Source organism: Amblyomma mixtum, chromosome 4 (genome assembly GCF_055824585.1).
Source record: "Amblyomma mixtum isolate Tamu chromosome 4, ASM5582458v1, whole genome shotgun sequence".
NCBI lineage: Eukaryota > Metazoa > Arthropoda > Arachnida > Ixodida > Ixodidae > Amblyomma > Amblyomma mixtum.
The window spans coordinates 106,603,770-106,675,619 of record NC_143015.1 but is presented as its reverse complement, the minus strand read 5'-3'; the positions used below and the strand labels follow the sequence as shown (position 1 = coordinate 106,675,619).

Below are 71,850 nucleotides of genomic sequence, written 5' to 3'. Positions count from 1 at the left end.
ATAGCCCTACGCGGTCTCAGGGACGACACCGACATCGTCATCCTCCCGGCAGACAAGGGCAACTCTACAGTAGTGATGGACCGACGCGACTGCGAGGAGAAGGCGTCAGCCCTTTTGAGCAGTGGGGCGTATGAGAAGGTTCGCAAGGATCCGACTTCAAACACTCAGACAACACTCAACAAAACCCTGGCAGAGATATTCAAGCGGCACCCTGATTTCAAATGGCTTTACCTCCGCCTCATCTCCAGAAACGGCTCAGCTCCAGGCTTTTACGGGCTACCTAAAATTCACAAACCTGGCGTCCCCTTTCGGCCAATTATAGACTTCACCCTGTCTCCTCTGCGACGTCTCTCGGACTACCTTCACAAGGTACTGGCGCCGCTCGCCGGCAGAACACCCACGCATGTACAGAATTCGCGGCATTTCGTCCAACTTGTCTCGAACCTTACCGTGGAGGAAGACGAAAGCCTAGTCTCGTTTGACGTGGTGTCGTTATTTACCTGCGTACCGGTTCCCCTTGCTGTGTCCGTTGCTCGCCGCGCACTCGAAAACGACCAAACGCTGCACGAGAGAACTCCGCTCAACGTCGATGAGGTATGTCGCCTTCTCGACCACTGTCTGCGCAGTACCTTTTTCACCTACAACGGAGAATTTTTCAGGCAAACAACCGGAACTGCTATGGGGGCATCGATTTCAGTCACAGTGGCTCACCTAACCATGGAAGACGTCGAAAGCCGGGCCCTCTCCTCCTTTAATTCCAAGCCAAAGTTATTCCTCCGTTATGTAGACGACTGCTTTTGTGTGGTGAAAACCTCAGAGATAGAAAACCTCCAGAGTCATCTAAATTCAATTGAACCGGCCATACAATTTACTGTTGAACATGAACAGCAGGGCAGCCTGCCTTTTCTGGATGTCCTACTTACAAGGCACGACAAAGGCCTGCGGTTCTCGGTGCACAGGAAGCCAACCCACACAGGACGGTACCTACATTTCGATTCGAACCATCCCATCCCGCACAAAGCATCTGTTGTTACATCATTACTGAAGAGATCCGACTCCATATGTTCCTCACGTGAAGAAAAAAGGAAGGAGAAGAACCGAGTCATTTCTGACCTCCAAAAGAACGGCTACCCAAGCTCATTCACACGGCGCATTATCAGGAAACAAGAAAGGCAAAAAAAAATGCGATCTATTATTTCCTCTGACGCATGCCAGAAGCGGAAATGCATTTGCATCCCCTACGTGAGAGGCGTGAGCGAGACGCTGGCTCGCATTCTCGGAAAAGAAGGGGTGCTGGCAACGCACAAACCAACCAGCACTATCGGTCGCCTTCTCCCCCGCTCAAAAAACCGGCAGCCCAGAGAAAAGGCCCAGGGCGTCGTGTACAAAATTCCGTGTTCCGTCTGCCCGGCGTCATACATAGGGGAAACGAAGAACTTCGCGGAAAGGATGAGCCAACACAGAGCGGACGTCCGTCACATGAATCGTCAACGCAGCGCCGTGGCCGAACACTGTGAAGGGTGTGACCACCCAATTGACTTCGACAGCACCATTGTATTGGAAACGGAAGCTAACCCACGCAGGAGGCTTCTACTCGAGTCGTGGCACATTCAGCAAACACGAGAGAATGTTAATCGTTCCCTGGGGTCTCTCCCCTCATCCTATGTCCATGGGCTGCGGCCATTGACCCGGAGGTCCTTCACGCAGGGACTTAAAAAGCCAAGCTGCGCTCGCCCGTAGACACACCATGAAGAAGGGGCCGAGCCGGTCCCGAAACGTCGTGTTCTTCCTGTATTTTACTTGGTTGGCGTCACTTACCTTCTCCTAACATTAAATTTCCCAACCAGACAGACTTCTGTCGAATGTTTTCTTTTGAGTCTACACGTGTTTATATTTGTGTAAGTCATTTTCTCCAACGGTTCATTATAGCTCGCCTCAGATTCAGTTTTATTTCGGTGGCACCTTTTCAAACACGCTGTGCGTATCATCAACACTTTCTTTCTCCTTTTTACTTACGGATAACGCCCTGCTAGCCGTTAAAAATCTACACTGAACTGCCGTAAGGGTGCAGATGCAGACTCTGGGGCCGGGTACCAGACACTACCCGGTTGGTTGGCTCGCCCCGATTCATAACAACCCGTGTAAGTATCTGTTGTAATACCGTCACTAACACTTCTCTAATGCTAAAACCGATTGAAAGATAAGAAATGTAAACAACCACTAATGGCTAGATGTCACTGAGTGAGAATATGAAACGAATACTATGTACATCTGTATAGAAATCAATCCGTCAGGCCCTTAGATAACTTTTGGAACTATTTAAAAAGACTTAACTGGAAAAGGTGGCCACTGGCCGAAATTTTCGACAAGGTAAAAATATTAGTAGCATTGCTCTGAGCCACATTTTAGACAAAGCAGAGTTGATAAACGTCTGTGTACAGACATGTCACGCTACGTGACAAAATTTCAGGCATTAAAAATTATTCTTATTTCTTTCCTGTGAAAAGATTTTGTTATGCATTAAGGCGTCGCAATATTGTTGGAAGATGTGATGATAATTTTACTAAATTTAAGTAGCCTGAAATGTCTCTGTTATCACGTGTCGTTCACCCATAACGTTCACTACCGTGCACATGTTTTTTGTTCCAATAATTCTTCATCTGTTTACTTGATTACAGCTCTAGTAACGCTTTTTTTTTCTTCTCATCGCCGCGATGTGTGTAGATGTTCATTTTAATTCGTAAATTATTGTCATTGCTTCCGCCGCTATAACGCATCATTCACGAATAACGAGCCATACTCCACCAGGCTTACATGTTCCCAACTTGCCTTTTTAAACCGCTATTTTTGTGCTTGTGATCTTGTGCGTGTGTTCTTTGTAGTCGCACATACATTCCTGACGAGGTTGGTAGATGCTAACTTTCTAAACTACTTTTGATTATTACTTTCTGTGTTGCATCAAGTTACAGTCACTGCCATTCGTGAAGTGCGAGAAAGCACAACGAAACGGTGTTTAGTTAGAGAAAGTATGGAGTCATAACAAAAAGTGCAACATCATTTTCTTTTATTCGTCTCACGAGCTTTGAGACCTCGGCTGTCGGTGGAGCGCAGGTCCTCATCTTCGCATTTTTGTCTAAACTTCGACGCTGTCCTGGCAGGAGCTGAACCATTCAGTTTCGTTTTGTCCATGGGGCCGGAATAAATATTATTTTCACTTCCTCCAGAGCTTCACTCGAGATCCTGTCTGGTTGGGTGGCCACACTTTACTTCTTCTTAGCGGGAGTGAGGATCTTGACGTGCGGAACTCCGGCGCCGTGTCCATAGGCCAGGCCGCCTCCGAGACCTCCGAGACCTCCACCAGATACCAGAGTCCTGTAGTGAACGCCGTGTCCCACAAGACCAGCGTGAGTAGCTCCGAGACCCGTGCCAGCGACAACAGTAGCTGGAGCCGTGGCGTGGTGCACCAGGGCTGGGGCAGTGGAATAAGCTGCGTAGCCAGTTCCAAGACCTCCAAGGCCGTAGCTGACTGCCGGAGCACCGGCCGTGGTGTAGCTACTAACTGCAGGAGCGCTGTAGGAAACGGTGCGGAACTGACTCAGGGCTGGGGCAGCGATGGTGTGGCCGAGGCCAATTCCTGCGCCGTACATAGACACGGGCGCAGCGTAGGCAGCGGTGCGATACGCCACGGCTGGCGCGGCAGCAACGCTGAAAGCAGGAGTGCCGACGCTGTGGCTGAGTGTGTGGCCGAACCCGAGTCCCGCGCCGTACGTTGCCAATGGAGCCTGCAGTGCAGCGGTGCGGTACGATGTTGTGTACGCAGGTCCTGTAGCGTAGCTGAGAGCGGCTGGCCTGACGGCTGTGACAGCAGGACCAGTGGCGTAGCTAACGGTAGGCCTTACGGCGGTGACGGCAGGAGCCGTGGTATAGCTAAGGGCAGGAGCAGCCGCGAAGCTGACAGCGGGCCTGACGGCTGCGATGGATGGGCCAGTGGTGTAGCTCACAGCGGGCCTGACAGCGGTGGCATAACTCACTGCAGGCCTGACAGCGACAGCAGGTGCGGCATGGTGAACCGTTGTCACGGCGGGAGACGTGTAGCTGACAGCCGGCCTCACAGCGGCGTAGCCAGGGGAGTAAAGGGACTGCCCGAAAGTGGTACCAAGTCCAAGGCCGGTTCCAAACGTTGCGACGGGAGCTTGAAGTGCAGCTGTGCGATAGGCAGTGGTGAAAGCAGGTCCGGTGGAGTAGCTAACAGCGGGCCTGACAGCGACCGCAGGCGCAGCGGCGACACTGACCGTAGCTGGCCTGAAGGACGTGACAGCGGGTGCCGTGGCGTAGCTGATAGCAGGTCTGACGGCGGCAACAGCGGGAGCAGCGTAGCTAACAGTTGGGCGCACAGCAGTCAGAGCAGCTCCGGTGGTATAGCTAACAGCAGGCGCCCGAACAGCGGCGACGGCTGGGCTACCAAAGCCGAAGGCTGGGGTGGAATAGCTCAGGCGACCAACCGTGGAGTAGGCCGGAGCAGCCAGAGCTTGTCCGACAGTGTGTCCGAAGCCGAGGCCTGCGCCGAAGGTGGCGACCGGTGCGCCAACGGCAGCGGTGCGGTAGGCAACAGCCGGGCTCTGGTGGAAGGTCGTCGTCACGGCGGGTGCGGCGTAGCTTACAGCGGGCCTAACTGCTACAGCAGGAGCTGCCTGGTGGACGGTGGTCACGGCCGGAGCTGCGTAGCTTACAGCCGGAGCTGCAGAGACAAGAGGTGCCGAGTAGGACACCCGGCGAACCTGGGACACAGCCGGGGCCGCCAGCGTACTGCCTACGCCGTAGCGGAGGCCGCTACCGTATCCAAGAAGTCCGGTGCTGTATCCGGTGCCGTATCCGGTGCCGTATCCGGTGCCGTATCCGGTTCCGTATCCGGTTCCGTATCCGGTGCCGTATCCAGAGCCGTAGCGCAGTCCGCCGCCGTATCCGAGAAGCCCGGTACCGTAGCCGAGTCCCGTTCCGTATGCCAGTCCGCTTCCGAGACCGGCGCCGTACCCTCCTCGGTAGGTTACTGCTGGCGCCTGTTGGACAACTGTGGTCACAGCGGGAGCTGCGGCGACGACTCTCTGGCCGAGGCCGTATCCGAGCCGGGTGACAGCGGGGGCCGCTTGGACAACGCCGGCTGACAGTGCCGGAGCTGCCGAGTAAGCCGCCCTGACGGCTGTCACAGCAGGAGCACTGTGGACGAGGCTCGTGGTGTAGGCCGGTGCACCGGCAGAGATGGCGTAGGCCGGTCGCAGGGTAGCGGCTGCCGCAGTGTGGTGAAGGCTGGCAACTCCAGGAGCCCCGTGGAGGACACTGCCGGATCCCCCACGAAGGAATCCGGCGAAGGCGTTAGAGAGCAAGCCTAAGAGGACTGTCAGTGCCTGGGCGACAGGGAAAAGGCATATCGTTAGCAGGCCAGATTGTCTCTAGTTCATTAAACATCACTGAATTGAGGGTGTACTTGTAAGCGCATATAGAAGCTGAGATATCGATCTGAGTAGAATTGATCTTATATTTAGGCTGAAGCTGAAGGATATCAAAAAACTCTCAGTGGCTGTCTTTTTGTTACGTTAATCCCTACATCACGGTTTGTGGTTCATTTCCGCTACTCTTTGATATAATACGGATATGCTGTTACAGGTGTGCATGATGCATCTAGAAACATGGTAGAGCAACCACTCTGGGTTCTAGACCTTCAGCTGCTAGCCGAAGCAAGTTATCAAACTTCCAATCGTTAGGAACAGGACGAAAAATGAGTCCTCCGCCAAGCGTTGTTGCAATATTTCCGTTTGCTGAAGCGTTTCAATAATCACAAAACACCTGGTTTCGGACCCGACATGTTACTTGTCATTCGGGCGCGGACATAAGGAATGACATTTACACTACCTTTATTCTGTGGTTTTATCATTGCAAACTAAAAATGAATATCCAAGATGTGAAGCGTGTTTTTTTTTGGTATGTACTAATTTTCTTCCCTCTAAACTACGGCAAGCTTTCCTAGAACAAAGTAACAAACTAAATAAAAAAAGAGCATTAAGAGGTTTAATGAGTTCAGATGGCACATTTTTCTCAGCTAATGAGATTTCATTGTGCAGATTGGCAAACATCTGAGAAGAGCACACGTTACAATTACACCTGAAGACATGCAAATGCATTTTATTTTCTCCATGCATTCCGCTGGGGAAGGGAAGTGTACACAAGATCGATGCCGCCATCTTTTTAACTGTCTAGGTTAGGACACTCGTTGGGACTCGTGGTCAAAGTGACGTGGTTGTTATTATAATAGCCAATGCGCCTAATTTTTTCCCTACCGCAAAGAGTTCAATGTCACCCCGAAAAGAAGCCATAAAGTGCAATCCTTCGCGCTTCCCTTAAAATGTAAGTTTAACGAAATCGTTGCTTCACAAATACCTCGATTCAAAAGGCATGGTTGGTATATACTGTAACGTAGACAGGACTGGCAGAGCTCACAGTTTCAGCAAAGTTCAGCGCACAGCAGAGAACTCACAAGATGGCTGACTCGCTGAACGAACCACACACACACTTCGTCTTCGTCGACCGACACACGCACACTTCGACTTCATCGTCGGCGCGCTCCCATGAGCACGCGCCAATATTTTCCTCGAAAATCAAGTCTTTCACTAGAAACTGAAGCGTAGAAACTGAAGCATGTCATCAAATCATTGAGGCTTCTGCAAAGTTTACATTTTGGATACGTTTGATCGGATTCAGGATTCTTCAGAGCAGTGTTTTTTTTTTCCATTTCACTCCCGTATGCCATTGGATTCGTCGTTAGTCTTCTGCCACCCCCAACAGGTGCTTGACTAATCACCGCGGGGAATGAAAGCTCAGGAATTTGGTAATTAATAGCACCGTCGTTACTGAACAGCTTTGGAAAGCCTGAGCCACATATCTCATCTTTCCGTGCAGCACTGCACCGATTAACATTCATAGTGATGGTTCAACAGCGCAAACACACACAGACCAAGAAGGAGACAACACACACACAGCGCTGTGTGTGTGTTGTCTCCTTCTTGATCTGTGTGTGTTTGCGCTGTTGAACCATCACTATGAATCGACACCAACTAGCCCAATCTGCAGTTCTTCTACCGATTAACATACCTACACTGATACCTTGAATTAACTGCGTCATGCGTAACCTGCGTATTGACCACGGATAGCTTGATGACATCCCCCCCTCCCCCAAAAAAAATTCGCCGCTCACTAAAGTGCTCTAACCACTTGCACACGGTGCATCAGCATTTAACTGTTCGCCATGCAGTAGAATACTTTGCCAGAATAGACAAAGTACATCCGCTACGTCGTAAGACACTGCATGCACTTTCTTTGAGAAACGCACCTGCCGAATGCACTGTGAGGCACATACCGGGTGTGTCACCTGATATTGTCCAGCGATTCTTAAAAAAATGTTTTTTGAGTTAGAAGACCACTTTTGCGGCATAGCATTGTCAGCGTTCTAGCGCATCAGAATACAGCTAAGACGTACTAACTAGTTCAGTGGGTAGCTAGTAATTAATGGTTACTTTTTACTAAAACTGTTAGTGTCGTTATTTATTTAGGAGTGTATATCACATTCTAAGTAATGTCCATATAAGTTTTTAGAACCTCGAAAACGCAGTTATCGTCGAAGCAGTTGCCGAACAATTTTAACTCACATCGCGCCAAGATACATGCACTTTAGAACATCTTGCTTGCCAAGCAACCCTCCCAGTGCACCAAACTCGCCCAAATAGCCGAAATAAGCCGCCGCGGTGGCTCAGTGGTTATGGCGCTCAGTTGCTGACCCTAAAGACGCGGGCTCGATCCCGGCCGCAGCAGCCGAATTTCGATGGATGCGAAATTCTAGAGGCCCGTGTGCTGTGCGATGTCAGTGCACGTTAAAGAACCCCAGGTGGTCGAAATTTCCGGAACTTTTCACTACGGCGTCCCTCATAGCCTGAGTCGCTTTGGGACGTTAGACCCCCATAAACCATAAGCCCATTAGACGGAATTTGTTGCGTAACAGCGCCGACTGCGTTTTCGAAATTATAAAACCATATATCATATTACTTACTTTGGGCTACACGCCTCTTAGTCATTAAGGTGCCTAACAGGAAGAGTTGAAGAGATAACTCTTAAATATTACGTACCCAGTCCAGTAGTTATCATAGCTGTATTCTGATGTGCCACCCTGTGAAATGGCTATGCCGAAAAAATCGTTCTAACTCAAAAAGCCCATTTTTAAAATTACCAAACATCTTAGCAAAAACACTCGATAAACCTTAAATCTTGTTAGCCTATCAAGGTTCTGACTGCGACAACAGGATGCGAATTTTAGTAGTAGTCATTACTGAAATTTCATTTTTCAACAAAAATTACAATTCTAACCTTTGTATTATGCATATCGATAGCATGTCCTTGCAATATTTTTAAATATTTTAGCGGCAGACAAATCTCAGCAGGACTGCTGCTCTCATTGACTCCCAGTTGCTACAACGTAGTCGTCAATAGGTCTTCTTGATCCTGAGCATGATTACTTAGCCAACTTTGTGTACTTCCTGCTACGGTCCGGCCTTAGGACATGATTAATTATTTACCTTTCACATACTTATCTGCAATGCACATTCGAGCTGGACCTCTTTCCACCCGCTGTGACCTCGGGGCACAAAGCGCACAGTCCGCAAGACCCGGAAAGCCCTCCTTCAGCCTCCATTGGGTGCACTTAGAATTTTCCGCAGGTCCCACACACGCCGTCTCATCCGTCTGACTAACGGACTCGCCAGCGGCGGCGACGTTGCAGTCTCATCTCGTCGTGCTTATTAAACATGTGAAAAGGCACTACTGCTCTAAGCCAAAACCGCGAAAGCCCACCCCTTCCCCTCTGTTTACCGCAGCTCTCAGCTTCCCATCGCTCTACTCGAAACCGGTCATCAAGGTCCTCTGCGGCCATTCGATTCCTGTATAGCTTCTAGGAGGCCATAGGTGCGCATAAACACCATACTCACGAGAAGCTGCATCTTGGTCTTCGTTTTCGATGGCTCAAAACGCGTGGGATATACAAGTCCTCGAAGGTGAAATGAAAAAAAGTCCGGGCAGTGGTAGTGGAGGCTGTTGCGGTGGTGGTCGCTGCTCCTCTTAGAGGGAACAGATGTCTTTGAATGCGCGTCCTCGAAGCTCCGTTTGCGTGGACGTCGGGCTTATATACCCCCGTCGCGCTCGGGAAGGACCCGAGTGACGTGTGGAGGCGTCCTCGCGTCTTCCGACACACTTTCTCGCACTACAGCTCTTCGCCTTGCCGCCGGACACGTGCATCCTCCTCGTCGATGCTCCCCTGCGTGTGTATGTGTGCGTCTTTCTGGAAAGAAGACGAACTGCGGCGTATTGTAGAACCCTCTTTCCAGTAGCGAGATAAGGAATCGCTCGTAGCGGGGACTGCGTTATGCGAATGTATGTGCGCCCGTATGTGCGTGCGGGCGTGAGTGTGTGTACGCTTCTATGGTAATTGACCACCCCACGCCACCGGCATAGGCCTGCAGCCACAAAAATTGAAAGAGCGTGAGAGAGAAAGAGAGTGGAAGACGAGGAGAGAGTGCGCATTTCAACGCGCGTCGAATTCCGCAGGCTTATAACCGGACGTTCGGGGAGAAGGGCGACAGAGCGGCCGACCGACTCAGCGCCAGACCCGAAGGCAGAAGAGGCGTACGGTTTTTTTTCTCCCGAAGAGCGCGAGGAACCATCGCGAGTTGGTCGTGAATGTATGACCCACCGGGCGCCCGTTGCGTTATCGCGCGTTTGTGGTTTGCGTTAAGGGAATGGCTCTCGGATCTCTTATCCGCGTTCACGCAACGCTGCCTCCCATCTCGACGGTGTACAGACAAACGTAGCCGCCTTTGGCGGAAGGGGTAGGGGTTGGGGGTGTCGTCGGGCGAGCAAGGTCGTGCTCGTTGTTTGATCGGATTTTGCCCGACTCATTTACACAATGGCGCTCCGCGGAAGAGTGTACTGTTACGCAGCAGACAACCAACGGACGTGTCTTGCATAGGAATGCGACGACTTGACTCATCGGTAACGGAGCGGTCGCCCAGGCATGAGCCCTTAAGCGCGGGCTTTCGCAGGCGATTTGGCTGACGCCCTGATAAATGTGTCGCTGAGTAAGCCTCTGGAAGTTGTTCCCAGAAATGCGCAACGTATTCTGAAGGTCGTTGTGGTCAGTTTAGCTCGCATCGCGCAACACATGGACCGATTCTATGTTTGGATGTTGCCTTGGGCGTATGTGACCCGTACGATCGTTCTTCTTCGAAGTGGAAGCAATGGCAAGTTGCCAGTATGCAAGTAGCCGCCTGGGAAACTCTGTACAGCATAACGGGACTGGCAGGAAGCTACCTGTCTTAGAATGCAGCGTGGGCTTCCATCTGTGTCGAAGATAACGGCTTTGAAAGAATTGACCTTGGCCATGGCAAGAATATTGGACCGCGTCTGCTTGGGCTTGGGCTGCTTTCGTACTTGTGCTTCGATATACCATTCATTCTCTTAGCCGGAAGTATAGCGTCATAAAATAAATGCTTAGAATCTCATGAAGGCTGTCACAGAAATGCTCCATGTGCAACCGAGGCCTTTGACTGCATCAACTTCCCTGCCGTACACACTAAAGGATCCACATTCGCTTTGTCACTCATTGCGTGTCCGTCGCCATTCCTGTCAATTCACAGCTGGGGCTGTCCTCAATAAAGACGCCACAAATAAGATTTAACCGAAAAGTCTCATTATTTCGTTTATACTGAGACATACTGACCCAGCTCAATCGAGCACGTCCTCCCAGTAATGTAAGTGAAAACAGGTGCCGAGGCTCAGCAGCTGAACGCCAAGCCTGAATCCAGAACCTGGCAGTTGGACAAAATACATCTTTTTAGCAAAGCCCATCAAGGGAATTGTGATGAAAGCGGGAAAGTGGACAATGCGCAGATATTTTAAGCGAGAAAACAAATTAAAAGATGATTCTCTCCTCATCTAAGAATGGCTTTCTGGCATTGTTTCCAAAATGGATAGATATGGGTGTAGATAAGGTACTTTACATCAACGGTAGATGCCAGCGGATTCTGCAAAAGCAAGTAATGAAATTAGTGGCCAACAATGCAATTAGTGGCTCGCGCGTTTTTTATCGCTGAGGTGTAGTATCGCAGGTTCGAATAAAAGCAGTGCTCAGAAAATAATCAGTGAGAACATACCGAACGAAATACTGTCTTTGATGCCTAGTGGTAATGGCGAACCAGTAACCACGAGGGAAGGAACAACAGTCTTCAATGAGCGAACGTTGCAAAGAAATACAATGGGCGACATATAAAAGACGACTTCTACAGGGACTAAAATTTTATGAGCACATGCACAATCACAGGCAAAAGTTATGGCGATTAAACTTCGCGGAATAAGTTTATTTCGGCGTGTCCAGGATAACAAGTTTGATCTAAACCATGTAAACATAGCCGGACCTGCACGCTTCATCGAAGGGAGCCCATACATCTCACAATGCCACACGACAACGCAGAAAGAATTTTTTTCCGCAAATATTTTTCGCTCAAAACCCACATCTCGTAAACGCTTGTCCCTGATTGGCCGTAACTACGTCTCTATTAATCCAAGTTCCGAGATTAAAAATCATAATTTTTTCAGTCGAGAAGGAGCAGATTCCACACAGATAAATTCTCCCATCTTGGGACGGTCGAAATTAATGCGCCATTCTTCTCAGCACATTGCACAATGAGTTTCCGATGGTGTCTAGTGGCTGGGGCTGCAAGCATTCCAGCATTTGTACACTTGTAAGTGCGCGGAGGCTTCGTATTCACTGAGGTTGACAGTGCATTTCACGCTCCTTCCACGGGATTGCAAAGTTCACTGGGTCGCTGCGCTGGAGGCTTTCCGTTCGATGTAACCTGGATACGACGCCAGACCCTCTTAACGCAACATCAGACAAGCGTAAGCTCAAAAGTGCGCGCTTCGATAGCGATGTAGCAACGAAATGTGATTTTTTTACCACTTGCAATTCGCAGTGACCTTTACACCGATCGTCAGGCGGCGCACAGCAACGGTAAAAGACAGCGCGATTTTGGTTTCGAAACGAAGTCAGCGCAGTGACTTTTCACTGCCTCTTGATTTTTTTTTTCACCGCAAAACTATAGAAACAAAGACTTTCATTTCGACATCGGCTACCGACCAAAAGAGCACTGCATAAAACGAAGGGGCTAATGCTACTATAACCGTAAGTTACAAAGGCGTTTAAAACAAATGGCTAATGTCCGTATAACCGTTAACTATATATGTGTTTTTTCAGAATTGTCAGTTTATTCCTTCGCTTTAAATTTCAGCTGTGCGCTGAGAAAATGCTGTAAACAACTGTCACTATTGCGTAAGCCTAAATCAGCGGGAATTTATGCAACGCCAAAAATATGCTTGAAATCTGCTGAAGAATAGTGTTTCTAACAACGCCTGGTGTAATACACTGTACTTGCGTCATAACTGCCCTGCCCTATCATTTTTTGCAGTTATAACGAAGTTTCACCAATGACTTTGCGCGTCATGTGTGGTTTGTCCTATGTGCTGCAAAGTTATATCCTACGGCATTTCCGAATGTACTAAACGACACACAAGTGTTAGTACCAACGTATTAAAAAGGCCAAGTGCATAACGACACTCCACGAAAGTGTGTTGGCCTTACGGGCGGTTTCTTTTTGTACCTCTGAATATGCACGAACGAAGCTAACAAGCGGCTGAATTTCTTTGGAGGAGAAATTCGAGGCCCGTGTACTGTGCGATGTCAGTGCACGTTAAAGAACCCCAGGTGGTCGAAATTTCCGGAGCCCTCCACTACGGCGTCTCTCATAGCCTTAGTCACTTTGGGACGTTAAACCCCATAAACCAACCAACCAACCAACCTAACAAGCTCTTGGAAAGGATGCTTGAGCGCAGGGTTTGTTGTTAGTTGCAGTTGGTACAAGTACTTTAGAGCACCTAAAGTCAAGGCGCACTCGAGTAATTTAACTCCACAATACTTTTAATGCACGCACTGCTCGTTAGGGAGTAGCTCGACAATATTTTTAATGCACATGCTGCTCATTAGGGAGTAGCGTAAATTAGGGTCAAGGAACGATGATGCAGGCCTTACGCTCAGATGTCACTGAATGTCGTGTGGAATGTCAGCCGCAATCTCGGTGTATCATGTATATATACATAATGATTTTGGCACCTCTCCTTGAGGCCAGGTATAGTTATGTAATTACGAATGTTTTGCTTTCCTACATATTTCGAGACGTGTTTTTCGAGAAATCAGATGACGGCTGCTAAAGAGGTAAACTAGGCCTCAAAAAGTTAGAGCTCGAACAGCTCGCCCTTGGGCACCCATCGAAAGATACGCTGGCTTCAGCAAAACACCGCAAGCTACGCAACGGCTGCGGAATAAAACACAATAATCTGCACGTTGACAAACAAGTCCCCCGCCGCCGCGGTGGCTCAGCGGTTATGGTGCTCGGCTGCTGACCCAAAAGACGCGGGTTCGATCCCGGTCACGGCGGCTAGAATTTCTTTGGAGGAGAAATTCTAGAGGCCCGTGTACTGTGCGATGTCAGTGCACGTTAAAGAACCCCAGGTGGCCGAAATTTCCGGAGCCCTCCACTACGGCGTCTCTCATAGCCTGAGTCGCTTTGGGACGTTAAACCCCATAAACCAAACCAAACCGAACCAAACCAAACCAAACAAACAAGTCCCAGAATTGTATATCAGATTCCTCTGACGAGATACAGCCTGCATAGGGCAAAGAGTCCGTTATATTAGTGTTCACATTCATTAGCATGAATTGTAAATCAACAGACAGGCGCACATTCAACTTTGGACTGCGAGCCTCCATAGAACGTGCTAAGGATCTGCTCAGGTACAAACCCAAAAGTGCAAGAGAATTTCTTGAAGCATGTTTTAATTGACAGAAAAGAACAAGAGACACCATCAACATGACATTCTTTATAAATGTGAAATAGGTCACGTAGAAGCCAGAATAATTATTTCCTATATATACTGTTCACTGCCTTCTTTTTTTTTCTCTGAACTTTACGCTCCAGGGCCGCCATTGAAGGTATACTTATGTGCACACGTGATAATCATAAGTTGCAAGTTTACGCCAGCCTCATTCGGTTTGCCTTCTGATCGTCTCAAATAAGCATCCATCCCATCTCCCTGGTTTCAAAGCCACTATAAAATGTATTAGCAGCCTGCCTACTCAAGCGACTGCCTAATATGTATAGGTGGCACTGTTTTGTCTAGAACACATTAGCAGCTTACCTACGCAAGCAACAGCTGAGTATATATAGATGGCGCTATTAGTTGTTGCCTAGAATACATTAGCACCCTGCCTACGCAAGCAACTGTGAAGTGTGTGTATGTGGCACAATTACTTGACATCTAGAAGAGGCGAGATCAATCTTTAAAGCCTTGTGATTCATATTTTTGCGGTATTGCTTCACGAGCTAGCAACGACCACTGATCTTTCTCAGTGTATGCTAGCGAGAGCACAGTTGTTGAAGCAGGGCCTACGCAGATCAGAAAGGGGTGATGCCAAATAAACGACCTTGCGGTATCTTGTTTTGCAGTTGTTACGCCAACTGCGGACGCAATCTACCATCTGTGCCAAAATTAACCACACTGCAGTGGCCACGCAGCGTCTGCGCTCCGCTGGCGGCGGCGATCACATCCTTCGTAGTCGTCAACCAGCGCCGTCGCTTTCCTCTTCTGGGTCATGACTTCTGTTAGCATGAAAAACAGGAAGGGTAGCTGGGTGTTTTTTTGTTTTTTTTTAGGGGGGTGGGGTTTGGGCGGGGGGGGGGGGGGGTAGACACGGTGCTTTGAAATATGTCCTTCCGTGTTTCTGATCGCAAAGTATGGAAGTCCGTAGTGAATTTTGAAGATGCATCATAATAAGAACCAAATGAACGGAAGGAAAAGGGGGGAAGACGCAATATTGACTTCCTAAGATAGTGGACTGCTACTCCACCGCTGCAGATTGGTTTATTAGGGTTGAACGTCCCAAAGCGACTCAGGCTATGTGGGACGCCGTAGTAAAGGGCTCCGGAAATTTCGACCACCTGGGGTTCTTTAACGTGCACTTACATGGCACAGTACACAGGCCTCTAGAATTTTGCCTCCATCGAAATTCAGCTGCCGCGACCTTGATCCAACCCGCGTCTTTCGGGTCAGCAGCCGAGCGCCGTAACCACTGAGCCACCGCGACAGAGGCAACCACCATCGCGGGACAGTGGAGCCCTCACTGCAGGGATACAGTAACCTGTAGACAAGGAAAAAACGGAAGAAAACGTTGTATTGAGAAATGTTGCCAAAAAAAAAAGAAGCCGTACCTGGTACAAGTCAGCCATGGGATAGGAGGGAATGACTATTGCACGTATGCAATATATAGCGTAGCATGAAGATAATACGTTAATAGAGTTATTTCCAAAATTAAACATCGTTAAGGTGCAGTCAAAATAGTGCCGCTAATATTGCTTCAGAGAGTCTGGGCTTAATCTTAAGCAAACATCAAAGGTGCCCTTTACATCACTCTAAAGCTTTATTTTCATCAGCCCGTCTAAATCGGAGCAGCGCTTCACTGTGCGATAGCAGAGATGCCTTAGCAAGCAGCAGCACCCTAGTGTGATCGTTCATTCATTCGGGCATATAGAACCCAGCAGAGTCCCAGTTTCCAGCCGCCTTCGGTATAGTTACAGTTTGATCTCTCCTTAACTACGTTCCCTTTCGAAACCTGCGACATCGATCCCCTATCCGTTCGCATATATCCGTCGTCATATGATATGCAAAGTCCCACAAGGAACTCTTCTCGGCTCTCCGTTTCGACTCGTAGCCGTGACGAGAATTCACTGTGTCGCTTCAAAAGTTTTGTTTACGCGCGGTGTCCTGCTTAATCCGGGTTCTTATCGCGAAGTCTCTCGGTCGGCGCGGGCAGCATTCATTTACCGCAGGTCCCGTTCGGAGACGCCATTGATTTACGCCGCTGCTGGAGGGCAGTCGGGAAGAACGATGCGTCCGGGCTATCGCGTGTGAGGTTAACTCTCCCGTTGCGCTAAGTAAGGCCATATGTCACGCAGTGTTCATTTCCGTGCGTATCGCAAAAGCGCACGAGCTTTGAAGATTGCGATCAGGAAGAAGTCGCCGCTTTTGAGACATGGAATATCGCCGTGTCGCGAGATCGTCTCTGGAAAAGTTGCTGTTCGGTCCAGTTCCCGCTAAGGTCGTCAGCTGAGCGCCGCAGGTGAGGATGGTGGGATCGCGTTTGAATGAACGAGTTTGGCGAGGGTGCGCAAGGCAACCGTGGGACGATGAGCGCACGTGGAGATCTATTGGAGAGTCCTCAATGGCATAGTGCGTTACCTGAACGTGGGCGTCCGACGTCTGAGAAAAGCTCTACAATTTGTGATACGAATTTAGAGAGCACCTCTACAATGCTCAGTAGACGTCAGGAAATAACGAGGAGCTAAATGTACTCTTAACCTCTGTCAAAGTTATCGCCCATTTTACATTCGTGATGATTCGAACGAACAGAGCCACCGCGGTGGCTCAGTGGTTATGGCGCTCGGCTGCTGACCCGAAAAACGCGGGTTCTATACCGGCCGCAGCGGTCGAATTTCGATGGAGGCGAAATTCTAGAAGCCCGTGTACTGTGCGATGTCAGTGCACGCTAAGGAACCCCAGGCGGTCAAAATTTCCGGAGCCCTTCACTACAGCGTCTCTCATAGCCTGAATCGCTTTCGGACGTTAAACCCCATACACCAAACGAAACCGATTCGACCGAACAGCGCTAGCTGGGGTAGTGTGAACATGTGTATCCTAGAGTCTTGCATGGCTGGTTTTTTCTTGGAGAGCCTACACCTGAGACTCCTGGTGTCCTTCACGAGCGGCTTCGGCTCCGCGGGCCCGCACCTCGGCTGTGCCGGTGTCTCTGAAGGGTGGTTGCGGTGCGCCGTTCTGGCCTCGAACGCTTTTGTGGGTGCGCAGGGCCCTTCCCTGCATCGATCGCTTCGCGCCATGCAACCATGTGAACAAGGTTCTCACGCGATTATGTGACCACGTTATCGGGCCGTCGTAGTAGTCTTCGTGATCATCCGGCGGACGCTGGATAGTCAGGACGATGATGGCTGCCACTACGCGGAGGCCAAGATCCGTGGCTTTGAACGCTGGCATTGTCAAAAACAAACAAAAAAATTTGGCAGGGGCTTAGCTCTGGTTAAACCGGGTAAATTTCGTTAGCAATGGTGCGCGCGTTCTTCTGGCGATTCTTCGGCGTGTTGCCTTCGCCGGGTAGCATTGCGGCGTTCCTGAGCAGTCAGGCGTTGAGATTCATCGGTGACCGATGACGTGGAACGACTCTGCGAGACAGAACGTTGTCGCCGAGCTGCATCCTTAGCACGACGCTTTGCAAGACGTTCTTCACGCTGTTGTGGCGTCTCTTGTGCACGTTGTCGCTTTCTCGCTTCTTCCTGTGGTTGTCATTTCTCCTTACGCCAAGGCAAGCGCGCATTTATACGCGCGGCGTGGGGCGGCAGCGGCGCCGCTGCCGCGCGACGCGCCGACGGCGCTGCGAACTGGCGGAGCGCGGCTGAAGCAACAGCGCGCCACCTGCTCGGCGCAGCGCCTGTTCAAGGTCATCCGTCCCTACCGACCGGGGCTACGCGACGAGGCGAAACCTAGAGTAGTATTGCTAACGCTACAAAAAACTAAAGGGAGCCGTCAGTTCAAATTGCAGTTGTTTTTAATGCAGAAGTGCCTTTTTAGGGTACGTCCCGAGCCCTCGGCATGCGCATCCAGCGCCTCATTTCGAGAGAGAGAGAGTTTGGAGAGAGAGTTTTTTTCACACATTTCCTTCTACCTGCTGTGTCCTTCGCTGCCCTTCCTGATTGGGTTTGCAACCAATGCCAGCAACTCCCTTCCTTGCCCGAGGTATATCACCCGGCGCCCGCGTCTCTGTTCTCCGGCCTGGCCCGTATTCATTTGCGACTTGTGTGGGGTTTCATAGCGGGTATTTTCGTTGGTTCTTCGTCATTCTTGTTGTTTGGTCCTTGTACTTTGTGCTGCGTTATCTGTCGGCCTCCATATTTCTAGCCCTACCTCTAGAAAATAAATGCTCATTTGAAAGTCAGTGGGCGTTTGTATCTACCATGCGCTGTGTCTTATCGCTATGCGGCATAGCATCGCATTTAAACATGGAATCCTCTATTGAGCTGGATTAAGGCGGTTTATCCACCAGTCCTTCATATTTACCGGCTAAGGACTAAATTGCCGTGAAGCTGCAATAAAGCGACTAGCTCGTGCTGCAGCGTTCACCAGCGATCCAGGAACTAAAGAAGAATGGGCGGCCGAAACGGAAGAGCGTTAACGTGCAAGCATCTTTTGAAAGGCTAACAACAACGTGCAAGAAATGATAGACAGAGCAACAATGTCGCCTAATGCGAAACTTGGAGGTAGGATCTTCTAAGGCATTCCAAACGTTTGAACGCTGCAACGACCACGATAGTGCGGACAAATTGTTGCAGCAAAAGTTTTGATAGTTAAAAAGTTATATATACACTAGGCCTTCGCAGCGGCCAAACGGGTCCCGACACGATGCTGTATGATTCAGGCTTCACTTACCATATGCATTTGCTTTGCAAGCACGCTGAATTGCAACGAAAAAAAAAGACGAAACTGTGGGAACACAAATGCGGCAGCGACCCTTTATTGAATTTCTCAATTGATGCTGCTTTTCGGGTGGAATCAGCCGAAAACAAAAACACCGCCTTTAGCACGCTAAACAATGCATTGTACATCAAGGCATCACGAGCAATGATCCAATATAGCACAAATTCGCCAAAGGTTCACGCGAAGCGCACAGTTTCCGACGTGTTGAACAATCTCGCGAAAAATATTGCCACCGTGCATATTTGCAGCTGTCCCCTCTGTAAAGTGAAGGCCTGCGGTGTTCTTTTTCTGTGGCGCAGGACAAAAATATTTTTTCTTTCAGAAGCACAAGTTTCGAGCAGCATTACAATGGTCCGAAACCAACGTGCACACAAATTTACTAAAGCATCGTGTGCTTGAGCACTACATAAATTGTTTTTTTTTCATGCTCAACAGTTCTTCCTGGCCTTTACTAGTTCTCAGAGTCTGCGCAAACTGCTTAAACTCATTAATATTAAGAAATCTGCGGGGATACGGTGCCCGCAACTGGCAAAGAACAGGGTTAACTGGAAAGATATGGTAGAGGCCTTTGCCCTGCAGTCGGCGTAGTCAGGTAGATGATGATGATGATGAGAGTCGGCGCATTGATGTTTGCAATTCAGATTGGGCTGTTTTCTTGTTTGTTTTTTTTCGCTTATCTCCTGCGGTGCGAATAACTGTGATCTGTGGACTTCAACGGGCCGAGCCATAGCAACTCCTTTTTGTAGCCCGACCAGTGCTGAAACGAACACCGAATATGCGGATTCTAAAAAAAAAAAAAATGTGGAGTAGCAGGCCAGGGCCATGTTACCACCGGCCGACCTCTCCACCTTTCCCTCATTAAAATCCCTTTCTCTCTCTCTCTAAAAAAAAAAGAAACTGCACCAATTTATGCATTCTTCTTTTGTTAACACTAGTAGCAATATCTCGGGTGTAACGTGTCGAGTAGACATTGGGGCTATAGGATAGACGGTGTTATGGCGGGCTCCAGATTGACGACACCAGTTGGGGATTTGCAACGTGCGACAGAACTCATTGGTTTTTATATTTTTGGAATCAGCAGCCGAGCTCGACAGCCATTGAGCCATTTTTTTCCTTTATTGCCGTACAGACCCATCGTGAGGGGTTTTATTTAGAACCTGCTGTCGGAGACAATGAGCGCCTAAAAATGTAAATGTTCCACTACCAACGGTGCTGGCTCAGTGGTTAGGGCACTCGATTACTTATTCGGTGTACCCGGTTTCGAACCCGGACCCGGAGCCACATTTCGATGGAGGCGAAACGCAAAAGGTACGGTGTGCTGTGCGATGTCAGTGCACGTTTAGGATCCCCAGCTGGTATAAATTATTGCTGAGCCCTTCCCTACTGCGCCTGTTTCTATTTCTTCTTTCACTCTCACCCATGGGTCAGGTGTCCATCAGGAAGTGAGGCAGTTACTGCGCCATTTCCTTTCCTCAAAAACTACCATCACAACGTTGTTGGGTCCTCACGCTAATATTTCATCTATTTGTGGGAAATGACGCAAATAAAAAGAAAGCATTCTCAATCGGTGCTGAAATGATTATAGACACCCAGTTTTGTTGCGTGTTTCCTTCTTTCAAATGACGCCATAGTTTTTAGAATACGTGGTTAACCGTGTGGTATTCCCCTACTGCCAATAAATAATTTAGAAAATAAATTTTTCTCTCATGCTGTTTCGGTTTTATCAACCGAATGATGGCTGTGACGTGAGTTGAACATTAGGTCACGAGAGGCGCGGGAAAACTAATACAAACGCTTTTACGTTGTTTATACTCACTAAGCACTTTAATCAGCCGGCGGCTCCAAGACATATAATTACAACGAACGACGTATCAGCAGTAATATTGACGGTTTATTGCACCTCACGCGACCTAATTTCCACTACACGTCACAGCCACTGTATGTTGGTTAAACCGAAACAGGGTCAAGAAAAAATTCAAATATAAATTATTTATTATGTGTGGTGAATACCACGGGGCGCTCCATGTACCCCAATGTCTAACGCATCGTTTGAAAGAAGAAATCACGCAAGCAAAAATTTGGTGTCTGTAGTACTTTATTGAGTTCGAGAAGTCCTAACAATCTGATTAAATATTTACGCAAATATGTAAAAGGGAAGGAGTAGTAACTCAAGATTTCACATAAACCTGACGTACAAGTCTTTAGAATTGGCGGTAGTACATTACAGAAACGTCAATTAGGCTTCTCCCAGGCACCAGACTTCCTGTAAGTTTGCTGTCGCATATACTGGGTACCATTTTCGCACTTCCCAGTGCAGAGAGCTACGGATGCGCAAATCTATGCGCTAGATCATCTCATTTTGTGCGTAAACATGAGGTATGCCGGGATGCAAAACAGTGGGGCTGAACCGGGTCCCGAACCGGTTCGGAACGGTTTCTTTGAATCGTTCCGGTTCGGGTTCAGTTCCAAGATGGCGAAAAAATTATGGGTTCAGTTCGGTTCCGGTTCCGGGCGAAAATTCGGGTTCGGTTCCGGTTTCGGGTTTGGTTCCGGTTCGACACCCTGGTTTGAAGCGGCAAACGGGAAAGACAATGGGCATCTGAGTGTTTACGGCCGCTTTTATGCACCACAGTGAAATTAAATTCTTGTAGGCGCAAAGCCCATCGAGCAAGCCGGCCACAGGGGTCACGAAGACTCACTAGCCAGCAAAGCGAGTGGTGGTCAATCACGACGGTGAAAGCATTCCCGTACAGATAAGAGCGGAAGCGCTGTACAGCGAAAACAACGGCGAGACATTCTTGCTCAGTAACCGCGTAATTTCTTTTGCTCTTACTCAACGAACGGCTGGCATACGCTACCACGTGCTGATCGTGACCATGGCGTTCTATAAGTACAGCGCCGATACCGATACCACTTGCATCAGTGTGCACTTCAATTGGTGCAGATGGGCACAAGTGGCGTAGGATGGGGCCCGAGGTCAAAAGAAATTTCAGATGCCGGAAGGCTGCGTCACATTCGCTGGTCCAATTGAACGGTGCATCTTTATGCAGCAAACACGTCAGTGGGTAAGCGATGTCCGCAAACCTAGCTATAATGCGTCGAAAGTACGAGCAGAGCCCTAAAAAACTCTGCAGCTCTTTCACTGATTGAGGCACCGTAAAACTTTTGACAGCCTCAATTTTCTTTGGATCTAGTCGAACACCTTCTTTATCAACTAAATGACCAAGAACAATTGTTTCACGGTTCCCAAAATGACATTTCTTGGAATTGAGGATAAGGCCAGCTCGTTCCATGCAATCAAGCACAATATCCAGGCGGCTGTTGTGCTCACTAAACGTTTTGCCAAAAATTACAACGTCGTCCAAATAACATAAACAAATTTGCCACTTGAGGCCACGCAGGATTGTATCCATGAACCGCTCGAATGTTGCAGGTGCATTACATAATCCGAAAGGCATAACGTTAAACTGGTAAAGTCCGTCTGGTGTTATGAATGCCGTTTTTTCCCTATCTGCAGCGTGCATGGGGATTTGCCAGTAGCCGGATCTCAAATCAATAGAAGAAAAGTATGAAGCGGAGTGCAGACAATCAATTGCGTCATCTATACGTGGGAGTGGGTAGACGTCCTTCTTCGTGGCCGTATTTAAGCGACGGTAGTCAACACAGAACCTCCATGTGCCATCTTTTTTCTTAACAAGGATAACTGGAGCTGCCCAAGGACTGGAAGACTCTCGAATTATGCCTCGCTTTAGCATCTCTTGAACTTGGTCATCTATTAACTTACGTTCAGTGGCTGAGTCTCTATAGGGCTTCTGGCGTATAGGAGGTGCGGAGCCGGTGTTGATCGTGTGATGAATACGACTGGAAGGCGGTGGTGTTGAATCGTCTTTGGCAAAGTCGAACACGAACACGTGCTTCAGAAGGAGTTCCACTAGAGTGCGACGCTCGGTTGTGGGAAGAGCCTGATTAATCATAGCCTTAACTTGAGTCTCCATATCTCTTTTCACGTGCTGCTCACTGACAGAGTTGGTTAACGCCGCGACGGAACCTGACACACCTTCCTCGAAACGGGCCAGTTTGAGGCCCCGGGGTAACACAGCTGGCTCTTCAGAGTGGTTCACTGTCCACAGCTCGGTACGGCCTCTCACCACGGGAACGACGCAACGAGGCACGATGATACTCTTCTTAGAGCAGGCGAGTGTCGTAGGCTCTACCACAGCTTCAAAAGATTCGCACTGATTGTGAATAGAGGAAACCCGCACGAATGCTGCGGAGAAAGCTGGTACAATAGTGTCTTCTTCCACCGCAAATGCTCCAAAATCCGGTGTCGAGTTATCCACAAGAGCTGAAAGTAATGAATTCAAAGCAATTTCTCCCGTATGACAGTCTAAAGTTGCACCACACTCTTGCAGAAAATCAATCCCAAGAATCACATCATGCGTTGACCGTGGTAGCACTGCGAATTCTGTTGTAAACGTTAGACCACCAATAACAACATCCGAAGCACACACACCAAGTGGAACCAAAGGTTCACCACCGACACCACGGAATAACGCTGCACGGTCAGCACTAAACATCACTTTCCTGCCTCAACGGTTCTTAAACCTCAAACTCATAACGGATACGGTAGCACCAGTGTCCACAAGAGCCATTGTTTTCACACCATCAATAAACACTTCCAGTTTGTTCTTCAACATAAACACGGGCAGAGGTATATTGGACGTCATCAACTCGCCGGCGGCCTCACCTCCATCGGCCGCGCCTCCTAGTTTCCCGGAGGCGAAGGGGATGCACGACGTCGAGGAGAAGGCGACCGCCGTTGGCGCTGAGGTGGCGGCGTCACACTGCGGTCAGATGCAGGTGATGAACTCCGCAAATTGCTCGGACGGTACGGGTCCCAAGCGGACGTTGGGGGTCGCTGCTGCGCGGTGTGCAGTTGTCTGTAAGTAGGCGCCGGTGGTTGGCAGTCTTGAGAAGTCGGGAAACGACGGCGGCAATATCTAGTGATATGCCCTGCAATGCCACACAGGTAGCACAAAGGTTGAGAGCGCCAGCGACCGCCATAAAAGTCCTGGCGAACAAAGTCGCGACGTTGGCTGAAGCCAGGATCTCGGTGCTGACGAACCACGTCTTCTGGGTAGGTGGGCCTCCTTTCCGTCGGCTGGTGGCCATAACGTTGGGCAATGTTCCGATCGTCCATGGGCAAAGTGCCGTTAGGTTGAGGCCACGGAGTCGACAGGGCGGCAACATCTTCCTCCGGTGCAGAACTGTGCCGCAGATATTCTGTGCGGCAAAAGGTGTCCCGGGATCTGGACAATTCCTCGCGCACAATCTCTCGAATCATATCAGCCACAGAATTTGGAGGACAGGCTTCAACACTGGCTATAGAGGTGAGATTGGCCAATCTTCCGAATTTAGGGGTGATTCGACGCAAATGTTCTGCAATGTTTTATAACGTCAGCGGTGGTGCTCAGGCTCTCTTTGCTAATCAGGAAATTGTAAACATCTTCCGCAATTCCTTTTAGAAGGTGGCCGGCTTTGTCTTCTTCAAGCATACTGGAGTTAACTAGCTTGCATAACTTTAAGATGGCTTCGATGTATGCCATGCAAGTTTCTCCGGGTACTTGCGCGTGGTGAAGCAATGTCTGTTCCGCACGCTTCTTCTTTTCCGATTCATCCCCAAAATTTTTCTTGATCTCGGTCGTAAAGGTAGCCCATGAACTCAGTGTATCCTCATGATTGTCGAACCACTCAAGGGCAGTGGCGACAAGGAAAAACACCACGTTAGCCAGTTTAGTAGCAGCGTTCCAGCGATTGTATTTGCTCACCCGCTCGTAGTGTTTCAGCCACTCGTCAACGTCCTCTTCAGGTTTTCCAAAGAATGTGCGGGGCTCTCGATAATGTGGCCAGTTGTTCGCTGTGGATAGCCCGGGTTGCTCGGCATTGTCGTCTCCAGGCATGTCCGATAGCAGTGGTGGGAAGCCTGCGAGTCTACGGCTCCTTCGGTAGATGGAATGCTCCGTGGTCAATACCCAGCACCTCCACCAAACTGTTGCGTGCTTAGCACGCACGGGGGTTTATTCACAGAGGGGTCGGTCGAAGCAGGATGGAAGCGGGAAGCAGGACGCCTACCAGCGTCCTTCAGCTCTTTCTCTTCCTTTCTCTCTGCTGGTCAGTCCTTCATCTTCTGCTTCTTCCGTCGAGGTTCTGTGGAAGCACGTGACATTATTTCAGTAATGGCGCTTACTGACTTCACTGCGCACACAGATACTAATGAACAAAGCGAACGCAGAAGGCAAAAAAGGAACGTAGGGCCAATATGAACTGAAGGCTTAGTTTAAGACATGGATATTTATGTATAAATACTACTACTACTACTACTACTACTACTACTACTACTACTACTACTACTAATACTACTACTACTACTACTACTACTACTACTACTACAACTACCACCACCGCCACCACTGCTACTACTGCTACTGCTACTACTACTACTACTTCTGCTACTACTATTACTCAGACACTAATACTGCTGATCATACAACATACGAAGTTTGTTGTTCCCTTTCTGGAGGGTCAAAGGATTACAAAGAACTAAGGTCACATTGCAAAAAGTTGCGTTATTGCAACTCTAAACCCACCCTGCGAACTTCTACAGAAAATGAGAGCGCCAGTGGCTTATTGCAGAACTGTGGAAGAGTGCACGTTGACAGAAAATAAATGAACCTGTAATATGCCTTCATTTAAGAGAACTCTGCCCAATTTGTGCGCAACTACCATTTCATCAAATCAAAGTGTATAGATTTGACATTGCAATGTCCGCAAATACAATTAAAAGGAAACACCTACACAACTTGCAAAATAAATTGCTTATTCAATGATAATAATGTTTATTTACGCCCAAGGGGTGCATAGGATGAGGGATCACAGTAGAAAAGGCTGTCGTGATGAATGCTTGACAATGCCGCAGGCCCCCAAACAATAACAATGGGTACTTCTCAATCGCGGTGAAAAATAAATACAGTCACAAAATCGACAATCAAATTTACATAATTTTTAATTTGCACTGAATAACATGACGTTCAGCTTAAACGCAGCAGAAGAAGGAAAAACCCAATAAATTTATTACAACTGTAGTCCGGACATCTACATCGCGCGAGTAAAGTTTAACACACAGAAAAAAAGATGTAAATGGCGCATACCTTTAAATATATGTCGAATGTTTTCTAAGCTATCTATAAATGGTTAGTTCTAGTTAATATTTGGTAGTCTACGTTTTTTTTCCTCTGCATCGCAAGCATTCTCTTCGTCGACCACGTGAACAAGGCCCCTTCAGCGGTTTATTTCATGCCTGCCTTGACCTGGATGCCTCATGGCCAGAAGCGAACAACTGAATGTGACAACCTATCGGCCAGTTGACTTTGTACTAGCTACCTATTCAGTTTTCCAACTCTGCATCTTACTCCACCATAATGGCGCCTGTGTTTGCTGGCTGTTCTAAAACTCTGCCTCTTGGTGAGAAATGTTTTATCTCTTCTGAGTACGAGAGATGCTGTAACCCGGAAAAGAATTGCTCTGTCGTAACCGACGCTGTAGGTTAACAAAAACGCCAACTGGGAGGCGTGAGACATGGCTTTGTCAAGCATGCAACACAGACACACCAAGACAAGGCAATGCTTGTTCTCTGCCTGATAATTGCGCCTTTGCACGGAAGCTGTCGGCTATTTTCTGAGCAGTTTATGCTAACATAAACTGCTGAAGACGTTTACAGCCTACCAGCGCTGATACTGAAGCCGCTGCTACTGCAGCGGCTTTGTTAGGCGTGTTTATTAATGTATTTTATTTCAACTGACGTGTTCAATTTTGTTATTCTTTTGATAAAGACGCTTTTATGCATGCAGTGGGCATTCAGAAAGATGAAATATTGTAGTTATTTTCACCTTGAGGTTTCTTCTAGTCTGATGTTATTCTTGTCTACCATCAAATGCGCGTGCACATATTCTCATCTCTTTTCTGACCACATCGCCATCTGTCCCGACCCTCTTTCCTCTCCTCTCTCCCTTCCTCAGTTCAGAGTAGCAGGCCAGTTATCCATCTTTACGGCCGACCTCTTCGCCCTTCTCATCATTAAACTTATCGCTTTTTCTCTTGTCGAAGATATTGAAGTAGCCTGCGTTATTATACGTATGCTCGTGATTATTTGCGACATGTAGTGCGCATGAAAGTAGGCACCAAGGTATTGCGTGTCGTGTACTTATGGTGGTTCTTGTTCTTTAACCCGATTCTTGCATCCCGAACAGACCTATTAAGAATCGAGTTTAACCCGATTTCGATTCCGTAATGCGCCTTCAAGGGCCTGTACTTTTTCAGTGCACAAAATCACAACCAGGAATGTAACGGGTGTCGTACTTTTTCTCGAGCTCTGTTTCCGTTAAATGTCGGTGGTATTAAATCTCATTTATTTCTTGCTGCTCACAACGCCCCAGAATAGTGCTTTGTAGTACGCAATAGCAGCGGTTCTAAGTGTGGTTTTTGGCGACTAATGGCAATCTTTTGTTTCCACTGTCTGAGATAACCATATGTTTATGATGTTTTAAATATGATTAAAGATAGTATCCTTCTTCTAATGGGATAGCAAATCAGTTTAGTTAGCCAGAAAACACTGATAAGAAGGTCAAATGCTTTCGAAAAATCATTATATGGACAGTGTGCAAGCACCGTTTCTTCAAATGCGTTTACTTTTCTCTCTTCTTCTTCACGCAATACCATTTCTTCGCACCTTTCTTTTTTGAAACCATACTGACAGGGTGATAAAACGTAGTGCTTTTCGAGAAGACCTTTTGTTCTCATGTCAATTATTCTTCCAGAGCTTTCACTAATACACGAACAAGTGATAAATATATGCAATCCGTCATTTATGACGAAGCTCCACCATTGTCATTGAGCCCAACTTTTGTGATTTCCATTTATACTCAGAAGATACCAAGTGACAGCGCAAAAATGGGGATATAAGTCAATTACAAGTTCAAAACTCTTACCCTCTGCGGTATCTGAGATTTCTAGAGACAGTTATGATTTCACCTTCAATACATACCCAATGATACCGGAACACTTCATTGACGCATATGCATAGTCCACGGGGATGCCACAGGAACAGCATATTGTTTTTGTCACGTTACAAAAAGTATAAAATTGATCACAGAGCTCTTCAGTGCTTGGTGCTGCGCCTTCTGTTATTATGGCCGTGAGAAGCGGTTCTGAGAGGTGGTTCAGTAATGTGTTTATTTTGTCCCGTTGCTCGTAAACATTCTTATTAGACCCCTGCAAAAATGCATTACTGATGCCCCTGAGCGTAGCATGTAGTTACCAAATTAACTGATATCGGCATTTTTAAAATTTCGGTCGTTGGAAGGTTGCCGCGATTTCACGAGTCGCGCGAACCGTATCTCTCGGCTCTTTCTTTTCCGCAATAACTCTTCTATTACGCAGGGCTTCTTGAGCAGAAAGAAGGCAGAAAGGTGGGATCCTTGCCAACACAAAACAATATGAACAATGTTTGAATGGGAGCCCGGGGCCACTAGCCAGCAGGCTGAGACTCCTCCTTTACCCTTGTTTCGTGTTGTCAGGGCTTCTGAGCACTTCTTTCATGAGGTAATAGTTGTGAATAACGTATATAATAGGCCATTTTTTACTTTGCGCTAGAGGACCTTGTATGCTTCAGTAAGTTCTTTTTAAGAGAACTCGTAATTCCACATAGTCTCACATATGCCAGCGCCTTAACGATCAAGGGTATTCATATGGACGCGAGGGTAATGTATAGAGGAGGCTGTGGCAGCGTGATGATGGTTTTGAGCACAGACGAAAGCGAAAATTATCAGATGACCGCTTGCGTCGGACAGCCCAGTGCCAGCATTTTTACGTCATTAATTGTCATTCGTAATTGTAATGTCCATGAAAAAATATTAGAATAAGACGTGCATGCTCATACGTCGATGAGGTTCAAGAAACTATAATCATCTAGTACAAATCTGATCTTTTTTGTGATGTGCAAACACAGTGCAGACTCCTGAAACCACCCTACAAAAACAACACCTGTTGGTTGGTTGTTCCGTAATAAAGGTAGCTTTTATCACGTCAATAGTTTCGCAAATTGCCATCATGAAGACCGTATAATATGGTGAAAACGTCGTTTCCACTTACTAATGTAAACATTTCAACGTCTGGAGTAGAATATGTGAATAGTTTATTATAAATTGCAGTTGGCGTGTAATAAGTGTAATAATGTGATAGAAAAATTTGGAGAAATAAGAAAGTGGTCGTATTTCGCAGACTTGATTTAATGAAACGGCAATTCAAGTTAAACACTTTCAGGTGCTTGTGTTGACTAACCTACTTAAGTCTGCATAAACAAATAGCTGATAGCAAAGCTTGACCCAAGATAACTTCTTAGATAATTTGAGTCTTGTCGGAATGTTCCCGGATTTCTAGCATAGATCTGGCCGCCGTGTATTCAGACGAACTTTACATTTGATTCGCGTTTCCTTCTGCTGGCCAGCCCTAGCCAGCGTTTTCTATCTGGGCGCTATGCTCGTTGAAGTATAGCAGAGGGTTTGGATGAAAACCAAGATCTTTGCATGCCGACTTAATTTTCCTTGCCTTCTCAAGAAAAACGTCTCGCTTCTTTCGACGAACAAATTGAGATTCTATACCTCTTATTTCAATACATGCATCAATATCGAAGACGCCATACTTCTGGTCACATTTTCATCAAAAAATTTCAGACATCTGAAGTTAGTTTCCCTCGGAGCTAATTCGTATTTTCTTGAATGCTAGTTTGGCACCTCATAACTACCGGGTGTTAACTTATTTTTTCAAAGGGTCAAAAATTAAAAAAATATATTACGGTCGATTTGCGTCAATTGTTCAGGTTCTATTCTGGCAAATAAATCACAATTCAAGAAATTGAAAGGTGCGTTGCTCATGGCATCCCTTATTGGAACTAAAGCTCCGTGCGTAACGCAATGTTTCGTCGGTTTTCGTTCTCCTATAAACTGTGCTTTTGAATTAACTGCGTGTTCATTTTTCCAGTATGTACTATCGCAATCCCGCCGATGGGAGATATGCGGATATATTTACTGTTATAGTGAAATCTTACAATATACGAAAAAATTTCGTTCATAAACTCTTTTCCATTCAAAAATGTTTTTCTCAAAATTTTTAGGCATGGGAAAGCAGTAGATTGGACCGCCTTCGCCGCAGCTCAGGTAGCAGAGCACCGGACGCGAAATTCAGTGGTTGTAGGTTCGGATCTCACAGAGTGCATGTGGATTTTCTTCTGCCCTCTAATCAATAATCGCTTATTTAAACTGTTATTATCCCATTGATCAATACCAGAAAATATTGTGTTAATCATCTATGCTCCTTGGTTTGTGTGACTGTTGGCCTTCGTCATGTATGTCATAATTAGTACCTTTTTTTCCTTCCCTTGTCTGCTGAATAGCTTCACTAGGGTCTAAACTCTGGCAATCTTGATACCATAAGATGGTTCTCGCACCGCGCCTGCTCTCAACGTTCGATCATGCATCACGTCACACTCGCGGTAATACAGGACATACTACGTCCGCCACTATGGACGAAGGTGGCGCTGGTGAACACTCAAGGTTCGGTTACACTACACATAACTATCCTCGAAAGGAGGAGATTGGAGAGCCGCCGCCATAGGTCAGTTGGTAGAGCACCGACACGAAATTCTTTGGCCGTTTGTTCAGATCTGACCTTAGGCGTGTGGTTGTTTCCTTTGTGCTCTATATTAAATTATCAATTATTTAAGTGACTAATACTCTCCAATTAATCAGCACCACAAAATGAAAAAAAAATCCCTCATGGTCCTTTGTTTTCTTGACGGTTGGTTTCCGTCGTGTAGCGCAAGTTAAGTATTTAAGTTTGTTATGGGGAAAGTGGGACCAATATGTTCTATATCATGTTATCCAATTTGTGTTGGAACATATTCAAGAAACCTTTGCGCAGAATCACACAAGACGAAGGGAGAAACACATACATGTGTGTGTACGTGTTCCTCCCTCCGTTTTGTATTATTCTGCGCAAAGTTTTCTTGAACATGTCGCTACACCAACTGGCCCAACGCTCTGCTCTATGTATTGGAAGGTTTTTACATTCACTTTTAGGACTTCAAGCGATTGCTGCTGCTGGTGTTTAGGAGAGGTGCCCTAATTACTGAATGGCTCGTCCGCTTACAGAATGGGAAACTTCTCTAGCACAGTGTCTCTTCCTTCTTCGAACAGGTGCACAGTTACTTCGTCCTGCCCACCTGCTTTCACCGGCTGCGTTGCTTTTAAGTCTCTCTCTTAATTCATTATAAGCTGGAACCATTACCTTCATTACCAGCTGGATATTCATTTCCTCGGCACTCATTTCTCTCCGATTAGCGTCAATATATTCCGCCTACTGAACAAATCCTTGACAATGAGCGCTGAAATGAATGCGTTTCAAGGCAATGAACAAAATTAAATAAATGGAACATTTCAAAGATTCCGCCTTTGCACTCCTCTCTTTCTTCGGGCCACACTTCGCCTGTTTTCATTTTCCGCCGCCTCCTGCCAGTACTGCGTTTTGCAGTGAGCAAAGTACCGCCACCGATGCACTCCAAACACGAAACGAGTAAAAATGAAGTAAGCAGTCCTCTAGCGCACTTTCTTTAAGGGACAGAGCATGCGGCCCATCCCTTTGGCTAGAGTTCCCTCACCGAAAATACAGAATACTTAAGGATGACAGCGGAAACAAATTACCTCTTCAAAACATGCGAAGTGCTAGCAGTTATGAAGATTGTAACCAAAGTTTCAATCTCCTCTATTTGATAATCTCAGGACCTACAGTGCCGCGTCTAAAAGTCTCGTCCCACTGCGAACTGCATCAGGTTACTATGTCTCGCTGTGGGAATATATCTGCGTTGCCAGTAATAAGCATTCCGCATATTCAGTTATCAAAATATACTGCGGAACTTTCGCACAATACTTTTCCCCTAAAAAGGATTGCGCCAGAGAAAAGCTAGCTACTCCCTTTCTGCTCTGTATAATCTAATTCGTTCTTGATTTGTGGGCCATGAATTACAGGAGGGGACACTTGAGCTGCGCATTAAAGGTATGACGTGATAGCGTAGTGGGTCAATTTCCATATGGGCTTAAGGTGGTTTTTTACTTTGAATTCATAGATCTCTGGGAGTCCTCATGCCCCTCCTGGCGCAGTGGTGCTGCTGCTGTTAAGCAATGCGCCACTGCCCTGCGATGACAGGTGTTCCCAGCGGTGGGCCTTGTGTGGCCCAGGTTGCACTTCCTGTTCGAACAGTCATTAATTTACCTGCCACCTGCCAGGGTGGGCAGTTTGCTCACTATCCGTTCGGCAGCTTGTGATGACGCCGCAAGCTCACGTGACCTAGGTGCCCCACCTGCTTCCTAAACTGCTCTTGGGTACCACCTGCCAGAGCCACGGCCGAGATTTTTCGCTCACAACGCCGACAACGCCAACGCCAGATTTCCTGGATAACGGTGCCTTTAACGCTATCGCGTTAAATTATGTGGCGTAGGAGTTGGCGTGGGCGTTGGCGACGGTGTGAAGCCTCGCTGCTGAAGCGGCCAGAGCACGCAGACGTAACGTGGCTCCTGCCAATAGATCACGTGACCTTGCGACGTCATCACAATTTGCTCACCGTGGTAGGTGGCGGCCTACCCGACTGATTGTGAGGAAACTGGCCTCTATAGAAGGTGGCAGTTGAATTAATGATTCAATTAATGATTGGTCGCGAGAGCTTGCTCGGGAAGGGCAACCTGGGTCGCACAAGCCTCATGGCGGCAGCACGTGTCATGGCAGTGTAGTGGCGCATCGCTTAACCGCGGCGCTACTGCGCTAGGAGTGGTATATGAGTACTCACAGGGATCTCTGAGTGTAAAGTAGAGAAAGACCAATTCCGCATGTATGGGCATTAACCAATTAAAACTATCGCGTCACGCCCTTAAGGTGGAACTGAAATGTCGGCAGCAGTTTTATTTTCTTAGTTTATACCGGTTAAAACCGGTTATACTCCAGTGGCACCAGCCGGGACGCTTTATTTTAAATAATTGTAGTAAGTCCCACAATAGTAAAAAGAAACAAACGAAAACACGTTCTTTCCAGTAATGTGCAAGGCATTGCATAGAAAGCCAAGGTACTGTGTGGCTTGCGGGACCGTACAACACCGGCTTATTTCGCAGTGTCCTCATATATCATGCCGCCGATCGCAATGTTTAGAACGACTGATGAGCGCACTTGAAACTTATAGGGTCCGCTCGCGGACCACTCACTCGTATCCCTCGCCTCTCCCCGCGGGTACCCTCGACCACCCTTCCTCTCCAGACTCCTCTGTTAAACAAGCAATTTCCTCTGTGCTTGCCTTCGAAGCACACAAACAAGCTAGATCATCTGTACTTAGCCAATTACTTCAGCTCGTTACTAGAAATACGAAAACGCCGAATGGCGGCACTTGTCAGAATAGCCACACACAGCGGTTCTATGTACAGACCGAAGAGCAGCGGAGACAGCGGCCAACTTTGTTGCACAGAGGATTGACATAGACTCACATAAGATTGAGAATTGACATAAGTATAGGAGCACGAGTGAAGATTCCCGAAGGCGGTGAAATGGACACTGATTGCGAAGGACACTGATGTTAGCAGTTATGGTAAAAAGACGTATTTCATTGCAAACAATTGAACCCCCGCTCACGTGATGCAAGTGAGAGGGAAAAAAATGGATGGCGCACTAGATCACACTCCTTTTGTAAGGTCCATTTTCAGCATTGTTAATTGTTTCGGAGAGTCGCAATAATACGTTGGAACTGTAGGCGTAATATGTCAATTAGTTTTTATTGAACGACACCTCAAGCAACACGTCTGATGAGGTTCAATCAAAGTAGGCATCGGAAACTGCGGCCGATTCGATAGAACTTTCGCAAAAACCGTATAGTATCAGTGGCATTTCAGTTTTTGTTTATTATAGCGCTTTTTAAAAATAAAACCAACGCTTGTCACCCGGAATAGATAACCTGGAGTAGATGAGGAGATAAGGTAGATTACCTGAAAGTCCGATCCCATTGGCTATGACCTGAACTTGTTGCATAAACGCCTTCATCCTGCAAATGATTAAATACGCATGGACATGCAAGATGTCAAAGCTGTCCCCACTCGCTGTCTACAGCCCACCTCGCTCATCATCGAGGCATTAAGCCTTCAAGGCGCCTACCGAGGCTGAAACTTTGCATGGGCGCGTTATCCAATCCGCACAGTGACTACGCAGTGATCGGGGGAAAACAGAGGTATAACATCACACGCAACGCATCTTATAAGAAATGCTGCAAAGACATAAGTCCAGTAAAGACGAGTGCGAGAGGCTACTATAAAGCAATTTAAAGTAGTAGGCAGCAGAACCAATTAAACCTGAGTTTTCAGGGATGCATAATGTTATGGCTAGGCCCGGTAGGCTCGTTTGGGCCGCACACGCCGTTCAGCCAGCCATGAATATAACGTAGCGATCACATTGATGAGAAGCCCCATTACTGCCAAAAAAATGCTGTCCGGTACTATCAATCACTGAAAGCCCACACGTTGATCAACCTGCACAATTCCCCATACAAATGAAATCGCAACATATGAGGCATCCCTCTTCATCACCATGTACATACAGACTCGACAGGGAAGGGTTTTTTTATGCGAAGCATATTGCTAGAGCTACCACTCACGCCGTCGCCGTGGGACCCCCACGTGACACCGTGACGTCACACCACGTGACATCGGATGAGAGAGCCGGCCTCCACCTCGCGCCGTCGCCGTGGGACCCCTAGCCGTCACGCCACGTGACACCGTGACGTCACACCACGTGACATCGGATGAGAGAGCCGGCCTCCACCTCGCGCCGTCGCCGTGGGACCCCTAGCCGTCACACCCGCGCATTTCGAACGCGCGTTCACACTCGGTGTAGGTGAAACGCTCGCTCCACCGGGCAGGCAGATGCGGCTTCCGTGGCAATCCAGGCGCTCACCCAACGCGCGTCTCGGGGTTAGTCGGCGTTCCGCTGTAGCCATGCCGTTGTCTTCCCCCACGACGAAGGCTTCTAGTGGTTGTATTAAAATGACCAAGTATTCAACCAAGGAAAGCCTTGTATTACCAAGCCTAGCCACTAATATGCTTCGCATTCCCCAGGCTTAGCCAAGCTGAGCGTCAGCAATTTTTTTTTCACTAATAGCAACTAAGCTGCCGAAAGACCCACTGTGTGGAACACGTAGACTTGGCAATCTCCTAAGATGACATGGTCCCCTCTGTGTCTTCGTCACTTTCCTTGTCTCCTGTACAGCGACAAAGTCTAGCCGATTGTCCCAAAGCAAACGGCACCCCTATTCCTAATTCTACCTAGACCGGAACCCACGGACAGTCAATGTTTCGATAATCAGCTGCTAGACGTTCGCAGTGATGATCTGCCAGCAATTAAGTCAAGCATCCGCAATCCATAGGGTGAAACCTTCATGGAGGTAGCACCCTTTCTTCTTGATCTTGAGCGCCGAGATGCTTTGTTATACTTTGATCTTCTAGATTAAGGTTTCTGCCCGGCAGGGACGGTGTCGTAAAACTCCTGACACGATTCAATCCTCAGCGACTCACCGCGCTTCGCGATCGGACTTCAACCACGTCGACCAATACCAGACCTTCTGGAATGGGGTGTATTTGTGCGTGGAGTAAGTTTTCCAAGCTGTAGAGCGAACTCGAACTTTCATAAAAAAAGGTTTCTCTCAGAAACCGTCTTTACCTTGGACAGAAAATGAGCAAAAATTCCCACATCTCAATGTGCCTTACACTGAAATGAATTTAAGCGCACAAGAACACGCACACAAGAGGAGGAAACACACAGTACAACATGCCTTCTTGATAAATTTGTTAGTTAGTCTAAAACACTGTCTTCGAAGGTGGTTTGAGTGGAAGTCTGGAGTATTTTTCTGTTATTTCCTTTTATTTCTGGTTGCTCAAAAGTTCAGGGAAATTCACCAAGATAAAGGAGATCAGTACTAAGAGCGTAATTACTAATCTAATCCACTCTGGAAGATTTTCTTAAAAGTTGGCCAAAATTATTCCTACTTCGAGTTGTTAATGGATTCGCACTGCTTGACCATCTATTAACCATCCTAGTTAGCTCACTTGGGCGACTGCCCCAGACAGGCGGTGGTCCTGAGTTCGACCCCAGGGCCAGGACGAGTTTTTCTTCAACTAGGAAGTTTATATGAACTTCAGCAAAAGATGTTGTCGGGCTAGTTGGCTTGATACTTGTAAAAGTCAAGTCTTATATTTAGAGGTGTCAACTTCTGAATAAACTAGTTGTTAGTTTGCGCTCGTCCTGTCGTGTCTTCTCTCTTTGTGTCGTCCTTTTTTTGCGCATAACCTTTCATGGCATTACAAGTTTATATGAAACCCCGCACAGACTTCTGTGTAGCCGTATCGTCTTACTTGGCCGTATAATAAAGAGTAATTACTTTCTTATTATTCGTTAGTTTCTGTAGATTGCTGGCAGCTTTGCTTTGATTTGAATCGGTTGTGCTCCACCGTATGCCTTTAAATATGCAGTTAACACATTGAATCTCTAGCGAAAGGACTGGCGACTTTCTCTTGCACACCCTTTAGACAATTCTAACGTTGATCACCGCCATCATGATACACCTTCTTATAGACAGCCGCTATTAGACGAAGCAATCTGAAGTCAAGTCATTGGTGCTAATCTGGTAATGTTGATCATGTCGTGGGATTTTCGCTAGTACATAATGGCAGCTGTTACCACGTGACTGAAAATGCAGTCTTTATCCTGTACCGCATCCAAACCCTCGGAGCATGGAGTGGGCAAACACTCTGTCTATGAACAGTTCAGAATTTATCGAAGCAGTAAGTTTTGCTTTTATACGTTTTTTGCGCAAAATGTCTTAAAGAACCGATTCATCATACCTCTGCAGACCACCACGGCAGTACTCTCATGGTTTACGCACAGCTGGGCCGCATTTTCACGCTCTACTTCCTGTTTCTAGGTGGTAAACAGCGCGAAAAACGTAAGGAGAAATATAGAGAAGACATGACAAGCGCTGGCTCGCAACTGAACGTTTATTGAGAAGAGAAGCACCGAGGAAGTAAGAAGATCTCGTTGCGCATAACTAGACGTCAAAAATAGAACAAGAAATCGAAATGACGAAACATAGGATTAACACAGCTCTTGAAAGACTATAGGCATCTAATTTTGCTTGCGTGTTGTCTTCTTTCAAAGGATGCGTTATACATTAGAATACATGGATTACAACGTGGTGTTCGCCTACGACCGTTAAATAGTTTATAATTAAATTTCCTTTGTCATGCCGATTCGATTTCTTCAACCGACGGATGGCTGTGACGTGCACTACACACTTAGGTCACGTGAGGGACCAAAAAATCTTCGATATATGCGCTGACACGTAGTTTTAATTCACAATAACACTTAAACCAGCCTGCTTCAAGGGTTGGAATGAAAACGAACGGTGTATCAGCAGTTATATGGCTGTTTTATTCGTGCCTCATGAGACCTAAGTGTGAACTACATGCCACAGCAATCCTTCGGCTTATGAAACCGAAACCAAAACCTCTTGAAGAAAAAATTCGATTAGAAATGATTTACTCTTCGTAGGCGAATACAACATGATGGTCTATGTATTCTAATGTCTAACTCATCAATTGAAATAAGACAATACGCAAGCGAAAATTTGGTGTTTGTAGTCCTTTAAGTCATATGCAGGAAAAGATACGAAACTCCTTCTTATGCAGCAGAATTCATGGCTTAGTAACGCACTGGTCTCCCAGTTTTTGCGATGCGGAATGCTTCTACAATTTCGCGAGATAACTGATCTTAGTGCTTGTAGACAACGCGCGGGTCTTGCAATCAGGCCTAGGCTCTGGCCTGAGTGCTTCTTTTTTTCTCTTTCCAGGTCGTGCTTACATGACATAAAAAACAACTTTGTATTACAACCACTACGTCTCTGCAATACTGGTTTCCCTGATGTACTACTATTTCTGTACGCCAATTCCTGTTAAGGAAACTCGAGAAGACCATGTGATTATAGAGCAGGTTGCTCAACGAAACTAGCTGTTGTTCCGTATCAGCGTAAGTGGGTTTATAGGATTAAGAACGTAGGCTTTCGACTTGATGTTAGTGTTCTTCTTAGTGTTCCTAATGAACTTCAACGTCTTTATTCGATTGTCCAAAAGAATGGCGAAAAATGAAGGGAAGCGTTCCACGTCTCAAAGCTGAGAGTCCAGAACGTTAATAAACCTTCCAATGATCTTCGTGTGGAGAAATTTGCGTTCATTTGCCGGCATGTCGTTAACACAAAGATTATAAACATAATCCTGTTTTTCTCGGTTTCTTCGTTTTTGTGACGCCTAAGTATGCGCAGTGACAAGTGTTCATTGCTGCGATAGCTTTCCTTTTAACAAATTTTCAGAGTCAGCCCTTGTCATGTGTTTCCTATCTTCGTCGTTCTATTTCTTTCCGCAGTTCACCACCCAAATCAATGTCAAACCAACTAGCGCACCTTGCAATTCTTACTAACTGTCCTTGGGTTACGTTAAAGAATGGCAAATAGAAAATTAACATGCTAAAGAGATATAGGCTATGTGTTCTTGTAGCCCGGATGGAAAATTACTGTTTGAAAACAGAAGAGCTCTCTCTTAGCGAGCGAATGGCTTGCGGATAAACGCCCCAGTTTTCAACGTTTACGGCTTAAAAGTTAAAAGATATGAGAGATTCGTGGCATTTTCTTATCGCCTGGCATTCGAGGCTGTCGAAAATGGCGAGTCCAGCTAAAAAAATAACATGCAAATGCAGCTTCCAGTTTATTTCTTGCTCGATAAAATTTTTCAGTAGTGTCAGCGTCTCAAAATTCGCGGGCACAATTCACTCCCTCCCTTCGAAAAAACTTAAGTACCCGCGCGCCATCTGTAGACCAGCAGATCAAGTGCGGCGCTTTCCTGCGCTCGCAACAAGGGGGCGCACTCGACTCTACATTTGGTAGACGTTTGCAAGACGATCTGCTTGTAGTAACGAAGTGCATTCGAGTAGTTGTTGCGTAACATACACCTTTATAGAGGCATTTGCTTGAAATATAAAGTTGGTTGCTTGGTTTATTGGGGTTTAACGTCCCAAAGCGACTCAGGCTATGAGGGACGCAGTAGTGAAGGGCTCCGGTAAATTTCGACCACCTAGAATTTGCATACTGCTATGTAGGCCGGGAATTAGTGAGGTACTTTCTCAAGGAAGCTGTGCTAGATGTCACCGTAACGGACCCACTGAAGGCGATATAAAAGGATGAAAACGGGCATATATATGGGGAAGCGGTAGTAGTACGTAGCAGGTCAACGTACAAAGAGGTTTACGGCAAGGGTGGCCCTTGTCGCCGCTGTTCTTCATATGTAACAAGAATGGAACAGATGCTATAGGAGAGTAGAGCTGGGTTTAGTTAAGATAGTGTCGACATGGGCTAACAATAGCGCAACGAGTTCCAAGATTAATGGACGCCGGTAATATGGTACTAGTTCAGAAATTCTAATCGTGCTACATATACCCTCAGAAATCGGCGGTATGGAAGCATTCAACATTTCGTTCAAGTTGAGTGCTGAGAAGCCGGGCTGGCGTTTTACGATAGCAGTGCTGAAACACTCTTAGTAGAGTGACAGGGACCGCGTCCAATATTCTCGGGCAAAAATTTTGAAAATTGAAAAATTCTAAACACTGTTACGGAAATATTAAAGGTAATAGACAATTCGTTTGATATGTAGCAAAATCTTTCTTTTAAAGGGTTTCCATCGATCGCATCAACAGTCAAGACTGGCACAGGAAAACAATGGCATTTCAGGATAGCAAAAACGTTAATAGAAAAAAAAACACAAGGCTGCCGTCGTGTGATCGGCGCGTATATGATTGGTGTAGTGCATTATTACACTTTATGGAAAAATTGAGTTCACAGACGATTTCCCGCTGAAAAGTACTTTTATCCAGAATTGTTGGGTATGGTGAAATTCCATGCGTAGAGAAGTGCAGATACTTGGCGGTGTGGGTTAGTGAAAGGAGGGAATTAATTTTTGTGAGCCGTGAAGAGCATCTCATGGAGTAGAGAAAGGAGAACGATTCTGTTATAGCATGGAGCACAAGGGAGCGCAGTAGATATGAAGTAATACGAGCAATGCAGATGAGCGGGATAAACTGAGAATTGCGAACGCGGTAGTGCACTTGAAACCAGATGCACTATAAAGACTAGAAATTAGCCAGAAAACGGGGTATAGATTGACTACAGTTCCTCACGGAAAGGCAAGAGCCGAAGCTGCAAAGGTGAATATGTGTTTGAGACGGGAAGAAAAGAGAAAATTGTGTTTTTTAATGCCCCCAATCCGCCTCATTTATTTATTTATTTATTTACAATACTGCCAGTCCCATCAGGGACCATAGCAGGTGGGCGAACAAATATGACAAACATAATAAAAATTTCAGCAGTGCACTCTGGAATTAAAAAAAAAACAAAAAACAAGTGAATACAAATCAAACACAAGTGAACAGAAAGGAACAAGCAAAATAAAAGAAAAGGTAAACATTAGCAAGGAAAAAGAAAAATACATGTCTAGGAGTCGGGTGGAGCATTGCTATAAGGAATTCAATTAGAGCACATGGGAACACAGCAGTGGAAAAAATAAGAGAGATTTTCTTCACGATTAATTACCAATCTAATGAAGTGATGAGAGGCGGTTGAGTATGTCAGTGAAACTGCATTATTCGTTAATTGATAAGGATTCTATCCGCGACGTGAACTGAGATAATGTGGTTGCATTTATGATTGAGGGATCAAGGCGATTCCATTCTCTGATCACGAGGGGAAAGTACGAATACATGAACGTGTCGTTATGGCATGAGTATTCTGTTATCGCGCGTGCGTGTTTATGCCTCGACGGGCGTCATTGCGAGAAAGATATGTATTTTGATACGTCTATCTTGTAGTAGTTGTGCATCAGGTGAAATAAAAATTTTAGCCGTGCTTGTTGCGCTCTTGATGATAGCGTCGCTAAACCCGAAATAGCCGAAATAGAACCGAAAACCGAAATAGAAAACTGGCAAAAGCGCTAAAGTTTGTTATCTACGGCAACGAACGCTATTCAGCTCTTGTATGATAAGCTGGGCACGGCAGTCGCAGCAACTCCTCACCAATAACTATAGATTAGCAAATAATTTGGTTATTTGGTTCATTTCGAAGCTAAACACGGGATTCGGCCCAGTCTTGTTTCGGAAGTCTTATTGCCAGCGAAGTAATCATGCCTTATTATTGAAAACAGCTCTTAACGTGGTTATGCTGAGAATTTTGCAGAAAAACAGTTACGTGATTCAATATGTGCAATCGTTCCACTGCTATGATTCACTAATACACACTGACACCAGGTCCTAGGGATATCCTAAACATAGACACCCCTCACCCGTACTGGGACTTCCAAGAAATTTCCTAAGCATGCCCTTGATTTAGAAGTCCTGATAGGTTATCCGGTGAATTTCGTGTTCGGTCTTATTAAGGGCAGCTACGGTATACATTGTATATACTTTCTCGTATTTCTGGAAATGTACGTGTGACATTTGCTTTTAAATGCATTTTGCTATTGCAAATGTTAAAATTTCATATGACGGATTACTAGGATACACTTCTCAGAAAAGTGTATACAATGATGCTCACAATGCCAGGTGCAGTCGAGCACTGCATGTGGCGTTATATGGCGCGCTTTTCGACCCGATCTTCCAACCTTCATGGTCACTTTACAGTAAAGTGCGCCCAGGATGGATCATATTACCGTTACATGGGCAGCTGTTCCCAAAATCTGACATGGGAAGGTACTCCACGCTTTAAAACTTACATCTCGGCGGTCGATGCTAGCTGTCGGTTGACAATAACAAAAACCTGAGGGTTTATATTTTTGAAAGCAAATAGTTAAAAACAAAGGCACTTCATGTTACAACCTGCTCTCTTGGACAAGGAAATTCACTTAAATATTGGCTTCTGCTTGTATTGTATGCCTCTAGATGCCCTGACACTGTTTTGTGTGTCGTTTTGTCGCTATGTGTTGTCACGTAGTGAATTTTTCCCGGTATTTGTTGCATTCCTAGCGTTTTACTCGCACATTTGATGGCGGTGTAAGTTCTTGCCCCCGAAACTACTGACGCCGTCTTCAAATGTTTCTGCGCCCTTTTGGGATGAAGTTGGGGGTAGCGAAAGCAAAAGCGCGCAGTGTTGTGAAGAGGTAAGCGTTTCTCCACATCTTGTGCATAAGCTCAAGCAAGGCCTCGTTGCATGACGGTTCATGGTATCTACTGTTAATATGTAAGGTACGGAAACACGGCACGAGGTTCATCCTTGTGGCTGCTTAATGGGCGGACATTTCTGCGCCGCCTATAGTCCGTTTCATACATAGCAGTCAAGGCTGCGGAGTATGCGAAAGTAGTGCACCCAAAAAACCATGTTACTACTCCGCCACGTATCATTCGTTCTTCCCGAAGCCTCAGTGAGTGTCTAGACGAAAACAAGAAATGGCATAAACGGAGTGCTAGCATTGGGAATCAACGTCGAAGCTGTGAGGTGCTCAATGTTTGAGTCCTCTGTCAATTATTTTCCCTGAGTGTGAACTACTTTTCAGGCGAGGATGGAGTCAGAGTGTTTCTTCTTACCAACCGCGAATCACATCGCCACATGTCAGTCTCCTCGAAGCCTCAGTGAGTCGCCGTACGAAAGTGTGGCAAGAGGTTGAACGAAGTCCAGGAGATGCCAGTCACGGCACTTAAGGTTTATAGCATTGAAATATGCCAACATTTGCTTTGGTTGGATGGCGGACTGCTTTTTGTACGTGGACTTAGCCTGCGAGAACAGGCGCGCTATAGCTTTGGCAGCGTTGGCTGCTGCGTATTAAACGGAGCGTATGCAACGCAGTTGACGCTGTTAAGATCGGGGTACACGGGCCTGGGAAGAATTACTTCCAGACGTGAGTCATCGCGAAGCAAGGTACGGCAAAGGCTAAGCAGCCGTGACGGCGGCAGCGTCCAGTGGCCGAGTCTACCCTCGGGTCGCCGGACGGCGGAGTGGTGCTCACAGGGTCAAGCTCTTGCTGTTAATCGAAAAACAGCTGTGTTCTCGAAAGAGGTCTCGTGCTTCGGACATCCGGCGGGGGAGTTTGAGGCCGTTCGTTCACCTGCTGGGAGGGAATGAGCAGAAGACTTGCCGCAGTGATCAAACTGACCCATCAGTGTTTGATGACTCTGTCTCTACCCCTTCCCATCCCCCGAGCTGCGAGAGACCAAGAAAGCCCAGCACCACCCCCTGCCATGGGTGTTACCACCAGCGTCATAAACTGCCCATAAGATTGGACAGCGTTCTTCGAACTTAATTCCCCAGTCAGGGATGTAGGGAATACGAACTTTATTTAACGGGATGTTTTTTTGGTGACCAGAGCACTGCCTTGTCGACTGTAAAGATGTAAAATAAACCTTGTGTACAGTTTCCTCCTTAATGGAGTTCGCCATCGTCCTTCGGAGCCGGGATTTGCGGGCCTGAACGACCCACCCAACTCCAGTGCCCCTCCGTCCTCAACAACTGGTGGCAGCGGTGGGATCGACCATGCTGCTTGGTGCTGCTTCTTCGAATGAGTGCTTGGACTTTGCTCGAGATTTGCCAGGCTTCAAATGTTTGGGTTATAACTTTGCACTGCTGGGAATCGAGGGAAGTTGTTCGATGAGGCGTGTGTGTGTTAACCTCACGACAACAGTTGAACAGCAAAGCCGGGGCTAGGAGGAGCAGCAAGCATGTATCTCGTGACATGGCCGGAGGCAGATTTGCTAGCGCTGTGCGAGGAGAAGGGTGCGGTTGTACGAGAGGAGATTGAGAATGCCGATATTTGTAAATCGCTTTTAGAAACTGCCGACGAGGAAACAATCAGGTTTACTTGCGAACTGCTCCAATCCGAGCTAAAGAAAGAGGAAAATAAGCGGAAAAGAATAGAAGAACAACGGCTAGCGGCAGAGCAAGAGAGGCGAGAAATAGAGGAACAGGAGCTGGAGTTGAAAAGGTTGCAGCTCAAAGTTGAGATGCTACGAGGCGCAGTCAAGAATTAAGGATGCAGAACTTCGACAAAAGCGGAGAGTGAGGAATCATAGTGCCAAGAAAATGCACATGAAGAATGTAGCCATAAACTTTGCGAAAAGGCGCTACAGGCAGACCACAAGCGCATAATGGCAAAAGTCGACGAGAGCATTGGCGAGGGAAACTGGGATGTGACGCAGTCTCAGCTGCGAGTTTTCCAGGGAGACGGAAACATTTCAAAATTTCTTGATTACTTTGAAAGCATCTGTGAGAAGTCTAAACTGGACAATGAGATTTGGAGCTACATGCTAGTGTCCCTTTTGCCGCCTCAGCCTGCTAATGTCGTTCTGAGCCTGTCCGATGAGGAGATGGATGACCACGGAAAAGTAAGAACAGCTCTATTCCGTCACTTCGCAGTTAGGACAGAGTGCCTAAGCGGCCGGAATACGCTCCAATGCTAGCATGAAGGAACCATTTAGAAGCGCTGTGGCTTCTATCCATAGAAAACCCGCTAAGAATAAGACTGTCGCGGAGTGTAAAGGTCACAATACTGCGAATACGAAAGAGGCGCGTTATCGGCCCGGGTGGGAACGAAACGCGACAAGTCCAGAGAAAGGTTCCAAGGAGGCTAGATAGACCGTTGCCGAGCTGGATCAACGCGACGCTCGGATAGAGGGAGAAGGTGCCGGAAAAGGGGAGCACCTGACACCAGAACTTGAGAAAGGCACGCGAGACCGTTGACGAGCCGGGTCACCGCGTCGACATGAAACAGGAGTCAAGAAAAATGTATGACCGGCAAAGAGGTAAAGCTGGAAAAAGGGAACACCCGACCCGACAGCTTAAGGGAAAGGCATGCCAGACCGTGGCCGAGTTGGACAAGCGTGACGCCACGAGAAAGAAGTTTGTTCGGGCGTGCAAGCGGCACGGACGTGAAAAGGAAGAAGTAGAGGTGCCCCGGTCTGCAGGTTCTGAAAGTGACATGGAGGGTAGCCTTGAAAAGTATGCACAAAAGAGTGCAGAACGTTCCCACCGCAGGGTGGATGACAAAGATGAGCCAGGCGAGCTCAAAGGCAGTCAGGAAGACTCGCAAACGCAACAAACAATCCTCCGAGGAATGAGTCGCATAAGTCAGAGGCATTTAAAGGTCCGAAAGTCGATTGCGTGGAGTTGGTGCGTAGCTACGACGCCAACGAGATAGTTGCTTGCACCCTTAGTGTGTATGGGAAACTTAAGGAGTTTGTTGTTGTTCCCAAGGGGCACGCGGGAGGCTCACAGCAAGGAGAAAAGAGCGCACCACTGCCGGAGCAGAAAGAAATGAAAGGCTCTTATCTAGAGTTAGCAGTGCTAACTGTCACTGGAGTAACAAAAGATGGGGTGGTTCTAAACCCTAAAGAAAAAACCGCATTGCGTATCAGAGAGTAGGTTCTGATCGTGCGACACGTGCGGATAGGTCAGAGAACAAACCCCACAAAACTGCCAGGAAGTGGTCGTCTAGAGGTGAAAGTATGAGTAAGCCCACAAAAGGGCCGCGACGCGAAAAAATAGCAGAATCATGTTGTTTTAAGACAAGAGCAGTCAGCATGGTAGTGAGTCCTCCTCCTAGAAACAGAGCATCGGCTTCTCGAAAAAGGAAATTAAAACCAGAAGTAAAGAGCTCGGACTGCAGATACACTCAAGCGCGGGATCCCTTGAAAATGAGTGAGACGATCTTCAGACGGAAAAAACGACGTCGAAAGCTATCACGGCAAGTTTGTGGCGTCAGGCTACAGGCAAGGACACGGGAAACTTGTTTGCGTCTGCCATGTCAGCGGATGGGTCAGAAAGGGGACAGCGCAGCTGGCTCAAAGTGTGCAGGAGGGACGCGCAATCATCTTGCGCGCAGACCATTGTTGTATAGTGGGGTCCGGCACTATACGCGCTAGTGAGACTTTCCAATTGTCCGGACGGGGCACAGAAACGGATACAGATGTCAGGGGGTGACTAACGTGAGGGGCGACTTCATTCGTCACGCATCCGCGGCTAGAGGGAAGGTCAGACGGACGCGACCCTGAAGGGCGTGGCTGAAATGTTAATCCCTGCACAGAAAGGAGAGGGTAATTTTCCTTCTCCTTTTCTTTTTTTTTCAGCTTTTCGAACAAGTTGGTTGTGTTGGTTGGAACAAGCGATGACAGGCAGTGAAAGTTTCTGCTCTGTCCTCGAGAGTAAATTGTTAGCACCAATAACTTTATTTTTAGTTTTGTTTATGATTTTGTCTTAGGAAGAAAGGCAGACACCAGTGAAAGGTAAAGTTAGTTCATTTTGCCAAGAACTTAGATCACTCACATGTGTAGTGAACTCTCATGTTAAGACAGAATGTGATGTTATGGCAAGTCAGGGAAATTGAGAACAACTTGTGTCTACCGAGTTCATTTGAGTGCAGTACTGCTTTTACAATTTCTAAGCAAGAGAGTTCATAGGCTCTAACGGACAGAAGCCGACCGAGCGTAGTGTATGGCCACACGGCGTGAATAACAGGACGTGGAGTTGTTATCTTCTAGGTAGTGTCTCAGCTTCGAGATAGCAAACTTTTCGACAGTGTTTCCTCGGAAAGATCGTGCAAGGACAAGATAGGCAAAATTTTTAACTTAGGCAGATTCTTTTAGTTGACAGAGGGTATTGAGTGAACTCAGCTTTTCGTTTTTCTTTGAAGTTTTAGTTGTGGGACAAAGCTTTGAGAGACCGCACCTAAATCGTGCTACGTGGTGGTTTGACTTCGGCGGTTATGAGGTTACATGCATGTAGTCTCGCTTTATGGCAACGACTGTTGCTGTCAACTGCAAAATTTTCAGTTTTAAACTTCCAACGCATTTGTATGGCATAACAGCCGGCGGATCTCGGGTGAATTTCTTGCACTGCCTGGGGAGTGGCACTATGTAGTGGGGTTGGTTCGACTAATGCCTCCCTTGTGCGAGGATTAGGACTCTGTTGTGTGCTCGCAGAGATCAAGACAGGCATCCCACACTACAACTCAAGCCCATCTCTCCTCGGCAAGTGATTGTGATCACTGGCCGATCGAGATTCTCCTGGCCACGGAGGAGCTGTTAAGATCGGGGTACACGGGCCTGGGAAGAATTACTTCCAGATGTGACTCATCGCGAAGCAAGGTACGGCAAAGGCTATAAGCAGCGGTGACGGCGGCGGCGTCCAGTGGCCGAGTCTACCCTCGGGTCGCCGGACGACGGAGTGGACCTCACAGGGTGAAGCTCTTGCTGTTAATCGAAAGACGGCTGTGTTCTCGAAAGAGGTCGCGTGCTTCGGACATCCGGCGGGGGAGTTCGAGGCCTTTCGTTTACCTGCTGGGAGGGAATGAGCAGAAGACTTGCCGCAGTGATCAAAGTGAGCCATCAATGTTTGATGACTCTGTCTCTACCCCTTCCCATCCCCCGAGCTGCGAGAGACCAAGACAGCCCAGCATCACCCCCTGCCATGGGTGTTACCACCAGCGTCATAAACTGCCCATAAGATTGGACAGCGTTCTTCGAACTTAATTCCCCATTAAGGGATCTGGGGAATACGAACCTTATTTAACGGGATGTTTTTTTGGTGACCAGAGCACTCCCTTCACTACTGTAAATATGTAAAATAAACCTCCTGTACAGTTTCCTCCTTAATGGAGTTCGCCATCGTCCTTCGGAGCCGGGACTTGCGGGCCTGAACGACCAACCCAACACCAGGGCCCCTCCGTCCTCAACAACTCTAGGCTCTTATATATGTGCGCGTTGCAGCCGTCGTGCACGTGCTCTCGTGCACGTTTTAGATATATGAGTGATGTGAATTCCCCAGACGAGGCACTAGAGCCTCTCCACTCCTTTTCAGGCATCTCGTCGCCGTTGGCATATGTTGTGCTGATGTGTCCGCTGAGTAAGACGGAGGAGCGAACTTCAAGGCACCTGCAGACAGGTACTCTACACTGTCCTGCAATCTTAAAACATTACGATCCTAACACGGATGGGCGATGCCCGCACTGTGGGGAGACCTGTGATATCTTCCACATGGTGTGGGCATGTACTCAAAATCCCCACCTCCCCCTTCCCCTACCCCTTCCAGAGAGGCATGGGAGACTGCCCTCCTCAACTGCTCCTCGCTTCAGTCCCAAAGGGCTCTGGCGAAGCGGGCGCGAGACGGGGCATTGTCATACAGTGTCCCGGACTAGGGACGCCGACCATGTAGCGGGGCCATTCTGTGGCTCCCAAACTCTATTTCATCAATTAAAAGTTTTCATCACCACCACCACCATCCCAACGTGAGATCGACGCGTGCTCGTCATCCGGTGCTTATCAACCGGTGCTTATCCGGTGCTGATCAAGTGGTGTGATGACTCCCAGTAATCCATGAATGTAAAGTCGGGAATGACTATTTCCGCATATCGGTGCCTTATTAACCCATTACACTATCGCGCCCATGAGGCAGAGGTAAGTATGTCCTCCAATTTTTTGCCGTTGCCGTCGTTTTTTCTCACGCCGACGAGCACGCCGAATATCCGCTGCTAACTGTGGCTAATCTGCTAGCCCCTCATCTGCTACGACCACGGAGCTACATATCCAGTGCGAGCTCCACTCTGATTCCCAAAGACAGAGGGGCTATAGGCGTGTGAGAGGCGCGTGGCGTCGACGGAAAGTGTATAGAGTAAGTGTTAATAGAAAGTGCGGACACTTACCCGAGCTAACCTGAGAGTCTCGGTTACTCGGTAGTAACTCGGATAAGCTCGGGTAAGTTCCGAGGGGCGCCGCGCAAGTGCAGCCAATGGAAGGAAGCTGAGGTATTAGCTCGGGCAAGCTCGGAGGAGTTCGGAGGAGCGCCGCGCAACTTGCAGCCAATAGGAGGAAGCTCGCTTATGTTCGGAGGAGCTTCGCGCCAGCTGCGCGAGAAGTTCCTCGGGAAGAGCAACATGGGTAGCACAATCCCTACGAGTGGGTGTGATCGCTTAATTACTCCGCCACTGCACTGGTAGTGGTATGAGGACTCGCCGCTATATATGACTTTTGTATAGAGACCGACCAATGTTGCATACATCAGCATTAACCCATGGAGCTCTGAATGGCCGGTAGTTTAGTGTCCAACGCTGTTACACAAACGCACCAAAGGAAACAGGAGTAGCGCACAGTGTTTTCGCATTCATAACATGTTAGCAGACTTAAGCCCGCGGTAGTTTTTTCTCTTAAGCTCACCTATTGCTGTCACACAGGCCCTGAAGGCCCTACTTCGTCATTCAATGCTTTCAACAAACTATTCTCAGCGGAACCTCATCTCTGAAAACGCTACCGTCAAACGTGATCAGTAGGTGAGCTGCTGACGTGTAACTTTGATTTTTTTTTCAGATCACTCGCAGGCTGGCACCGATATCAGATATTGTGTTCTTGATTTTTCCTCTCTATATGACGGTTATATGTAGTTTTTTTCGTGGTGATAAAATCTTATCGTCTGCTGTATTAAACTTATAATTGCATAACCCAGTTTTTGAATGCTGTGATCTCGCCGTCGTTAGCTGTCTCGCCTCAAACGGCACAAAGCGCTAAAACGGAAATTATATCGTTTTACCGGCCATTGGGAAACTTTTGGCATTGTTGGAGAACTTGCGCCCTCACTGTAAACCCGAAGTCTAGTTCATGAACTTCGGGAACTTCTTCCCAAGCGAAAGAATCTTTATTTTCTTTCTCTACGGTATGAACGATGCGTCCTGGCAGACTCCGTCTGTTCTTGGTCCGGGCGGCGGGCAAGGGCAGCGCGGTGGCTATCGTGAGCAATAAATAAGTCTGCTGCTGAGAGGAGTGCCATGGGTGGCCACCGTTGTCCCAGACCGCTCGGATGTAGACGCTGTTCTTGTTAGCACGGATGTCACAGCTTATTTCTTGACGGGGGTCAGGATCTTGACGTGGGGAGCAGCAGCGGCACCATAGCCGAGGCCGGCACCATAGCCGAGGCCGGCGCCTCCGCTGACAATGGTCTTGTAGTGGATGTTCTGAGCCAGGCCGGGAGCAGCGGCGAGGGTGGTGCCGAAGCCGAGGCCGGCACCGTAGGTGGCAACCGGAGCGGCGACGGCGGCGGTGCGGTAGGCGACAGCTGGGGCGGCGTGAACAGCGACGGCAGCCGGAGCAGCGTGGTGGACAGCGACCGCTGGAGCAGCGTGGTGGACGGCCAGGGCAGCTGGGGCGGCTGCAGCGTAGGCGGGAGCAGAGAAGGAGACCCGGCTTGCGTAGGCTGGGGCGGCGAGGGTGTGGCCGAAGCCGAGACCGGCACCGAAGGTGGCAACTGGAGCGGCGACCGCGGCGCTGCGGTAAGCCACAGCGGGGGCGTGGTGAACAGCGACGGCAGCTGGAGCGTGGTGAACAGCAACGGCAGCTGGAGCGGCTGCAACAGCTGGAGCAGCGAAGCTCACGGCGGGGCGAGCGACGGCAACAGCTGGGGCAGCAGCGAAGCCGGCGCCATAACCAAGACCGGCACCAAGGGTGTGGCCGAAACCAAGACCGGCACCGAAGGTGGCGACTGGGGCAGCGACGGCAGCGGTACGGTAGGCGACGGCTGGAGCGTGGTGGACGGCAGCGACGGCTGGAGCGTGGTGGACGGCAACGGCAGCTGGAGCAGCGGCCACAGCCGGAGCGGCGAAGCTCACAGCGGGACGAGCGACGGCGACGGCTGGGGCAGCAGCGAAGCCGGCGCCATAACCAAAACCAGCACCAAGGGTGTGGCCGAAACCAAGACCGGCACCGAAGGTGGCGACTGGGGCAGCGACGGCAGCGCTACGGTAGGCGACGGCTGGAGCGTGGTGAACGGCAACGGCAGCTGGAGCAGCAGCCACAGCCGGAGCGGCGAAGCTCACAGCGGGACGAGCGACGGCGACGGCTGGGGCAGCAGCGAAGCCGGCGCCATAACCAAAACCAGCACCAAGGGTGTGGCCGAAACCAAGACCGGCACCGAAGGTGGCGACTGGGGCAGCGACGGCAGCGCTACGGTAGGCGACGGCTGGAGCGTGGTGGACGGCAGCGACGGCTGGAGCGTGGTGGACAGCGACAGCCGCTGGGGCAGCGGCAGCAAACGCGGGCGCGGAGTAGGAGACGCGACGGACCTGGGTGAACGCAGGAGCAGCGGCAAAGGCTGGGGCGGCAGCGAGGGTGTGGCCGAAACCAAGACCAGCACCGAAGGTGGCAACTGGAGCAGCAACGGCGGCGGTGCGGTAGGCGACGGCGGGAGCGTGGTGGACGGCGACGGCAGCTGGAGCAGCGGCTACAGCTGGAGCAGCGAAGCTCACGGCGGGGCGAGCGACGGCGACGGCTGGGGCAGCAGCGAAGCCGGCGCCATAACCAAGACCGGCACCAAGGGTGTGGCCGAAACCGAGACCGGCACCGTAGGTGGCGACGGGAGCGGCGACGGCGGCGGTGCGGTAGGAGACAGCGGGTGCGTGGTGAACAGCGAAGGTAGCGGGAGCTGCGGCGACGGCTGGAGCGGCGAAGCTAACGGCGGGGCGAGCGACGGCGACGGCTGGGGCAGCAGCGAAGCCGGCGCCATAACCAAGACCGGCACCAAGGGTGTGGCCGAAACCGAGACCGGCACCGTAGGTGGCGACAGGAGCGGCGACGGCGGCGCCGCGGTAAGCGACGGCCGGTGCGTGGTGGACAGCGAAGGCAGCTGGAGCTGCGGCGACGGCTGGAGCGGCGAAGCTGACAGCCGGGCGGCTGACTGCAACTGCGGGAGCGGCAGCGAAGGCCGGTGCAGCGTGCTGAACGTAGCTGACAGCTGGGCGGCTGACGGCGGCGAAGGCTGGAGCGGCAGCGAAGCTCACTGCTGGGCGGCTGACGGCTACGGCAGGCGCAGCGGCGAAGGCCGGAGCGGCGGCAAAGCTCACAGCGGGACGGCTAACTGCGACGGCTGGAGCGGCGTGCTGGACGAAGCTGACGGCCGGACGGCTGACAGCAACGGCGGGAGCGTGGTGCTGCACGAAGGTGGCTGCGGGGGCGGCAGCAAAGGCGGGGGCCGCAGCGACCACACGCTGGGCAAAGCCAAAGCCATAGCCGGCGGGCCTAGCGAACGTGGCAGCTGGGGCAAATGCAGGGGCGGCAGCCACAGCAGGAGCATGGTGCACGAAGGCGGCCGCTGGAGCAGCAGCGTAGCTCACGGCTGGGCGGCTGACGGCAAAGGCTGGGGCAGCGTGGTGGACGAAGGCGGCGGCGGGAGCAGCAGCCACAGCAGGGGCGGCATGGTGGACAGCAAATCCACCGACGCCTCCGTGGAGGGCGGCACCGACGCCTCCGTGGAGGACGGCACCACCACCGCCACCGTGCAGGAAGCCCGCGAATGCGGCGGAGAGGACCCCGAAGAATACAGATGCGGCCTGCGAATACAGATGGCCTCGATCGAAAGCCCGCGTTCTTCGACGACCCGATAACGCGCATCCGCAGCGGAACGCGCGACCTCGCCTTGCCGCTGTTGACTTCGGCTTGATATCGCAACTAAAGTCACCTCCGGGGATTACCGGGTGCTTCAAGAACGCTGCCGTAAGCAACGGTATAATGTTTTCGCTCGTCTTTGCCTGGAACGATGGTGCTGTATAGATTAGCTTAGTGTTTCAATGAAGGGCCCCACATACACGAAGGCCTGGTGTTGATATCCGCCGTAATAAAAGATTATGACGGCAAAAAACACTGCCTGTAATGTTTGCCGCTGATTTATTACCTTCGTTCCTCTTTATACAAAGAGGGTCCGCACATCTCTGCAAGATTAATTGTGATCGATTATTTCTTCAAGAGAGATGACATTACAAGCTAGGTAATCTTTGTTCGGCTTGATTTTGACAACTCATAGCAGCCTACAAAAATACAGATTAATTTTAAAACTCATCGCAGCTCGTGGAAGAATACTGCTTATGTAGATCAGGCTTTGCACAAGGAAGGGCTGTAATCTAATGGTAGTATCTATATGAGATCTCCTCTAATGACAATTAGTAAGACTTTACTGCGCGCAGACTGACTTTTGGACCTTAATTGAATCCCTGCTTGTAAATTTGCTGGTAATAATTGCGTACATATGCCATTTAAATAAGCAAAGTTTTGCTAATGGGCATTTCTAGACCATTACACAAGCTTTTTATTCAGGATGGGCTCGCTATGGGAAATTTGATGGAACTCTTTCCATGACGCCTGGTGCAAAAGATGGCAGTCGATCTCCAGTTTTCGTGTGATTCTTTCAACAATTTTGTTTTGAATTTTTAATTTTTTGCCAGTTGTGATAATGGCGTCGATGAGTCATAACACAATGCACAGTTTACACAGAAATTAATTTCCCTTCTCAAACACTCAGTATCAGAAACCATATGGCGGTGAAACACGACAGCCGAAATTAACCCGCGTTGTGAGCTGGTCCTCACCACGCGAAATGTCTGTACGACTCAGCCAACACATTGGATTTTTCTCGAACGGCGAAAAAGCGTCATTTGCAAATTTCTTTGATACTGCACTGGAAGTCTAGAACCTTTTCTTGATGCGGAGTGGGAGTCCTTGGTTCTGCGCTTTCGCTGTTATGTTTTGGTGAGACCGTGCCACCAGTCTTAAGGTCTTGGTCAAAAGTCTTAAGGCCAAAGGCTTTTCGCTACAGCCGCATAACTGAGCCATTACAACACCACTAAAGAAACAATGGCCTTGAAATGCTAGCTGAAGGCTTCTTTTTGCGGCAGAGAAGCTTCCTGCTCGACTTTTGTTTTGAATGATCCGCTACATAAATTTCTAGAAACATTTATTTCACTGCAGTTCACTGGCTTAAGACTTCTGACCAAGGCTGTACGAGATCTTTGAACAGGACACTGAACGTAATTTTGCGGCGTTTTTATAATATCCTTCCTATTTATGCCGAGAAGAAAGATCAGTTTAGACTGTAATTTTAAACGTTACATAGGTAGACACTCGGAATCTAGCAGTGGATTAGTTTTATGGGCTGAACTTGACCGTGCAATAGGATAGCGTTTTATAAGCGGAATTAAATCGGAGATGCTTAAAACAGATGTTAGGGTGAATAAAAATTTTCTTGGAGTGTTTCAAGGATACTTGAGGCACAAAACTGCGATCATTAGTTTAGCCAGAAAATTGTCGACTGTTCTACAATCATGAACTCAAGTTGATGTCGTAGTGCTGCCATTTTGAGTGGAATTAGAGTTAATTTTCTATAGAATTCATGGCAGTTATGTTTTCTACGCAATTTTCGGACGTTTTCCTCTCGGTGTGCAAACTACAAAACGGCAGCGGCACAGCATATATTCTCGCTGAAAGGTGGCCCCAAGAAATTTTACGCCAGCTTTCATTGCTTCTCTACCTAATTCAAGAGTTACAGCTTCCGTAAGTTATAATCATAATTATATTATGTTCTTTTAAAGAAAGTTTTCACGTGTTTCCTTTAGATATCAACACCCGGTCTATTGTGCGCTAATTTTTGCCTCTTCTTAACCGCGAGCGGGACGTACTAGCGGAACTAGGCACGCATGCCGGCTTCTCTACTGAAGAACTGAAGCAAAAAAAAATTGTGCTTAAAATTCAAACACTAATTTGGTGCATTCATATTAGCTTACTGCTCTAAAGGAAGATTTTACTGTAAGGTTAGGCCTGAAAACGGGAACGCACACTTTTTTTTTCTGAATACCGTTCTCCTCCTTCGTGAACACATTCTTCCAGAGTTTTGAGTACACTTTAGTACTAGTTATTGAAGTTCTTTAAAAGAAGTACTAGGGTATTAAACATTTACATATGACAACGCTAGTGGAGACGCCGTTGAACGTCCCCACCGCTCTTTTAGGGGTGCTTCAAAAAAGGGAAATCTGAGTGGCGATCTCCAAAGGCAATCTAGCCACCGTCAGAGTCCCTTACTAAGTAGCAGAGTGCGCTTTTAAGATAAAGTGTGAGAGTGCGAGAGAGCTTAGGAATAGCTAACAGCTCCTATCACAATCCGTAAGAGCGTGCTTTTTTTTATTTCTAATACAAAACACCTTGCCGCAGCATTTCTCCTTATCTTGATTTACCACCGCCACACCCATCCTTATCGATCCGTGAAGCTCGCATTCTTCGCCGAATACAGTTTAATCTCCTACATACGCCAGCCAAACTTTAACTATACCGTTACACTTCCACCCCTCGGTGCCCAAACTGTCCACACACATATGAAGACATAGAACACTGCCTTACGCAGTGCCACGCACCCTTTCAGTCCCCCACCTATCCTTTCCCCCCGTCCCCACCGTGACCCGTCTAGCTCGCCTCCCTGGATCTGAAGCTTCAACGTGTCCTCGTCGCCTTGGCCCAGGATCTATTGAGCGCCTAATGTTCTAATAAAAGTGTCGCAATACTACCACCACCACCTACCAGTAGTTTCAATGGACATTTCGAAGTTTCAAACCGTCTGCTCTCCTAAATTAGTTACAAGGGGTCGGCGCTGGTCGTAGGAAATCATGCTTACTATATATAAAGCACTCCTTCAAAACTGCTTGGGAACCTCCCCAAGGAGCGCAGTTAATCGGACCAATATCGAAAACAGATGGTTCCACTCCGATCCTTTGTGCGAACGGCATTTGCCAATGCCTTCCCAATATTGGACCAGTTACATATCCTGCTTGGGTCGATTCGATATTGACCTGTTAGTAGCGAGAGGCTAAACGACCGAGGATCAAACCCAGAATCCCACGAAACACCCGTGCGCCCGTACTAGTTCCTCGGCTAGTTCCTTTTTAAGAAGCACAGGTAATCGGCCCAACATTGGTAATGTATGGTTCCAGTCTGGTCCTTTGTAGAACCGGCCTTTGCCAATACATTTACAATATTGGGATGATTAGCTGTGCTTCTGGGGCTGAAGGACCGAAGGATCCGTATGCCTCGTGCCCACATGGTTGGCAACCAGCGTAGCGGTCGTCCCTCGTTATAGTCCATTGAAACGGGATCGCGGGCTTCGGGGTCGGTGCATCCTCGTCGTCGTATCCTCCAGGATTGTCGCGCCGGGTGAGCCGAGGGTCCCCGCCTTAGTCCATGGGAACGTACCCCGCCGCCCCCGTCCCACACCGATGTTGGATGCTACAGCGTCGGCGTACTGTACTTACGAGGACTTTCATGTTGGCTGTTGCTTGCTCTTGCTACCACCTGGCACCGTTGTCTTGTGTTTGTCTCGAGTTGCGATGTGGTAGGAGACGGTGGTGCGAGATGACTGCGGTGGGACTGCTCCCTGCCTTATATACCCATCGTCGTTTGCCATCAGCGGGCGATCGGTTGCTTCGACGCGACGCCGCCGACGACGGCACACTTTCACTTTCCACCCCTCCACCTCCACCGGAAAGGCGAGGCATTGGCTAGAACACAAAACGAACGCAGTTGCGAGGTGGGGGAAGGAAAATCATCGGGCGCCCGCATTGTATAATCCGAGCGAGACGCGATAAGGAGCTATGGAAATGCCCCAAAGTTCTTCTTCGGCGACCTCTCCTCCCACTAAGTCGATCCCCCCGCCGTAACCCTCTCGACATTCCCGCCCCCCAACCCCCCTCCCAGCTCTAACAGCCGCCTAGCGCTGTCTCAGTATACCTCTCCGACAAATGAAAGACTGTACGAGGCCCATCGCTGCCTTCGAGACAGGCTTTGTCTTCTTTTGTGGCTAGAGCGTATCTCGCAGGTAGATGCACTTCGCTCTCCCCTCTCTACTCTTCTTTCAGACCAAGCTGCCCTCCGCCACCCTTTGCGAATCGTCTGTGTCACCACGGAGACGCTAGCGCGGCATTACCCTTCTTCCCTTGAGAAAGCCGCGCTTCGTGCGGTGGGGTCCTTGTGAAAGACGCCAGGCTGCGTCTCCGCTTCGAGACGGCCGCTGATAAGCGCCACCGTCGCACCTGTATGCGCGACCCGTTGTTGCTTAGACACGCTAACACTCCGATCTCGCGCCGCTATACTCGCTCCAAGCGGGGCCCCCTACTCTTTCCCCCGCCCCCTCTTTAGCTAGCGTCCCTCCACCAATCTTGGCTTCGGAGTACTCGGCGGAAATTAAGCTTCTGAGGTCGTCTCGCACATGCATTGCGCTCTGCTCTCCAGTAGTGGAAAGGGCACGAGGTTGCGCAGATGCGCTGAGCGGCGGCCGAGCGCCTTGCTCAGCCGATATTGTAACAATCCCTGATTGGGGGATGAGGTCTTGAGATAGCCGGCTCCCCGGTGCGCCGTGGCAAAGATACACGCTCGAACACGAGCTAAGACGGCGAAGCGCGCTCGAAGGCAGGCCTTGGGCATGGCTCGCCGTCGCCGATGCGCCGGTCCGCGGTGTCTTTACGCAAATCGCGTGGTTTCTTCGACGATCATAGCAGGGGCAGGAGCAGCGTTTCGGTGCTGATAGTGCGTGCCCGATCCGAGCGATAACCATTTTTTGCGTTTAGAGAGACGAAATTCTTCCTCTTGTTCCGCCGTGCGCCCGGCGTGTCGCGGAGGCGAGACCGTGAAAAAGACCGCTGCGTCGATTTCGATCTACATGTGCACGATCGTCTTCTATATCGGACTGGGCTTGTACGATTCGGGCTCACTACGCGCCTGTAAAGAAGAAATCGATTAAGAACAAGCAATTTGCCTCGTGTCTTATTGTTTTTTTGCAGTGGCCGGCACGTTGTCTTGATTTGTAGAGCCGATGTCGGCGACAGCGCAAGTAGGTCTGTACATTTAGGATCGACGCGGAACTTGTATTATTTACTTCATATTCCCGTAATGCATGCATGCGCCGCCGGCTCCTTATATCAAACTTATCGCAAGCAAGAGAGGGAACTTCAGTGTAACTCTGTAAATCCGACGTAGAAAAGAAGTAAACCTATCCCGGAACCAACAGCAAAACCAGGCAGACGATGAGTCGGGTAGTGATGATAGTAGGAGCTACACTAGCAGCAGTAGCAGTAGCGATGGTAGTAGTAGTAGTAGTAGTAGTACTAGCAGTCATAGTGTTAGTGATTCGTAGTGGTAGTGTTAGTAGTAGTTTTTGTAACAGTAATGCTATATTAGAATGTGTAGAATATACTATAGTACTATACCACAGTCTAGTGGTTGTCACAGAAGTTATGGGACTGCTACACCTAGTACCGCCAGAAGTAAATGTCATAGTAGTAGTGATTTTGTTAGTGGTGGCCGAAAGAAAAGAAGCAGCATTAGTAGTTGTAATATTAATGGTATCGCTATAACGACACTAAAGTAGAAGTTCTGGGAAGGAAGTAATAATGTTAGGTAGGTGATTTTATTATGGACTTCTATAGCAGATGTATCTTGCCGGTGCTAACTTATAGGGCAAAAACATACAGGCTAACGAAAATGGTTGAAATTACATTTGACACAGCAAAACAAGCTGTCCAAGCAAAAATGATAACTGTGGCGTTAAAAGACAGGAAGAAAGCAAAATGGGCAAAGTAAGTAAATCGAATTTAACTTATTTTATTCGAAATCAACCCGAGGAAATGCGCATGAGCGGGACATGTAACACGTAGACAAGATAACCATGACCCCTTAAGATAACGGAGTGGATTCCAAGAGAGGGCAAGCGCAATCACGAGCGTCAGAAGGTCAGGTGGGCGCATAAGATCATGAAATTTGCTGGTAATAATGGTCGGATCTATTACAGGACAGAGTTAATTGGAGAGACATTGCGGAGGCCTTTGACCTGCAGTGGGCGTAGTGAGGCTCATGATGATGACGCTTGTTCGGTCAGAAACGACATGGATCTGCAAATTGGTGGGATATGGGAGAGGACTTTGTACTGCAGGGGGCGTAACTTGGCTAACAATGGTGATGATGACTGCTCCAGCCCTGACTCTTGTCATCGCACGCAGGAGGGTGAATAAGAATAGAGATCATAAGGCAGAGAGAATGGAAGAGATTGTAGGAATCTGCGATCGATATCGGCTTCATCATTATCTTCCAATGCATGCTGCGCATTTCCATTATCCTTCTCGTCCTCACTGCGACTTTGTGTCCCGGGCGTTTCGTTTTTACATCTTTGACGCCAGTGTTGTACACTATATGCATGCGGCAAGCTACCTTCTGATTGCGTTTCTCTTAACTAAGCTACTGTAGAGGCCTGTGTATTTCTGAGATTGTCATGTGTGCTTTTAAATGCGGGGCTGCTCACCTGCTATGGACGAGTACGTAATATCGGGGACGGGAGATTGCGGGACGCGAGTTCTTGGGAAAACGTTTCTTGTAGCTCCAGTTCTCTATTCAGTCGCCTGATATTGTATGACGGTATTGAATGCCTAAATGTGGCTTACTGTAGTAACAATATCAGGCCACTTGGTATAGAGGTGGAGCTACAGTAAAGGTTTTTCCATGAACTCACGTCCCGCAAACTTCGGTCCCCGATAGTACGCTCAAGCCTTTAATGGCGAGCTGTTCTCCCATTGAAGGCTATACATAACAGCGTAAGCTATACAAGAGGAGTTACGCGTATGAGAAGCGTTGTACGGAGTTCACGAAGGCGCACAGGTACACCTGTGAACTGAGTAAGCGCCAGTGTAGAGCAAGGGTGGACGGTTATTTGGACAGGTACGACTCAGCAGACGTGTGGACCGACAAAATATAGAGGACGCAGGAGAAGCTGGCAACGGGCAGCCAAACACCGGAGACCGGACCATGGAGAGTTAAAATGTAATCGGACATTGAATTTCATGCATCACAAACTTTGCTGATACATAAAGATTGAGTGCTTATAAAGTAGAGCGTGTTCGTCGTTTTGGCAACGGATATTACCCAAAAAAATAAGTTTACGTGCCAAGAAGGCCGCCTGGGCCAGCAAGGTCGGACCAAACGGCGTCATCAAGAATGTAAACCGGTCTGGGTCACGAAGTTTGTTCCTAACTTGATCAGCGCACTTGTAGCATTCTGCTTTTCTCCAGCCTCGCCACATGCCCACAGGCGGTACCTTCAAGGCCGACATAGCACTGAACCTTTCAGTGTCATGTTTGGTTCAATTTTAGCACACCCCCTTGGGACATGAGTTCCATTGTAGCAGACTGCTCAGTGACGACCGGAGGAGTGATCTGGGGAATGAGAACAGAGAGCATGCAGAGAGCATGTAGTGCTGCTGTAGATGTAAGACTGCTGGCTATTGCGGAGGAGGACGTCTTGTTGTCAGATCAAAGTGTGACCTCTGATGTGAGCCCTCACGGGCTGATGACTACATCGCTGAATATGCGGAGTTAAGTTGTATCGCCAAGCCGATTTCATGTGTTAGTTGACTACCTGCAACAAGCTTCTCTGCTGAAAACGGCAAGAAACTGCCCCACATTTGAGCCTTTATACCTTTGAAAACTCTGCCCGTGCCGATTTCAGTTGAGATGGAGCAAGATAACGCAAAGTTATTGTGCGGAGCCATGTTCTCTAAAGGTGAAGCGCAGCTGTTTGCGAAACAAAAATTTGTAATCGCGGGAATCAGAATAATGCGGTTGTTCTCCAGTAAAGTATCTCCATAGCACGCAACTGAGGAAGGAGTTTTGCTTCAGTTTTGTAAGGGCACTATCATGTCAACTTTTCTGCGGAGGAAATATTTTTTCTCTCCTTGTGATATTTTTTGCTGATATTTCGTATTATCATCGTTTATTCAAATTATGCAATAAACATATAGACGCGCTAAGGCTAAATATTGCTTGTTAATTAAAAGACTTTTTTTCAGAAGTTACAAGAAAAAGATCTTGATTCAAATCATTGCTGCTTTCTCTAGGCTGCTGTCAATTGAGTGGTGTTTCTACCATGATCTTAAACCAATGAGCCCAACTCTACATCCTTCTATATTTCAAGCGTTGTGCTACAGAACTATTTCCACTCTTCTTACAATAATTATTTTCTAGAACCAGCGCAATTTTGCCGTAAATGCGGTAGCACCTGCCATAGTTTGTATCCAGTGACCCAAAACTTCACTGGAAAACTTTGAACGTTACCCTTTTGTAATATTACCTGTGAAAAACCTCTTCCTGGGCGGCCAGCAAAACTTGAGGACGCGGGATCCGTTCGAAGTTACTGCATGAGTTCCATGCATTAACTTTATTTAGTGATCGCGCCCACATTGCCTCTTGTTCCTGTGAAGTTGTCATTGAAGTTGTGTGCTCTCACAGTTGACGCGATTAACATTTCAAGGTTACTTGACTTGAATAAACAGCGCGAACGAAGACGAGCACAAAAGACAAGAAAATGGACGACACGCTGTGTCGTCCATTTTCTTGTCTTTTGTGCTCGTCTTCGTTCGCGCTGTTTATTCAAGATGCTTTACCAACTAGCCCGCCAAAACGTGTTAACGTTACTTGACTGTTGTAACAAAATTAACCTAACTGTTTAAATGTTTAACTAAGGTTAGGAAAATGGTCTTACAGTGTTTGTCTCGTTTCATCAGCTATAGATAAAAACAACATTGAATGGTTTCGCCAAACTAAAAAAGTAACATTGCTCTAAAGTTTGCATCCAACCTGGGTAGTTGAGCCCGTTGATAGACTGTCTGATCAGGTTTTCCCGGTTGCTGAACAAGAGCCCAAAAATGGTGGTCCCTCATCATAGTGCCCGCCTTAAATTGGGCATAATAATTAGGTGTAATGCTGATTTTGTAACAGGTCTTCAGGAGTGTGAGTAGCTGTGCGAAACCACCTTCAGAGGAAAGCCTGATACAAAAGTGCAAGCAAGACGTGCCCGTTCAAACTTCTTAAAAAAGACCCAGACATGCAATTCTTTATCTCCTTTCGAAAAAAATCTGAAAATAAGTGAGATATAATGGGAACACTACATTCTTAGCCCCATTCTCAGCCCCGCCGTCTGCGGCGATAGCAGAGAGTAACATGCGCAAAAGGGAAATATGCAACAAAGGTCACAGTATCTGCCAGGATGTAATGTGTCCTGGAGGGAGGAGGGGATAGAAGATGAAAGGCAGGCAGGTTAACGGGAAGAGTAATTGGCTTGTTACCCAACACGGGGGGGGGGGGGGGGGGGGGAAGGGGTGAGGGGATAAAAAATAAAAGAAAAAGGAGAATAACAGAAAATTGAAGTCACTATGAAAAGTCTGAAGAAAACATCCACGTCCAACGCATAAGATTGTAAGTTTACCGTTTTACTGTGCACGGTATGCTGTCTTTTCCATCCCTGCACTCATAGAAAACATAAATACGCTGCGGCTACTCTAATGCTATACTACAGTGATGTCGTACCAGCAGTAATGTTTCTCGAGCATTCACATGATGTTACCGGCGTTCGTTGAGCGCCATATTGCGTGTATTCATTTCCAATGCTGGACTACTCACCGACTGTCCCGGGCTGATGTCCCACATTCGATTTTCTCGGGCAGCCTGGATGCTACGCGCACTTGTGCGAAAGCTGCCGGAAACGGGTTCATTTTTTGCCTCTGGCATTCCGCGCGCTACTATGCGCGGCCAGGAGGTTTCTCGCTTGTTTGTGTTCTTCAATTTCACCATATGCAGACGTGTTCATAGGCCAAACAGGATGGTTGGCTTGTGTTTCCGTGGAGTTTCTATTGACTTGTTTTGCTGTGCTAGCGCGTTATTATATCGGTGCGTATATAGCCGGCGCACCAGCAATGCAATTGAAGCCGGTAGTTTTCTTTAGCAGCCAGCGCATGCTGTACAGTATTTGTACGCAAAATGTGCTGTAAATTTTGCCATGGGCTCTTGATGCCTACAATTTTGGTGGGTTTATCGCGCTTACTTGGGACGAGTTCCAGGTGAAACCATATCATGAATTCTTGTTAAGTTGGCACAGAAATTTTGCCGCCTTTTTCTGACGTGTGGTTTAGGCCTACATCCCATGATAGCACAAAGTGGGCTATCAAGTGATGCCCCCTGCAGGCTCAAGGTGGGTAGCCGATGTAAGCCCTAGTGGGACCAATATTGGTTCTGCAACGCGGGCCGTCGCCGGCCCCCAGTAGGCTGCCCACAAACACCTCGATTGGTCCAATTTGGGAACGATGCAGGTAGCCAAATGTGGGACTGTCCACATTCCGCCTACATTGCACCCATCACCCATATTGTTTCTCTTTTTTTAAGATATGGGTAGCGCGTGGGGACGAATGTTAGGTTCTTATCTGCTAGCCCCTCCAAACTCTATATGAGACCTACGTGGGCTCTAACGGGGCAAGACTAACGTGAACCTGCCCACGTAGTCCCCACAGGCGGATGATGTGGATGTATTATGCCCCGTTACTTTACTGGATACTTTATGGATACCTTATGCCCCCCCCCCCCCCAAATGCCCCCATTCTACCGTACCCTCAAGACACGATATCATGCACTCCGAAGTTTTTTTTTGTAAGCAATGGGGAAATATTGACAATGTGGGCTCCACACATTGAGTCCACGTTGCACCTTGTGCTGGCAGCCCATCTCATTCTGGGGCAATGCGCGGACGAATCCATGGGTGTGTCCCAAAGTATAATAACGTTTGGAGAGTCTCAGGTAGCCCAGTGCATCCTGGTACGTGGGCACAGTTATTCCTGCCATGGTCTGGTTATTCTGTACAATTTACTTCAGTGCAAGAGCTCAAAGACTTTACTTCTGAGTAATCTAGTTAAGGTGCTGAGAATTGTTGTAGACGTTATTACTAATAGTAAGTTACGAGTGCGTAGAATACAATTAGTGAAGTGAATAAATGCATGCATATTATGATAGAGGCGCGTCGGTAGGTTCAAACCCACAGTATCCGATGTAGGACCGCCCACGCGGCAATGAATTATTTTAGTGTAGAGCCCGCACTTGTATTGCATCTGCCCCGAAGACCCCGACAAAACACCGATGTGGGCAGCTGTGGGTCCACCTGGTTTTCAGCCCCTGCACGGCCGATGTGAGACCTTAGCAGTTTTCTGTATGCAGCGGCAATTAGGCTTGTGGAGATTTTTCTTTGCACAGAGCTCACATTTATGTTTCATTGTCCCTCAAGTACCCTCCAAGAGACCAATGTAGGGAGCACGCGGGCGCGCCCTTTTTCCAGGCCCACCTCTGCCTTTTCGGGAATACAGCAGTTTTGTGTCGGCAGCCACATTTGGGCTAGCGGTGGTTTTCAGGCGTAGAGCCCACATTGAAGTCGCATCTGCCCTCAGGTACCCTACAAGAGACAGATGTGGGCTACATGTGTGAATGTGGCCCCAGCTCTACTTACCCATGTGATATCAACGAGGGCCCCCCTTGTGTGCGATATACTCTGGATGTCTGAGGAGTTTCTGATGTATAATTTTGAAGAATATCTGATGCAACGCTGTGATGAATTTTTTTTTGGTGGATTTATTTCAAACATCTGCTGTAATTATTTTATAGGTCCTTGTTGCGTGCATATCTGATTCGTTTATGGTATAGTCTTCTCTCAAATTTTGGATGTGTCCTCGCGATTCATTTTTGTCTAATCTCTTTCCTTACCGAAGTTACCATTAATTTAATCGCATAATTTCTGGAATCTCCCTGTACTACGAAGCCGCAAGCTAATATGAGGCTATTAGCTTTCTGCCTTTTGTAATATGACCTCACAAACATTACGTAATAACAAATTGGCGTCAACCGGGAGTTACCTTTTAGCGTGGTAACCATGGGAAAGATTTTTCTGGATGATTGGCGCCCCTGTCGGCTGAAGCGATAGAGGTCGTCACGAAAACCTGCCTGTCTTCTACCTTGAACCCCCTAGCAGAGGAAAGAAAACACAAGAGGGCCGGAGCTGGCCCCCTGGGCTAGGTGCGAGCGGGCATGTACTGTCAGGTTCCCACGTAAGCAGATCTTGATAACGAAAGCTGCTAAGCTAAACCTTTCTGATGTCACTTCGGCGCAACGCCGTCTTTTGTTCAACGCACTACGTGTTTTGTCCAGGGCTGTTTTATGTTTTAAAATTTCAGCGAGGTCAACTTCAGGTGGCATTCGCGCTCCAAACAAAGCTATCTTGATGTGCCATAGAAAGGTGCACCCGTCGCTGTTATATTCATCGTTTGATACAACTTCTTTGGGGCGCGGTTTGGATAGGGCTACATGACGCCGACGCCACCTGAACGCCGACCCGCCATGTATTCAGCAGATCTCAGTGCTGTCAGACCGGCTTGTCACACTCCGCCGACAACGACTCTCACGCGACTGACAACCATTTCTTCCTTTTCTGTATACAAGCTTCTCTAAGTCGTGACAACTATCGTGACAAAAGAAACAGGAAATAGGGAAGAAAACCGCCAATCACAGGCGTGGCCGGTACGGTAGCGGCTCCGCCGCTACCTACCCTACTGCCACCGCGTCTAGTCCGGCCGAGTCACAGGGGGCATGCTTCGTCCGTTCCTCGCTCATACACTCCCAAGTGTGTGCTACACTCCTAAGTGTAACACTGCCTCCCTGGGCAATGTTAACAGCGCTAAAGGTATTCATGCATTGCAAACGCGGTGTCGTAGTCTGTCATTCCTCGCTCTCGGCGCCGCTCCACCAGTGTGGCATGGGATTGGGGCACGTTTATTGAAGTAGTCAAGGCTTGTCTCTATGACAAACGGTGTGACGTTGTGTCGCCGGGAACCGCAACCAATGGCAAGGAACTAAATGTGAGGGAAACTAAATAGCATATTATATATTATGGCCGCTGATGTAATTTCAGTGGAACAAGCTTTCAGACCAGTGATGCTGATAAATACCAGCCTGCCGATCACCGCCAAACCGGCGTTCAGAACGCCAACCACCAAGCGGAATCATTCGCATGCACTAACAAAATTCCGTGCTTTGTAGACAGAGAATACGTTCCCGGAACTAAGCTGGAACTTTATAATTATTGAGGCCTCATAACTTACGTAATCTGCGTCTGCTAAGCTGGCGGAAAGCGCGGAAACATGCTGGAAAGAGTCTGGGCCGTTGAACTCGGGGGAAACGACTATTAGAGCTTGGCATCTTGGAATTAGGCGGAGCTTATCGCGTCAAGTCAAGGCCTCTGTTTAATTGATCTAGGATGTGAAAAAGGAATTACCAGGTTTAAACAAATTGCATGAGATAGACATGTGAAAAATTTCCAGACATTGGGTGGCGGAGAGGGACACCCAGAAATCGTATGAGGCTGTGCGATATCATTAGAAGCTGTTGATGCCTGTACCGGAAGTGCCCTCACTTCCGGTCTGGTGACCTCAGTTCCCTCCAGCCAGTGAGAATTACCCGTTGTGGTAACGTCATTCCCTTTAGCCAATGGGCGAATTTTACCACCTACTGCACATTTTTTTCCCGATCAAGGTTCTAATGCTGCTGCATCAAAACGTTTTTCCATTGCGCGCAATGCAGCCAGGAGAGACGGACTACCCTCACGCACTTTCTAAGTGCAAAGAACAGAGTATTAAAAAAAAGGAGAACGTGAAAAGAAGTGATTAAGAAATGAGGGAGGGGAAGAAATGAATGCAGCGCTTGTATCGCGCTATTCCTATTTTGCACCTCCAAAATCTAGTCAAGGTGTCCATCGTCCTGGACATGAGCACTGTGCTCGCTGCTCTGAAATCTAGTTCGAAAAGTATTGACTGTCGCGGCGCATTGACCATTTAAAATTGCATTTGACATATTATGTGAGGCTTATTAGTGGTTGAATACAGTGCGCACGTAAACTAATATGCGGTAAGGAAGTAAGAGCCAAAGCTGTCTAGTCCTGTGAAAATTGCAGGAGGCTTCGATGGTTACTAGCACATGTGTCAAGATGAGAATCGTCCGCGAAACTTCCAGGGAGGCTGCAAGTAGGTTCGGTGCACATCTGAGCGCTCTGCCGCGGTCGCAGAAAGAGCACTACTTGAAAGGAATTGGAATGGGGAACCAGAGTGCCAGTTGTCATGTCTAAAAACCAAAAAAAAAAAAACTATAAAATTTTTCTCTGGCTTCTTAGTGTAGGGATAACCATTTTCATAAGCCCGCAGTAGACCCCCGGAATCAACAATACTTTTTCAAATGCCCACATAGCATTCAGTGTAATGAAATACTATGACGCCAAACTATATACAGAGGGTCGCTATGTCCTCAGTCGACCAGAACAACGTTTACGCTCGCTCGTGGTTGTCATAGTATTGTTCGAAATGCAAGGCCGCATTTTGTTTCTGTCGACGTTAACTGCTGGGTAAAAATGGCTTTTGGTAAATGTTTGACGAGTCTCCTTGTGTGCAGTGAGCGAAGAAAAGGATTGGACTGCGTCTGTGCGGCAGCTTTGTCCACTGTCCCCCTTACTGTGTATCTTAAGCCCTTTTGTGTTGCAGTAATTTAAAGCAGGAATACCCAGGTCTTCGGATTACAACCTTGATAGGGCATCTCCCTGTGATGGCTGTCGTGAATAAATTTTGTGAATTAGCAGTTAGTAATCTATATTTGGCTAACACTGTGCAGTTCCCTGAAAGAGTGTGCGAGTGTCAGGACTGGTCACAGTACTTCAAAAAAGTATCGTCGATACCGATAGCCGATACCCTGAAACATTTTATTTCCGATACCGATACAAGATTCAGAACTGAAAATGATTTCTCATTACGACACTCGATAATGTGTCGTCAATGCTCGGATACATCCCTGAAATCGCCAATATTAAACGTGCACTGAAGAGGAATCTGAACTCTTTTTGCCGCGGGAACTCGATCTACACGTTCCGAGCATTCTTAGTAACTTCGATTTATTGCCCTGTGTGGCTGATTTTCCTAATTAAATCGAATTAACGTCCGGCTCCCGCCCTTTTTTTTTTATTCTCCCTCGTACGGTGGGCGGAGTCGACCAACGCGTGGAGCGCCTTGCAGCCAGCTCCGTGTAGGCGTTGCTTTCGCTTTATTTTGTTTTTTAGGTTTCTGTGAATAAATAGTTTTATTCGCAGATAATATAGCCGCAAAATAAGCCCGCAGAAATAAAAATACGCGCGGACTATTTGCTTCTACGGACTACTACGTATTACTCCGCCGATGGCAGAGCGGCAAGCCGCCGCGGGACTGGCTGAAAGGCACTCCACGCGTTGGTCGACTCCGCCCACCGTACGAGGAAGAATTAAAAAAAAAGGCGGGAGCCGGACTTTAATTCGATTTAATTAGGAAAATCAGCCACACAGGACAATAAATCGAAGTTTCTAAGAATGCTCAGAACGTGCAGATTGAGTTCCCGCGGCAAAAAGACCAGTTCAGATTCCTCTTCAGTGCACCTTTAATAAAGGTGGTAATATGATTCGCTCAATTAAAATATTTCTTCGTGGTTTCTGGCATTTTTACTGCATATGATATAGCGCACTGCTTCTGTAAAGGCTTAAACGAATCCAGCCACACAAATTTCTTTAGCCTCCACTATAAGCGCAGCTCAAGCCATGGTGACGTTTAAGCGACCACTCCCGTAACTGCCCTAGCAAAATATTCTTTTAAGCTAATGTTCTGTGTGCGAACTGGTCCGTAAGCAATAGACTCTATGCGAATAAAATTGAAACTTTTCTGGTGCTTCTAGTTTCTACTGTACTTTTTAGGTGGTTGCCTCTGCCTTTTCCATGTGCTAAATTGTGCAGGCACCATGCGCTTGGGAAAACCGGAAAGGATGTGTTCAACAAACCGGAAAGGATGTGTTGCGCCTGTCCCGCCTAGCTTTCTGTGTGTTGTCTGTTTCGGCGCTACAACCCTTTTCTGGAATATGCACCAACTAGCCCCCCAACAAGTATTACTCAGTGTTCAAGAAACTTTCGAAGTTGAACATTCAGCATTAAAATTAGAAGGAAAACAATAGAAATAAAACAGCTGAAACTTATATTAGGCGAAACATAACTGGCTAATCTCTGCTATTTTGGTGTTACCTTTGCTTAAAAATCTCAAATAACAGCATGTGCTCAAACCGCCAGCCCGAAAGAGCCCCGCGATGATACGGCCGTGCTATAAACAAAGTAGATAAAAAGAAACCGTTCATATACACAACACAAGTCAGTCTGGGTTAGCACATTATATATTTTAGGAAGTGAATAGATCACTGTAAAATTCGCGCTTTGGAGAATGGCTATGTGGGAACCACAATTGCGTGGTGCCTCAGGGTTGTGTATAAGATATACGTGTTCACCACCCTTTACATACAGCTCACTACTACACAAAGCACGGCTGTAGTAAGGCAAGAGGTTTCTACGGCGGTGAGCTAAAGGTCATCGGTTTGAATACGAGTGCACATTGCAGTTGCTTCTTGTTGTTTTGTTTGTTTTTTCCTGAAAATTGACCATTGCCCCAAAGTGGTCTTGGAATCGACACGACACTGGCGACTATGAGCCGATGGTTTGAGTCGGCACAGTATCGCGCAGACGCTGACATTCCGACAACACGGGAGCTGGAAGATCAAGCTGGCCGACAGAGGACCTACTGTCACCGGGCCAGTATAGTTTCATTTCAAGATTTCTCGTTAGCTCTCGCGCTTAGGACCCCTGGGTTGATGATGATACCCAGTATCACTGGTGTACATTTTGTACATACTTTGTTTTTGTGGAGTATTGGTGATTGTTCATGGTTTGGAAGGCTGTTGCAGAAGCACGGAATTTTTTCCCACGTATTTTTTTTATGGTCAGTGTTGCTTGAATTTAAATAGACATACTCGCTTTCTACATACCGGTGCCTTAAAGCATATCGCTAACGTTTTCCTTTTGTAAAACATTTTAATTTTATCCCGCGGCCCATCATATTAGATTCAGACCTATGGTTGTAATGAATCTGTTAAGGTCCTCAGTACTCTGCATTCGGCAACTTGGAAGTAGTTCGTCTTGAAGACCAGCGCAAAACAGACAACGGACCAAGGCGTCCGTGTCATCTTCTCTTTCGTTGGTCCTTTGTCAGTTTTGCACTGGCCATCAAGATTAAGGTCCTCAGTCACTGAACATGTAATGCATGCGTTGAATAACTAAGCAGAACATAAGTACCAAGGAGAGGTAATAGGATCACCATTCCGTGTCTTTACAAGGATTTCGCTTGGCAGGCGGAGGCCTTGAAATGAATTAATGAGGAGACAACGTGCAAGCCAAGGCTACGCAGTTCGCGTATACCATCTTACTTCGGTCACATCTTCGCAGCCTACTGCTTCGGTTTTAACATTCTCCTCTAACCAGAGGTTGCTCAAGGTATCGACAATGGTCAATTGAACCTGTTTCCCTTTGTATAGTTCTACTTCTGAACAGAGCTGAAAAATTCATGTAAGCTACCAATAACTTTCCCCAAGAAGCTTGGGCGACAACAATGGACAATGCACGTATTCATTCAACAGGCAATTATCGGCCATTAGGCGGCGCGGCATGTTCACTTTCCAGGATAGCAATACAATGCTCCTTCATAGGGAGAGCGGACGTCCTCCGAAATAAGGTCAGTGGCAGGTTAGTGCACTCCTACCTCACTCATCTACCATTTCTTTCGATATCTATGCGTCGAAAAACTTTACGCTAATATATGCTTCTATCACAAATCCTACCTAAAAGCTTTTGTTCTCTTTACTTTCTAGACCTCACCGTTCCCATAGCGCTCGTTCCATCAGAAGCGGATGCACTGCTCATTCGAACACCTCCGTTATCTAAAGATAACGCTTTGCGCAGAAAAAAAGAGAAGTTAAAAGATAGCTCTCATAATCCACGTGCGCTCTTGTTTTTTTGGCGTTTTTCGTTTCTGCCTAGCTCCAGGTGAAAATAAAAGACAGAGACCTTGGGGACGTCCTCGAACGAACCGTAAAGAGCAGAGACAGGGGAGTCGGAAGTCCCCCCTCCGTAGTCTCCTATACACTATCGAAATTCGCATCTCACGGGGAAGCGCCGAGCCAGACGCGCGCGCGGATGCGACGTTCGATGCGAGGAGAGAGCTCGAGGCGCCGTCGCGGTGAACGAGATTCGAGCGCGCTTTTTGCGCGAGGGTCTTCTTGGTGGGCCGCTTCCTAAGCGCTTACTTTACGAGGCATCCGCGGCCATACGTGGGCCGCCTGCCTAATGTCACAGGATACTGGCGCTTTCCCCTCGCCGAAAACCGCCTCTTGTGCCTCAGGGTGCTCCTAACGGGTCGCGTTCTTGTGCCGCTGACTTTCACGCGCGATGCGTAGGTCGTGGGCCGGAGGATCGCAGTTCTTTCAGTGCTGTCTGCGCGGGTGGGTCTTGATAGTTTGGTTTAGTCATGCCTGTCTTTGTATTTTGGGACGCTTCTGTGCGGATTTGTTCGCAGCGGCTGCTGATTTCTCGGTTTGATTTCATGCTGCAGGGGTCCACATTCTTCGAGAGAGAGATCAGGAGGTTTAGATCAACCTAGATACTCTCCGAGTGTAACCTTAGTTGTTTATTTATTTATTTCCTCAGTTGCTAACTTTCTTCCTCCCTTCGTTGTTCATTTCACAGCGTCCTTGCTTGACGCTTACATTTACGGAGGCAGCACTGCTCTCTAACTGGGATTACAAAACTTCTGGTAATAGGCTCAAACAAAGAGCACTGCAATTGACATTAGTTCGTGGTCCCTTGCAGCTGGCAAGGACTTGTTTAAAGTGGTACTCAAGAAGACAAGTGGTAGTAATTTTAACCTACATAAACCGAGTAGATGAGCGAAAGCATCTGTTCATTCTTCAATTGCTGGGGGCAATTAAGCTCTGCCTTAAGGGTTATGACGTGATAGCTTTTGTGGGCTGATGCCCATATGTGCAGAATTGCTCATTCGCTACTTAAGTTTCATAGATGGCGGCGAGTCCTCATATCACACCCAGTGCAGTAGTGCAGCAGGTAAGCGATGCACAACTGCACTGGCAGATGGCCGTTGCTATCACAGCCACCGGTAGGGATTGTGCTACCAATGTTGCCCTTCCCGAGGAACCTTTCGCGGTCAATCATTAATTGAACGTCCACTTGCCAACTGCCTCCGATCGGTTACAGTTGGCGCGGCACTATTTCGAGCTTACACGAGCTACCTCCCATTGGCTG

General features: G+C 48.0%; 2 protein-coding genes across 4 annotated transcripts; both read right to left on the bottom strand.

Annotated features, from left to right (window-relative positions):
• Nucleotides 1-3,239: 3,239 nt before the first annotated feature.
• On the bottom strand, nucleotides 3,240-10,923 carry LOC149347730 (uncharacterized). Of its 3 annotated transcripts, XM_089587399.1 has the most exons (4): nucleotides 10,902-10,923; nucleotides 5,249-5,392; nucleotides 4,928-5,143; nucleotides 3,240-4,810 (listed from the first exon to the last, which is right to left on the bottom strand). In XM_089587399.1, exons 1-4 carry the CDS (start codon nucleotides 10,921-10,923, stop codon nucleotides 3,264-3,266), a joined length of 1,929 nt encoding a protein of 642 aa, XP_089443525.1. In that variant the 3' UTR covers nucleotides 3,240-3,263. The 3 variants fall into 3 exon arrangements, with proteins under 3 accessions (XP_089443525.1, XP_089443523.1, XP_089443524.1); XM_089587397.1 differs by lacking the exon at nucleotides 10,902-10,923 and adding an exon at nucleotides 9,027-9,157 and having other exon boundaries at nucleotides 3,240-4,831; nucleotides 4,940-5,402; XM_089587398.1 differs by lacking the exon at nucleotides 10,902-10,923 and adding an exon at nucleotides 9,027-9,157 and having other exon boundaries at nucleotides 3,240-5,057; nucleotides 5,175-5,402.
• A 38,726-nt stretch (nucleotides 10,924-49,649) lies between these two features.
• On the bottom strand, nucleotides 49,650-56,142 carry LOC149347729 (uncharacterized). Its single transcript, XM_089587396.1, has 2 exons — nucleotides 56,058-56,142; nucleotides 49,650-52,319 (listed from the first exon to the last, which is right to left on the bottom strand). The coding sequence occupies exons 1-2, from the start codon at nucleotides 56,067-56,069 to the stop codon at nucleotides 49,836-49,838; spliced, it is 2,496 nt and encodes an 831-aa protein (XP_089443522.1). The 5' UTR covers nucleotides 56,070-56,142; the 3' UTR covers nucleotides 49,650-49,835.
• Nucleotides 56,143-71,850: the final 15,708 nt, after the last annotated feature.

What these genes read in the sequence shown, in the direction of transcription:
- LOC149347730 (XM_089587397.1), bottom strand. An exon ending in CGGCGGCGGACTGCGCTACG is followed by an intron (nt 4,832 to 4,939) that starts GCTCTGGATACG and finishes TTGGATACGGTA; the next exon opens with GCGGCCTCCGCTACGGCGTA.